Genomic DNA, 72,089 nt, shown 5'->3' with positions numbered 1-72,089 from the left:
AAAATATAATCGGATCATTTTTGGAGCAGCCTTCAGGATCTCCATGCATTAACATGCTGTTTTTGCTCCCGGTCAAAACGTTTCCTCCTGAATTTAAATATTTGTCATCTTAGATGTAATTCAGATCCAGCTGTTTAAATAAGAACAAAACATTTTACATCAGGGGATATGACGGGTGTAACTCAAAATACAGTGACCACTCTCCAAGTAAGAATTCAAGCTTAACTTTAATCTTCGCCAAACCGATTTACTCAGGAACAAATAAAATTGCCATTGCCACTTTTGAGTTTTGGAAGAAATGCAGTCTGGGATATTTAGCTGCACCAAGTCCACACAAGTCACCACCGATGCATGCTTGATAAAGTGGAGCGAGAACACATCTGGGAATTTTGAGCGTACTTGGGCTTGGCTTGATGCATACTTTGAATTGGAACAGTACTTGGTCTGCGACTGATGACGTATCACAAGTACACGAGAAACACTGAGATAATGCATCCATGATATGAGATTAGTTATTAATATACTACTGCATATAGATACATCGTAAGGTTTTAAAAACCAAGCTTTATAATGAGTAGTGATCATAAAAACTGAGAGAGGCCGACAGTGGTCACTGACTGTTTTTAGGGACTTGTTGAGATTAAATAGAACAAGATACAGAGCATTAAAAAATGTTAAAAACACAACAGCCTTATTAAACGCAGAGTAATTTGGACCCGGAAGCAGGGTTCATACATCATCACTTTAAGACAGGATTGAGAAACGGCCTGAATTTACATGGGGGACCACATGACTTTAGTTGGGCCGCACCTCTGAAACTTCCTGTCACTGTGAAGGAGTCACATATTTGTTGTTTTTCTACATGATGAAGAAAAAGCTCTGTGACAACAACAGAAACCTGTCAGCACGACTCTTTAAACTGTAAGAAATAAAATTATGAAAAAAAGTTCTGATAGCTCGTCAGTCGTCACAAAAAACTGAAATTTCTATAGTAGAAAGTGAAAAGCAAACCTTTCTGTCTTCAATGGTTTATTGCTGAATGACTTTGTGTAGTATAAATGTTCATAAGGGAGGTTTGTATCTGCAGGAAAAGCTTTAAAACTATGATAATACAGTAAAAAATCCAAAATGTCTGCTTGTGTTTGTTTGTGGTGACCAGCAGGTCAAACAAGTTAAGAATGACAAATGAGAAGGGATATTTTACTGTTATTTTATCATTGCATCAGAATCAGATAATAAGCATTGCATTAAAGCATTTATTGAAGCTATTGACATTACATTAACATTTGTATTACAGTGATTGTTATAACCTCATGTTAATCTTCTATTTACAGGTGTTGGTATAATCATATAATCTTTCATTGCAGGTGTAACCATGATCATCTTTATACATATTGCCGCTTGGTGCTTATTATGGAGTTGTGCTCATGTCAGTAAGGGTTAAAAGCTACAGTCAGCGGGATGTCTGGCTGCTCTATTGAGGGAAGTGACGTAGAGCGTAGAAGGCCGCACATGCTTACAAGACACTTACATCATGTTATTTTATGATCCTTTATTTAGATATATCTTTGGTTAACCTTTAAGTAGTGTGTATTGGCAATAATTACTCATTAGTTCATTTATGCATCATTATCATCATTAAGTGTTACTTCATTAGAGAATTTCTTTAGGCTGTCGGCCTTATGTTACAACTTGTATTACAGGTATTGTCATGATTCCATATTAACATTTTCTATTACAGGTGCAGTGATAATCCTTTTGTATACACATGCATTGTATTTTTGTGCTTTCCAATGAGGGGGGCTCGGTCAACCAGTGGAGGGTCGGAAACTTTGTTCGGCGCGAGGACTGAACAATCTATTGTGTTAAGGATCTTGAGCTATAGAAAGAACACGCTTACAAAACACAGATATCATGTTATTCATCATGATCCTTTATTCATTTATATTCTTTTATTAAGCTTTGAGTAGTGGCATTTGATTAGAACATTTATTCAACAGACTACATGTATGGTTTCAGTTAGGTTATTGCACACATGCAGAGTTGGCCTATGTCCTTATAGACAGAGTGAACGCTGAGGTCGAGGCACACACGCACACACACAAGCAGCAGTTAAACTCATGTAGAGGGGAGAGTTCAAATATTTAAATAATAGTTTGCAAGGCCTTGTAGCTGTTTGATTATGCTTGCAGGAGAGACGGTTTGTTCCAGGGGATAAGCAGAGTTAGTTGATTACTGGGAAGGATCTGGCCTCGGGAAGAAGAAGATGTTCTTTTAATGTGTTAAAAGTTGTCGACATTGATTGTATTGTACCTACTTTACACATGAGGGGGCGTTCTAATACCCTGATTTTCATAAAAACTATTATTGTGTGGTTTTTGGTGAGAGATCTGGTGCTGTCTGCGTACAGTGTCCCATCTCCCACACGTGTGCATTAAAATCATCGTTTGACTTGACCCGGCCGGACCAGTGTTGTTATTTTGGGTTTCCTCCTGTATCCATCCCCAATATTTTGAACCCGTGACACAAATTATAATTGTAATTTGTAATTCTTAGAAACAGCTTTAAACGCACAGTAAGCCTGTGAGACTTGTTTAGACTCAGACTGAGCTGTTGCTCACACTTGCCAACCTTGAGACCTCAGAATTAGGAAGACGGGGGGGGGGGCTAGGAATACATACACATATACAAAAAATTGAATTTTACAGTGTTTATTTATTTACAATACTTTATTTAAAGTAAGTTAAATGTCACTCTTATTACTGTCCAAATTCAGAGGCTGCATCCACCTAAGGACCCGGCCTTCGTGGTCTAAGTGGGCCGGGTCCTCCAAAAGGCGGGTTGGCCGTAAGTGAGCGACTGTGGTGGTCCAGCGTTCAGAATTACATCACGAGCTCTCTCAGTGGAGTGAAACTCTGCCGTCTGCTCCTTGCTATCTAAATATAACCGGACGATGGCGTAAATTCTCGACCATCTCACACTTCTGTTTAATCAGTTTTCTGTTTGACGTTTTTTTCAGCTGTGTCAAAACCCTGGAGGAATCCTCTCGAGGGATTAATAAAGTTTTATTTAATCTCATCTAATCTAATAACTTTAATCTCAGCTAGGTTATCTAACTTATTTAAATCTCATGTTTAACCTGAGTAGCAAAAGACCACAGGGGTTTGAAAACGATGTGCCGGGAGTCCGCTGTTCTCGCCGGCTCAGATATTTGAAGTTTACACATTCTCGCCTGAAAATATGCTAAAAGTTTATTTTGCAACCCAGAAAGAGTAGCAAGAGTAATCTTAAAACTAAGTAGCTGCCGCCATTGTTGGAAACTGGAATTTGCTGGGGCGCGCTATGAATTCTGGGATATGGTTTTTCATTTTTGTTGTCTGAGTAGAATATCAGGAGACATTCGGGAGAATTGTGGCTCCAGGAGATTTTCGGGAGGGGCACTGAAATTCGGGATTCTCCCGAAAAATCGGGAGGGTTGGCATGTATGCTGTTGCTCTGTGTTACATGCTCACATTTCTGCATCTCTGCCATTCAAACACACTTTGTATTCACTTAATTTGATCTAATATTCAATTATTATTCAAACGCTGCTCATTTGACATTTTCCTGACACTCTTGTATTTAAATCGGCTTCCCTCTGTCTGTGTACCTGGCCTGTACCATTACACTTACTGTTATTATTTGACACAATGGTATGACCCAGTCGCTCTTTGCATGTGATTGGCTGTATCGTCCCACCCCTGTTTGCATGGAGATCAGCAGAGCTGAAGATTCAGCTCCCACATTTGCTCAGGTCATTAATAACTGACATATAAAAGTGTATCAGGGCCTGATGTGGCCCGCTGGCCATATGTTGGACATCCCTGCTTTAGATGCTAAGTCATGGCTGAACAGGCACAAACAGCGTCATGCATGCCCAGACTTGTTTCTCCCTACTTTCTGTGAAAAAAAGAAAAAAAACAAAACAAAAACAAACCCACTCATATCTGACACCTGCTTCCTTTAAGAAGTCAGTGAGTATTTGTTCTACCTGCCAGCAGGTAAAAGTTGTGTCATATGAACATGACAATCACAGCGACACACAATGATGTAGAATACGAGCCAACAGGCCACGTGCTGACTGTGCTCTAAAACAACGTGCCATCATGAAACATGGATACACTTGATTTTTATGATGATGACGGTTTTCATAAACCACTTATAAATATCCTCCGTCCCTCTGTTTGAATTTAGCTTCAAAACTTTCAAAGAAAAGACTGTTTGTTCTCAGTAAGTGATTTAAACGGTATCCACTCAAACCCATTAGTGTCTGTATCAGTGCTGACACACACAAACACACATACACAGACAGACCGTCTCAAATAAACCAGAAATAAATCCATTAAAAAAGCAAAAAAATATTTCAGTATCTTCTGAGTGAAGATGACTCTGTTACCATGGTGAATTCGTGTTTTAATGGATGTACCGATGCTGGTAGAAGTTTTTTTTCTAACTCTGACTTGGTTGGTTTATAAAAGCAGCAGAAAAAATGAAGTATTTTGCTTTATGCTGTTTCATTTTAATGGAGACAGAATATCAACAAAAGCATGAAGGCTGTGTATGAAGTGTTTTCATGTCCCTGAGTGAGGTAAGTATTAGATGCACTACAACCCAGCCAGAGGCAGCATGGTGGTGCAGTGGTTAGCTCTGTTGCTTCACAGCAGGGTTTGAATCCCCCACCTGCCTTCCTGTGTGGAGTCTGCATGTTCTCTCTGGGTTCTCTGTGTTTGGAGGCTTCCTCCCACAGTCCACAGACATGCAGTTAGTGGGGTTAGGTCACGTGGTGATTCTGCAGGTGTGACAGTCAGTGTAACCCTGTGATAGGCTGGTGACATGGCCAGGGCGTACTCTGGCTCCAGATCCTTTAAGTTTGCCAGTGAATATCTAAAGCAGGAGTGTCAAACTTAAATGCTGTGAGCCACTGCTGGCTCTGTCATCTCATTGAAGGCCACTTTAGTGTTCAAGTACTACAAAAAAAAAAAAAAAAACTAACAAGAAAACACCCACAAATAACTCAGAAAATGTAGTGTTTGATTTTTTACATTTCAAATATTGTATAACAAAACTGCACGCATTTTTTTTCTTACTCTTAACTGAGGCCTTTCATTGAACTACATAATAAACATATTGGTACTCTGTTTCTGTCCAGACATGTTGGAGCACTTCTGCTATCATTTTGTTCGTATTTAACAAAATAAACGTGCAGACATAAGTGTACACGCTAGTTTTTGACTCTCTCACTGAACTAACACATCCAATCCCTCCACATGTCTGTGCTCTCTGCTCATGTTGTCTTCTTATTAAAGCATGTTTTGCTTTATAAAGAACTTATTTTAACATTGCAATCAATAACAAACAAAATGCATTATATTTCTTCACATCAATATACCAAGTAGGGGTGACGTGGGCCTCAATTGGCCCCGGGTAAGGAGTTTGAGAACCCTAATCTAAATCATTCAGAGTACAAAGTGTACTGTGGTCACATGAAACCAAAATCAAGATCTCTGACATCAACTCGAGAAATGCTGATGTGACCCACAGAGCAGTGTCCCCACAGTCAGGCAGGGAGGAGGTAACATGATGCTCTTGGCTGTCGTTCTGTTTAGGGTGCAGGTCAGCATCACGCACTGAGAGGTCAGTGGACAGGAACATGCAGTGTGAAACCTGAGACAAGAACCTTGTTCTCTCAGCTAGAACACTGAACATGAGTCGTGGATCAGTCTCCAGACCTCAGTCATAGAAAACCAGTGCAGGGAGTTGAAGCTGGGAGGTGCACAGCAGCAGCTGAGAAACATCTGAAAGGATTTAAAGAGTTTCTGTAAAGAGGAGAGAACCAAAGTCCCTGCAGAGAGGTGAACAACCCTGGTGACCAACAACAACACATGTGCTGGCCAAGAGTTTCTCCACCAAGTACTAAGAGACCAGATCCCTCATCACAACACTCACTTTGATGTTATTTATCTGGATTATAGGTTCTGATTTTGTCATTAAAATGAAACTACCATAAAAATGACAAACTGAGTGAGACTCACAAACTTACAAATTCAGCAGCAGGTCTAATGATGATGTCCCTCTGTGTAAGTCATCGTCTGTTCTTTACTTTAGAACAGCCTAACACTGTGTCCGGCTGCACATTAGCTCGTGTGCAGCCGGACACAGTGTTATCTCTGGGATTTCCCTCAGGTCTGCAGAAAGTGTCCCTAAAAAGTGTTAATGGTGTTAAAGTGTTTCTGCAGCGTACCTGTCTGTGTGTCACTGTCTGTTCCTCCAACGTCTGGGCTGCAGCGTCTTCAGCAGCAGCAGTTTGTCAGTAAGTGTCTCACTGTGATGTGGACTAGAACACACACACCACACTGACAAACTCTCACTCCTGCTTTCCTCCTTTTATATTTGCTCATAGAGCTCCTTTTAAATGAATGCCCACTGTTCATGTGAGGCACTCAGCAGTGTGGTGTTCACAGTCCAGCTGTGGGTCTGATTCAAACAGTGCTTATTATAGATCCAGCCAGTAATCAGCTGCTCCATCACCACATCTGTTGACCTTCCTGAGCAGAAATGAAGCAGTTCTAACTGCAGCAATGCTCCACTGATTTCTCTGTATCATTGTAGAGTCTTGACCATCAGCAGAAAACACCTGGAGGAGACTACTGTTGTGATTTGGAGCTAAATAAATAAAATTAAACAAATAATTACTAAATTATCCATAAATGGATAATTATGTCACACTAAAGTATTGGACATTATGATCATCTCAACCTTTGCAACAAGAGTCTTTGTCTAACTGGACCTCTTTGAACTTTAGTCGAATACCCAGTTATAGTATAGTAATGCAGCCAAGGCCTCAGGCATTTTTGGTACAACCATTTAAAGTATTTACAGAACAGTCAGGTGTCACAATAAGATGCCAAAAAATAGTTCCTGCCCCCCACAAGACAGAGGAGAACATCACAGGCCTGACAGCAGGAGCTGTAACACTCCTCCTGTTTCCCACCTGCAGACAGCATTTACACAGCATTCTGCCTTTGGTGGCTTCCTGGCAGCAGCTGTGACTGTAGGAGAAATACCAAGTGACAGCCGCAGACCAAGCAGAGGTGCAAAGGTTTACTCCATCTTGCAAGAGGAGTAACAGCAAAACTGGACTATGTGGAAACTGTCCATTGCTTTTCATACACTTACTCCCTGGCCCTAGTGACACATAAGGAAATACTTCCCATGTAAGGAAATGTTTACACAGAGAAACTAGTGCACTGAATGTGCACACCACAGGTGTGTGTGTACTGTGATTTGCCGGTTCATCATACAACAACCACCATACAATCTTACTGAAAATCAAGTGACATTCAGTGGTGCCCTCCTTTTTCTGACACAACAAACACACAACAAAATAAATGACTACAAACTGCACAACACTACAAACTACACAAAATACACACTAACTACACAATGCAACACACTCCAAAGATGCTGAATGTGACAAATATCTCTCTCTCTCTGTCATCACTCCTAAAACTCTCCCCTCTTCCTAAACAACCAAATGCCACATGTTGCTATATAATTTTTCGATTGGTTACCATGGTAGATTTTTTCCATCAATAGGAAAGTGTTGAAATGTTTGTTTTTTGTGTCCTCAGAAAATGCAGGTTTTACTGTGTCGTCCTGCACTAAACATGATAACAGTATTCAGCAGTGATGTGCAAATAAAGCTTCCTGACTCGAAGCTCCTCTACAGTGACATCTGGTGGCCAAAAGTATGAAGAGCATACTTTTGAATCTACATATTACCATTATGGTTGCCCACTCTGCACGGCTGAGCTGACAGCTTCAGTTTGATATCACGTGACAGTTCTGATATCAGTGTTCTTTATGACGGGGGATGAGGTGATGCTGCCCAGTCTGACCATTTGGTGTCTTTCTGAGATGAAGTTAAGGATCTAACTGCAGAGGGAGCTGCTCAGTCCTAGATCCTGCAGTTTCCTGTCCAGCTTCAAGGGAATGATGGTGTTGAATGCTGAGCTGTAATCTACAAACAGCATTCTAACATATGTGTCTCTCTTCTCCAGGTATGACAGGGCAGTATGGAGTGTCAGGGCTATGTGTCATCAGTGGACCTGTTGTGACAGTATGCAAATTGTAGAGGGTCCAGTGAGTTGGGTAGTGCAGAGCAGATGAAGTCTCTGACCTCTCAAAGCATTTGCTCACGATGGGGGTCAGGGCTACAGGTCACCAGTCATTCAGTGATGAGATGGTGGAGGATTTGGGTACTGGGATGATGGTGGCCATTTTGAAGCAGGCTGGGACTACAGACAGAGAGAGGGAAAGTTTGGAGATGTGTGTTAACACTCCAGCCAGCTGAGCCGTGTATGACTTGAGGACACAGCCGGGGATCCCGTCCAGACCAGTAGATTTGCATGCCAACAGCTGAAAGCCGACAGCTCACTGTTTCTGATGTGTCGGCGGGTCCGCGCTTTGTGTTTATCTTTTTTTTTTTTTTGTGCTAGATTCTGAATCTGCAGGTTTCATCACTCTCAAACCAAAATTGACTGAACCAGCAGCAAAAAACCATCCAAACTACGCTTCACATTTTGCTTCACATAAACATCATCAATAATTTCCTCGTCTTACTTTTGCTGTTTTGCCTCCAACACAATAAAATCACACTTCATGTACAGCTCTCTCTCTCTCAGTGTGCTTTAAGAACCCATCTAAAAATCTGTTTTCTGCATTATTCGCTTGCTTACTGCGCACCATTCTACCGCTGTGTAGAGTGCTGTCGGCCACTGTTTTTTTTAATGACCTCCAACAAGAAAGTCTAATTTCTGCTGTTTAATACTGAAGAAATTGAAACTTTTTAAAATGATGCCAAATTGCAAAATGCTTAGCTGTGTTTCTAATAACATCTCTGTAACTTTGCTCTGCTTCAATTCAGCAGCATCAGGTAATGTTCATATGTTGATTCATGATTTTTTCAGTTTTTAAACTACTGCAGAATATTTTTAAGGTTATCTGCTATAAAATCCCAGGCCAGGAAAATCTCCTTCATGTTTTTCTGTGTTTTATCCTCAGTTACTTTGGCACAAAGGCATCTGCTGTGATGTGTAAACCTCCGATGAAGTCTCACAAGTGTCAGTGCTGACAAACGATCAGAATTATAATATTTCTGACTGTCTGAGGCAAAATTTCCCCGAATTGAATCGAATCAAATCGGGACCTTGTGAATTGGAATCAAATCGATTCTAGAAATCAGTGACCATACCCAGCCCGTAATTTAAGCTGTTACTCCTTTAGTAAGCAAATCATCATTGGAGGAATTCAGAAAAAAAACCAAACAAAAAACAGACGCATATATGAGCTACCTGCATCAGTGCATCCATTAAAACATGAATTCACCATGGCAACAGAGTCCTCTTGACTCAGAAGATACTGAAATATTTTGTTTTTTACATTTTTTTAAATGGATTTATTTTTGGTCTGTTTGAGACGGTCTTTGTGTGAGCATTGTTACAGACCTTAATGGATTTGAGAGGATACAGTTTAAATCTCTTACTGAGAACAAACAAGAAGGCCATTTAAAAAGGGAAATACCATCTCTGAATGGAGGATCCATGTGTGTGTGTCTGTGTGTGTGTCTGTGTGTGTGTGTGTCTGTGTGTGGGTGGGAGGGTGGGTGTATTGCGTTGCTTATATTGTTGAGATTTACATTGCTGTGCTTGAGAGTCACCGTCATCCTTGTATGTGTCTGCGCATATACATGTCCAATAAACACGATTCTGATTCTGATTCTGGTCTTTGATCAGCGATCATGACAGTTCATGTTAATGATCATGAGCTGAGCTCAAGGGCTAAGTAATCATGTAAACACATGTCTGTGTGTGTGTATGTGTGTGTGTCTGTGTGTGTGTCTGTGTGTGTGTATGTGTGTGTGTCTGTGTGTGTGTGCACTGCACAGTGTGACTGTGGGGATGAAGGAGCTCCCCTGTGGCTGTAACAGTCTCTGCTGAAGGAGCTCTCAGGGCCTCCACAGCCTTCTGCAGGAGGTGGGAGGGGCTGTCCATGAACACCTCACTTGTTTTACACACAATATCTGACACCTGCTTCCTTTATGAAGTCAGTGAGTATTTGTTCTAACTGCCAGCAGGTGGAAGTCGTATCATATGAATGTGACAATCACAGCGACACACAATGATGTGGAATATGAGCCAACGGGCCACGTGCTGACTGTGCTCTAAACCAACGTGCCATCATGATGATGGAAAGGTATGATTGCTATGATGATGACGGTTTTCATAAAGCACTTATAAATATCATCCATCCCACACACAGACCATCTCAAATAAACCAGAAATAAATCCATTAAAAACTAAGAATATTTCAGTATCTTCTGAGTCAAGATGACTCTGTTGCCATGGTGAATTCATGTTTTAATGGAGAGACCAATGCTGGTAGCCCACTTATGCTTCTGTTTTGTTTTTTTCCTCCAAGTCTGATTTGCTTTGTTTATAAAACCAGCAGCAGAAGTAGTAGCAGCTTAAATTACAGAAGGGGGAATAATTATCTGATCAGTTACACACAATGAAGTCTTTTGTTTTATGTATTTTCATTGTAATGGAGACAGAATATCAACAAAAGCATGAAGGCTGTGTATGAAGTGTTTTCATGTCCCTGAGTGAGGTAAGTATTAGATGTGCTACAACCCAGCCAGAGGCAGCACGGTGGTGCAGTGGTTAGCTCTGTTGCCTCACAGCAGGGTTTGAATCCCCCACCTGCCTTCCTGTGTGGAGTCTGCATGTTCTCTCTGGGTTTTCTGTGTTTGGAGGCTTCCTCCCACAGTCCACAGACATGCAGTTAGTGGGGTTAGGTCACGTGGTGATTCTGCAGGTGTCACTGCGAGTGTTACCCTGTGATAGGCTGGTGACCTGGCCAGGGCGTACTCTGGCTCCAGCCCCCCGTAACCCTGAGCTGGATAAGCAGAAGAAGATGCATGGATCTCCCACAGTGTCAAACCAAGTACAGATACTCCTGATCTCAGCTCTTTGGTGGATGAAGCACACCTGTCCACAGAATCACACCAATCACTGCTCTTACAATAACACACTTATTTACTCAGGCTGTCAGGCTGTGGACTCCAAACGGTTCTCATGTTTCTTCATTTTTTGGGGGGATCTCGTCATTTAGGGACATGTTGGGTGCCCGGAAGTGTAATAATTTGACGATTTGTCACCTAGCGTCAAATATTACGCTTTGGGAGTGAGAACGTGTTGCAGCATACACACACCAATTTTGTCTCAAAATGTCCAACATAATAAATCAAAGTGTGATATGTGATAGGGTTTAACATCATGGTCACTACTGTGAACTGAGCGAGCTGAACAATACTGTCAAAAGGAGACAAGCTACCGTAAAACTACGAGTAGAAGAGAAAGAAATTGAAAATAAAAGAAACTGACTGAGACTGTGTGGGATCCAACAATCTCACTGGAGCTGATTTTAATCATCTCATTAAACTGTAACACTGTTATTTTATTATTACATACACTCACGTGTGATATGTGAGGACACCAGACCACATCTGGTTACTGCTCTCTGGTCACCTGCTGACATTTTGACCCTGAGCAGGTTGAGCAGCTGTTTCCTGCTGCGTCTGGGATTTATTCAGGAGGAAGAGAAGATGTGTTTGTCTTTGCTCTTCTTCTCAGGAGCCAACAAAAGCCCAGCTCCATTCCTGATATGCTGGCCTTCAGTGAAAACTCTGCAACTGTGCTGCCACTGCTGGGGTGCAGTAGCTCCACCACCCCACTAGGGGGCGGAAGCGGGTTTGTGTACTCAAGTTTCGCTAGTAGATATAGGAAAAGTTCATGGAGTCTGGCTAAGTTGAAACCAGCACACAAAATATTAGCTCTGAAGTTGGCTGTACTGGAGCATGAGAAATATATGCTTGTAAGTACGATTATAGTCTGTGTTCATGTTAAGCATGTGATGTAAAATGTGTTGTTGACTCTCATATTTGAAGCCGGCATGTTAGCTGCACTGCCGATGCTAATTGTGTTAGCGTGTCAATGGGAAATTCCATTATAAGTTAGCATTAAGCTAGCGGGATTTGGGGTTTACATATGTTCATTTATTTTCTTGGCTACACAAGCAGTAATTCAAGTCTTATGTCTGTACTTTGTAATGTGAGAAATATATTATGTTCCAAATGTATGTTTTAATATGCTTTTCTTATGTTTGTAGTTTTACAGTGCCTTCATTAGGGAGACAAATAAACCCTGCAATGAGAACTGGAAGCCTTTGCCTCTCCTTTTGAAGAACTGTTTATCTATCTGCCAAACTGGGCATCAACGTACAGGAGGGCAGAATAGTAAAAAAGCATCATTCTCATCAGCCAGATAGTTCTCTAAAAGAAAGGATGGATGAGACGCTGGAAACAAGGTCAAAAGTGTCCAGTTCTTTACGCTCCAGCCAGCTTACATCGTCATCTACTGCTGCTGCCAGAGCACGAGCAAAGGCAGAAGCTGCCCGTGCTCAGCTCTCCTTCGCCAAGCAGGAAGCCGACATCCTAAAACAACAGGCCGAGCAGCTTAAAAAGAAAGCAGATCTGGATGCAGAGCTACACATACTCAAATCACAGAAAGCGGCTGCAGCAGCTCTAGCTGAGGCTCAAGCTTGGGAAGCATCTGCGCATGAGAGTGAGCATCCACAACAGCCCCAGCTGGACGACATGCAGCAAATCAGCCCAATAGAACGAGTCCAAGAGTATGTGCAGCAACAATCAGAACTCGGCGACGATCTGCAGACTCCACAAGTTAATCATCCAGAACTCCTATCTTCTCTGGTGCCACAGCCAGCCACGACCATCGATGCAACACCAAAAGCTCACAAAGAACCAAGTATCCATCAGCCCAGTAGGAGCAACAACCAAGAATTCACACCTTTGACAGTCTTCCGTGCTTTGAGCCCAAAGAGAGAATCTTGCAACTGGAGCTATGGAGGCGAGCCAGCAAACAAGGATCGATTTCACCATCCTCAGTCTAAGGTATGGACACCCACACCTGTAAAGAGTGGTCATGCTGACACGTCGGATTTAACGAGATACCTGATACGAAAGGAGATGATCAGCTCGGGCCTGCTGAGGTTTGATGATCGACCAGAAAATTACTGGGCTTGGAAGGCTTCCTTTCTAAGTGCAATTCAGGATCTGGATGTAACACCTCAAGAGGAGCTAGACCTGCTATCGAAATGGCTCGGGCCACAATCAGCAGCACAAGCCAAGCGAGTCAGGGCTGCGTACATAAACAATCCCACTGCAGGTCTTCAGATGGTGTGGCAGAGACTCGAAGAGTGGTTTGGTGCACCAGAAGTCATTGAACATGCACTTTTAAAGAAAATTCAGGATTTTCCGAAGCTGACGAACAGAGACAACCAGCGTTTAAGAGAATTGGGGGATCTTCTGCTAGAACTTCATGCTGCAAGGACAAGCGGTCATCTCCCAGGCCTTTCACACCTCGATACAGCCCACGGGGTGAATCCGATTCTGGAAAAACTCCCATACAACCTTCAGGAGAAATGGGTTACAGCTGCCTCGAGGTTCAAGAGAGAGAATGCAGTGTCTTATCCTCCATTTTCATTTTTTGTGAAACTTGTGAACGAAGAAGCTAAAATTCGCAATGACCCGAGTTTTTCTTGCGTCACCGCTGCTAGCACCATCAATCCTAGAATCGAGAGAATGACGCAACAGAAGTATCGTTCGCATGTCTCTGCTAAAAGGACGGAGGTAGCAAATGATCTGGCAGCCAGCCCAAACGTTCCTACAGGCAAGAACAACTTGGACCCTGATAAACAGTGTCCACTACACTGCAAGCCTCACCCTCTCAGAAAATGCCGTCTGTTCAAAAGTAAGACCCTGGAAGAAAGAAAGGCATACTTAAAGGACAAAAACATTTGTTTCAAATGTTGTTCTTCTGTGCAGCACATGGCCAAAGACTGTCCTAAATCAGTGCAGTGCACAGATTGTGGTAGTGAAAGACATATCACCGCACTACACCCCAATCCTCGTCCTCAAAATGCAGAGAGCCTGGTGGTTAGTGAAGGTTATGGCGGGGAGGAAAGAGAAGGAGAAGCGAGTGTGGCTGACGTGACATCTAAATGCACAGAAGTCTGCAGTAACTCAGTTGGTTCAAGGTCATGCTCTAAGATATGTTTGGTCAGAGTGTATCCTGCTGGACAACCAGAGAAAGCTGTCAAGATGTATGCTGTTCTAGACGAACAAAGCAATCGCTCCTTGGCTAAAACGTACTTTTTTGACATCTTCAACATTGAGGAACAGCTTGAACCGTATACACTGAAAACATGCTCAGGTGTTGTGGAGATAGCAGGGAGACGAGCCCGTGACTTCATTTTGGAATCCCTTGATGGCACCACTCAGCTTCCCCTGCCTACTCTTATTGAGTGTGATATGATACCTGATGATAGGACGGAAATCCCATCCCCAGAAATCACTCATTACTACCCACATCTGAAGGCAATCAAGGGAAAAATCCCAGAAATTGATCCAGAAGCTGACATTCTCCTTCTCCTTGGCAGAGACATTCTGCGTGTGCACAAAGTCAGAGAACAGCATAATGGTCTCCATAATGAACCATACGCTCAGCGACTCGACCTTGGTTGGGTGATCGTAGGAGAAGTGTGTCTGGGAGAAGTGCATAAGACATCCAACATCTGTGTATACAAGACCAACATTCTACCAAATGGACGAGCTTCACTCTTGAGTGCATGTCCAAACAATATGCAAGTCAAAGAAAAGCTTGGTTGTCACACCTCAAACCTAAGTCTTCAAAGCTCTGCACAACACTTGGAAAGTAAGGAAAGTGAGTTTGCCAGTCAGGTGTTTCAAAGGACACAACGTGATGACGTCCCGGCAATGTCAATCGATGACGAGAGTTTCTTGAAGACATTAGATGAAAAAGTCTATAAAGACAGTTACAATACTTGGGTTGCCCCATTACCTTTTTCGGTCACCACGAAACCACCTTCCCAATAACCGACCTCAAGCATTAAAGCGTCTTGCATCTCTTCAGAGAACTCTGGAGAAAAAACCACAAATGAGGAAACACTTCATCGATTTCATGCAAAGAATGTTTGTTGAAAAGCAAGCAGAGCCGGCGCCACCATTAAAAGAAGGTGAGGAAAGGTGGTATCTACCAATATTTGGGGTTTACCACCCACAAAAACCTGACCAGATAAGGGTAGTGTTTGATTCAAGTGCCAAACATGAAGGGATTTCCCTCAATGATGTGCTCCTGAGTGGACCCGACTTGAACAACACTCTCCTTGGGGTTCTGATCCGCTTCCGCAGAGAACCTATAGCAGTTACAGCGGATGTGCAGCAGATGTTCTACTGCTTCAAGGTCTGCGAGGAACATCGCAACTTTCTGAGGTTCTTATGGTATGAAAACAATGATCTCCAAAAGGCAGTGAAAGAGTTTCAATGACAGTACATGTATTTGGCAACAGTCCATCACCAGCAGTTGCCATTTACTGCCTCAGACGAGCTGCTAAGGAAGCAGATGACTCCACTACCAGTGCAAGGGAGTTCATCACACGCAATTTTTATGTGGATGATGGACTTGCATCTTTTCCTAATGAAGCAGAAGCCACTGGTGTCCTGCGCACTGCCCAAGCGATGCTAGCTAGGTCAAACATTAAGCTACACAAGATTGCATCGAACAGCAGCAGTGTTATGCAAGCATTCCCACCAGAAGACTTGGCCAAGGATTTGAAAGATCTAGACTTAGGAGTGGAGTCACTACCTCTTCAGAGGAGTCTAGGCCTAATTTGGAATCTGGAGACAGACAACTTCACCTTCTGTGTGTCGAAGGAGGAGAAGCCCTTGACAAAAAGAGGGATTTTGTCTGCAGTGAACAGTTTATTTGACCCTTTGGGATTTGTAGTGCCAGTCACAGTGGGAGGAAGACATTTAGTGAGAAACCTCTCCGTTGAACAGTATGACTGGGACACACCATTGCCAGCTTCAAAACAAGAACACTGGAAACTCTGGAAAGACTCTATGAAAGACTTAGATCAGCTCCAGATTCCAAGACTATATGTTCCAGTGTCTTTGTCCACACAGACTCAGCACAGAGAGTTGTGCGTGTTTTCAGATGCATCAGTCATGGCTATAGCTGCTGTGGCTTACTTGAAAACAATTTCTGCAACAGGAGAGATCCATGTGGGATTTGTTATGGCAAAGGCAAAGCTGGCCCCACACCCAGCGCACACCGTGCCACGTCTTGAGCTCTGTGCTGCGGTTTTGGCAGCTGAAATGGCGGTCTTCATCCAAGATGAAATGGATATTGACATTCATTCTGTGACGTACTATACTGACAGCAAAATAGTACTGGGTTACATATATATAACACCTCACGCAGGTTTTATGTCTATGTGTCAAACAGGATAGCACAGATCAGAAAGTCGTCTCGTCCAGATCAGTGGCATTACATCACCACTGAAGAAAACCCGCAGACCATGGAACTCGGCCAACAACTGCTGCAGCTCTCAAAAGCACCAATTGGTTCACTGGACCATCATTTCTATTGGGCCCTTCACAAGGACTCCTTCCCCAGAGTGATGACTTTGAGCTGATACATCCGGAGGTGGATCCAGAAGTTCGCCCTGAAGTAACGACTTTCAGCACAATGGTTAAAAAAAGCTCGCTTGGAGCTCAAAGGTTTCTTACATTTTCCACTTGGAGAGCTTTGACTCGTGCAGTCTCCACACTAATCAAAAGGCAAGGAGTGTTGCAGATACACATGGTGGCAACACTGGAAATGAAGATGAACAAGCAGTAACAGTGATCATTAAGACTGCACAACAAGATGCCTTTGGAAGGGAGTTGCAGTGTCTTGTCAAAGGGGACCGAATCCCAAAACAAAGTCCACTGCGAAAGCTGACACCATTTCTGGACAAAGATGGGCTGCTAAGAGTTGGCGGCCGTATGTCCTCAACCGATATGTCCTTTGATGATAAACATCCTCTGGTGATTCCCAAGACGCATATTGCTACGTTATTGGTCAGAAAATATCATGAACAGTCTGCACACCAAGGACGTCATTTCACGGAGGGAGCTATTAGATTGGCAGGACTTTGGCTGATTGGGGAAAAAGACTTGTATCTAGTGTGATACACAAATGTGTAACTTGCAAAAGGCTGAGAGGTAAAATGGAGGACCAGAAGATGTCAGACTTGCCATCTGAAAGACTTTCACCAGATCCACCATTCACTCACGTAGGGTTGGATGTTTTTGGACCTTGGATGGTGACTGCCCGGCGAACAAGAGGAGGGCATGCGGAAAGTAAACGATGGGCAGTAATGTTCACTTGTTTGACTACCAGATCTGTGCACATTGAGGTTATAGAGACTATGACCACTACAAGCTTCATCAATGGGCTCAGACGTTTCATTGCCATAAGAGGGCCGATCAAAACAATCAGATCAGACCGGGGAACAAATTTCACTGGCGCCTGTAAAGAACTCAAACTTGATGCATCAGATTCTGAGGTGAGGAGTTACCTTAAAGACAACAAGTGTACTTGGATATTCAATCCTCCCACTCTTCCCACATGGGTGGGGTGTGGGAGAGGATGATTGGCATTGCTCGCTAATCTTAGATGCTCTTCTTATGAAGCTGAATCCATCGTACCTCACACATGAGACACTTGTCACCCTGATGGCAGAGGTTACCGCCATTATAAATTCAAGACCATTGGTCTCAGTGTCTTCTGACCCAGAAGCACCGGCAGTTCTCACCCGTCAATGTTGTTGACACAGAAAAGAGATACATTGACTGCTCCCTCTGGGGATTTTGATGTTAATGATCTGTCCAAGAAACACTGGAAAAGGGTCCAAGCACTCGCTGATGCATTTTGGAAAAGGTGGAAAACGGAGTATCTGACCACGCTTCAAACACAGAGAAAGTGGACAACAGAGAAGCCAAATCTTCAAGTGGGCGATGTTGTACTGATGAAGGATTCACAAGTAAAAGGACTGAGTGGCCTGTTGGACTTGTGATTAAAGCCTTTCTAGCCAAGATCATAGAGTACGTAAGGTAGAAGTGAAGGTAGTCAAGAATGGCACTCCTAAAGTGTATTTGCGGCCAGTGTCGGAGGTTGTTTTACTACTACATCCAGAGAAAGGGTAGTGGTATAGTTCATTATACCAGGCGGGAGTGTGCTGCCACTGCTGGGGTGCAGTAGCTCCACCACCCCACTAGGGGCGGAAGCGGGTTTGTGTACTCAAGTTTCGCTAGTAGATATAGGAAAAGTTCATGGAGTCTGGCTAAGTTGAAACCAGCACACAAAATATTAGCTCTGAAGTTGGCTGTACTGGAGCATGAGAAATATATGCTTGTAAGTACGATTATAGTCTGTGTTCATGTTAAGCATGTGATGTAAAATGTGTTGTTGACTCTCATATTTGAAGCCGGCATGTTAGCTGCACTGCCGATGCTAATTGTGTTAGCGTGTCAATGGGAAATTCCATTATAAGTTAGCATTAAGCTAGCGGGATTTGGGGTTTACATATGTTCATTTATTTTTCTTGGCTACACAAGCAGTAATTCAAGTCTTATGTCTGTACTTTGTAATGTGAGAAATATATTATGTTCCAAATGTATGTTTTAATATGCTTTTCTTATGTTTGTAGTTTTACAGTGCCTTCATTAGGGAGACAAATAAACCCTGCAATGAGAACTGGAAGCCTTTGCCTCTCCTTTTGAAGAACTGTTTATCTATCTGCCAAACTGGGCATCAACGTACAGGGAGGGCAGAATAGCAACACTAAATGTTTTTACAGTGTCAGCATCCTCTAGAGCAGGGCTGTCAAACATAAGGGTAAGAATCGGCCTGCCAAGGACTGTGATTTGGCTCACTGCACAGCTTTGGATCATAACGGGCTGCATATCGTTAGCTTCATAGCATAATTGCCTAAGTCATGTTTTTGTGTTAGGCACTTAGGCACTTATGCTATGAAGCTAACGATATGTGGAAAGTCAGTTTGACGCCCAACTCTAGAGAAAAAGGACAACAGTCCACACAGAATCCAGAAACTAGAAAAGATAAGGACAGAAAGCTGAGAGGGGCACGAACAGACCAACAACAAAGTCAACAACAAAGACGAAAGCACGATCAGATATCTCCTGCACCGAGACACGGACCCAACAGCTGGATGCAAAGACAGAACACGTGAAAAGATACTGCGTCCCAGAGGCCAACAAGGGAGCTTAAACAAAAACGTCTTAAACTTTTATATTGTGTATATTTAACTTCAGCTGTGCTCTCAGACAGACTGTGGAGCGGCTCCCAGCAGAAGTGGGCCACTTACGTCACCTTCATGTCCGAGGGTCAGTGGGAGCTCTTCAACACCACCTGGTAAAGAACTATATAGGACCAGTGACTGTAATAAAGAACCCATCACTGTGTGAGGACACAAACCAGTATCTTTGGCAGTGAGGACAGGACCGAGTAAACTATCTAAATACTGCAGATTTATTGAGGCTGTGCTAAATGATGAGGTCACTAAACAGGAAGTACAGAAAAATTTAACAGAATAGGTTTTATCACATGATCACAGTCTCTCTGTCTACCCTGTGGGAGGGGCCTAGAGTAGGCATGAGTATTACAGCCATTTCCTCCAGACTGAGAAAACAAAGCTGATCCAGAGAAACGAGAGACAGAGCAGCAGCAGCCACACAGTCAGGAGGTGTCTGCATCATTAAAGGACACTTTGGCATTATATCTGCACCATAGCACACACACACTGGGATAACACATAGGAAGATGATGGAAGAGGTGGGAGGCGGAGCAAGTCTCCAGTTTCACCAATCACAATCCATCAGGACTGTTCATCGACATGACCAAACGCTATCACAGACACATTTCTGCTTACTGTCAGAAGACGAGGACGATCCCATGAAACAGGAAGGATTTAACTCTTCTGTGACATCAACGCCAACAGAGGCTGAAACACGTCCTAGCATTCAAAATCACAGATCCCCACGGGTACACTCCCATCACTGCACCTCCACAGTGCAGCTGGAAGTGTGTACGAGTATTCACTCACCCTGCAGGGATCTGTGATTACTCTCACAGAATATGAATCATGATACAGACATTTTTCTTTCTCTCTGGTGGAGGTGGGTTGAAGTTCTTTACTGTCCAACAGCTGTGTTGGACAGAAACAATCACATGTTTACCTCACTGAAGGTCACCATGCTCACCTGTGATCAGCGTGGGAGGAGTTTCAGGCCTTCAGACTGACGCTGCAGGTCCAGTGCTGCACCGACGTTGTTCGGTCCCGAGTCATGGGGGCAGCAAAAGACTTGTCAAAGGATCTGCAGAAGAAGAAAGCTGAACTTTATTAAGCAGGAAAAAGACGTAGAACCACTAGATGTCAGTAAAGAGCTGCTCCCCTGCCCCATCATCATGTGCTTGCATGCTGTAACTTCTACATCAGGTTCTAGTGCACAACCATGTACCTGCGTTTCTCCTGCCCTGAACTGATATGTAACACCTGAAACTGTCCAGCAGCTCTCAGTCTTTGTGTCTCCACGTCTCTGCTGGATGGATTCACCCACTGAAGTCAGGACTCAGTGTGGAGCTGGGTGTGGAAAATATCCTGTATCATCATCACATGACACAGTGGGGTCCACAGAGGGTGGCACCGGTGACACAGGTAAGCTCATGGTCACTGGGAGGCTGAGAGTGGAGTCAGTGTTGCTGTGGTTTGTCTGTGTGTGGAGATGAAACACACCAGTGCTGTGTGTGCTGTTCCCCCTCACATCTGTTTGACCTCTGTCACCATGAGCTGACCTCTGCTCCTCCTGCCATCTCTCACTGAACTAACTTTGTTAAATGGAAAGAAATCGTGTACACAAAATGTTTCCTTACAAGGTGAAGGAGGTTTTATTTAGACCGATTCTTTGACTTTAGTGTGAAAAACCTCCTTCAAACATGTCAGAGTGGTACAGTCTGTGGACTTTCCCACAAACGTTGCTCTCGTGCTTCCACACAGCTGTCACAAAGACACATTACCAACTTCATGTCCAAAAAAAGCTCCCAGATTTATACTTTTCCACGTCCACGTCCATAAATGTGAGTCTTCAAATGAAAAGCGGCACCTCCTGTTTCCATGGAAGAAATGTAAAACCACATGGAAGCTTTAAACATTAATGTTTGCGATGCTGTTGGCATCTCATCTTCAGTCTGGCATGTTTTATACTCATGCACGTCTTGTTTGTGTTTCTGTTATGATGTCATAACTTCCCTTGTTATCATTCATGAAGATTAATCCTGTTTTCTGTATCTGATTTGATTGTTTATGAGAAGCTGAGTACAGCTCAGGTGATCATCCACCATGTTTCCTCCAGCCTGTGATCAGACTGGTGCTCCACCTGGTGGTGGTGATGCCGCTCAGCTGTTGCCATGGAAACAGAAACGGCTACATGTCATTTTGTGTGATTCAGTCACTGTAATGTGTTTAAAGGGTGAGAGATGCTGAGATCAAAAAAGTGTCACTATGGTTTCAATAAACATTTAAATAAATCCAGCAGGAAATGAGTTTATGGTGACTCTGCTCCAGTGTTTGTAACATGGAGCGAAGACTGTGGTCACACATCACATGCTGATACAGATCAGCAGAACAGACAGATGGAGGATAGAAAGAGTATAGATGGATAAAGGATGGATGAAGGATGGAGGAAGGATGCATGAAGGATGGAGGTATATTGTGTGCAGTACCTTACTGGGAGAGATCAGCTCAAAGTGCTGCCATAGAGGGGAACCCCTTCGTCTGTCGCCAGGCTCCATGGTAACGAGCTCCTCTACGTCACAGGTTAAACTTCAACACGAACACTGACATGCGCATTTTGCGGGGATCCAATCCTCTTTATATATGTTCGTAAATCACAGAGACACTACAGCTACGCATTGCTGCATTTGAGCCTCCACACACGTGACTTACCCGGACATGTGGTCAGGTGACGGCAGCCGCGGGTTAATTTTCCTTGCGCTTCTACACTGAGGTTTACGGTAGCGCATCTCTTTCGCTGATTGATCCTCCGATTAAAGGAAAAAATAATTAAGGTTTGTGGTAATGAATAAACATGTTATAATTAGATTTACTATATTGCACCGTTTAAGATAAACGCTGTGTGTGCGTGTGTGTGTTCTTGTTTGTGAGAGAGAGCAAGAGAGAGAGAGAGGTACCATCGTGCACAAGCGCAGAAGCACATGGTCATACATGCAGCTTCAGTAAGTTTGCAGTATTTTTAAATAGATTAGTTGCTCTAATGTAAAAAGTAAATGACACAAGAGTGAATATACAATGTAACTTTATGGATAGAAGACGAGGCAACAGCTGTGATGATTTGGTGCTCTATAAATCAAATTCAATTGAACGAATGGTAATCAACTATCTACACCTCAGGCTGAGGTTCAGTGTCTGATCCTGGGTCAGGCAGATCTCCCTGGTTACAATGAGAGGAAGTGACAAACGAGCAAAGAGAGAGAGGGTGGGACATGGACACTAGAACAGAGACGTAAATGGGACAAGAAGGTGTTTGGAGATAACTAGAAGAATGGAAGTATCAGGTCTGGTCCTTCTAATATAGACGCATTTCCTTCACCACAGAACGAGTAGTACGTGTAACAGACTCTGTAATCCTCACTGTGATCAGTGCTGTCGGTCCAGATCAGAGGACATGTTGGATCTCTTATTGTTTAATGTCCATATTAAACAGCCGCTGACTCACTCTCATCGCTTGAGGAATCTGTATTTTGCAGATCAAATTTTTGTGACATATGCGTGACATAATAAATAAATAAAACAAATATCATAATAGACCTGTATATGAAGTCAAGCTAATTTTTTCTGTTTGACTAGCACCTCTTAATTAACAAACTAATCCTCATTCCTAGCTTGCACATGAAAAACCTGAGGCTGCTAATAAAGTTTTTTTAATTTTAGAATCATAAAAGCATAGAAAGTTGAAATCCCCTAAAATATTGAAACTTTGGTTGTCAAAGAACAAGTTTGATCAAACGTACCTTGATTTTTAAGCTAAGTCAGTTCTAATGGTCTAATTTATATGTTGTTGGCTTATTCGGCTATACTTGGCTAAAACATATTTCCAAATTATCAACTAGCTAACCAATATTAGCATTCATTGTGAAATAACTAACTTACATTCAGACAGAAAATGCTGAAACTTAGATTTTTGGTGGACTTTTCCTATTCAACAAAAACCTTAAGACATAAGATATAAGAAACTTAAAAAAAATGTAATCACTTTTCATACCTTTAAAGTTGCTCCACATGCTGCTGCTCTCCAGCGCACACGTCCATAGCTGCGTTCAAGGCCTATGGTGCACCTCCCCTCTCCTGTCTTTAGGCTATCCCTGCTCTGTCCCTCTCGACTGTCACACACACACAAACTCCAGACCTGCATTCACCTCTTCCCTCTGAGCCCCCTGCCCCACAGCCATACCAAACCATTTATTTTGATCTTTTTATCTTTAAGTTCTTCATTGTTGTTCATACACTGAGGGCCATGGGAGCATTGCAAATTCAAATTCCAGCGCATGCTCTGTGCATATGGTCTTAGTAGCTTGGGGGGAAAAAAGTGTCTGGACCTGCTCATCTCCGCTGCCGAGCCCGGCCAGCACCTGGTCGTCTCCGCTCACGGCTCAGGAGATTCAGCCGCCACCTGTTCCACCATCCGCTGCGTCGCCTGCTGCTGCTACGCCACCATCTGGTCCTGCCCCGTCTGGTCCTACACCCAACAAGCCTCGACCAGTACACCCGGCGCCCGTCAGTCACCGCCACTGTCTTGCGCGCGTCCGGCTTCTGGACTTGTTGAGTCGGCCCCGCTGCTACTTTTCATGTGGTCAGCCCCCGAAATATTGAACTATGGACTGTTATGCCGCCCCCTAAACTGTTTCTGGACTCATGGTTTACCGAGCTCCTCAGTTTGAGTTTTGGGCTCCTGCTGCTGGAATTTTGATTTCTTTGGACTGCTTTCCTGGACTCCAGCGTTTTTGTTTTGAACTATTTTCCTATGTTTCTGGACTCTGTTTGGACTCATGCTCCCTGTGTGTTGTTTTGTTTTGGTTTTGTGTCCCTGTGACCCCTGTGATAGTGACATTTGAATCTCTGTGTTACTTTACTGCTATAATATATATAACAGCTGATATTTGCTGACCCAGTGAGAGAGGAGGGCAGTAGGAGCACGCCTACGCATTACATGTTAAGTCTGAGCACCGCAAATCATACAAATAAAGGGACATAAATGAGAAGTGCTGACATTTCAACATCTTCTATAAAAACATCAAAGATGGATAGATCTGACTTGGCACATGTTTTACAGGTTAAGCAAAGTAAAGTGTTTTCTTTATGCAATGTAATGTCTATAAAGTGTTAAACAGTCCTGGTAAATCTGAGCAGCTCTGTACTCCTCTGGACTCTCTCTATTCCCATTGCAAGACATAGAGACAAAAAAGGTGACTTTACCTTTAGTAATGTAAAAGATGTGACTAAGACTAAGTTCCAGTCATAGTCAGGTGTGTGTGTCTGTTTTACTGCTAATGAATGTTTGTGTTTTTTTCTTTAGACTTGCCAACATTCCCTGTCACTCCTCCTGTCAGTCAACATTTTTGCCTCATCGAACTCAACGTAAGAGCAGAAAAATGTCATAAAAGTTGTCCATTTTATTTTCCCTCCTTCTTTTAATTTATAATAAGTTGTTAACAGTAACCAAGGATATTCCCTGGATTTACCCACTGTCAATTAAAGTTACAATCCAACAAATGACTTTAACTTTGCATTCAATAAGACTCATAAAGGAATGAGGACATGAAAGTAGATAATAGTGGAACTTTTAAAAATGCATTTGAAATTCCAATCAATCAGTGATTGGAAACATCCAACCTCTTCGAGCAATGGATGTTTCCCCATTCTTAATTATAGGAACCTATTCAGTGCTTGTGGTTTCTCTGGGACTGGAACTTCAAGATTCCAGTGGAATTAGATCTGCATTAACATGAACTCTCCAACAGCAGACCAGAGAGAATAAATGAGCCAAGAGGAACAAAGGCTTTTATATTCACTTCTGTAGAAAATAACCATGGCTAGTAAACAATAAAAACACATAATCCACATAAAATAGGTTGTTGCAGGATTCATTTTTTGTTTCATTGATAGCAGCAAGAAAGTCATAGTACACCACAATCCAATGTACAAAACTGTTATTAGCTTTTAATTTCTCAGAATGAAAAGCTTACAAGACAACATTACTTACACATCATGCAGAAAGACAGTCACATCAGGGGAAGAATGACAGCCAGGGAGAAACTTATTCCACCACTAAGTACTGTTGGTGATAACCGAGACAATAAAGATTTGCTTTTTCCTCTTAGTTGGCTGTAAGAACATCAGTGCACATTAGCACACTTGAGAAACAGGTGTGAGGTGTCAGCTGTCAGGTAGGTGATGAGTGAAGAACAGAACAGAATCCATTTCCTCTTCAAACTGCTCCTCTGTCATCTTCACTGTGATGTTTCCAGTTTTGTTTAGTCCTTCAAGAAAAAAAAAGAAGAAACATTTCATAATAATGCCATTCAGTGTCTGTTCCAGCACTGATTGCCAAAACTGAAAAGTGGAAACAGCGGGAGACTCACATTTCAAACATTCTGCAGTTCAAGTGGAAGCTAGTATGAACCAACATTTTCTTGTTTACGTTTTCTGTAGATCAAAAAAACAACACCAACAACAATAAGGACAACAGCAACTACCACACCAATGATCAGTCCAACAGATCCATCCTCTGTGTGTCCTCCTGTCTGACCTGCAGGTGAGAAACAGGTGTGAGGTGTCAGCTGTCAGGTAGGTGATGAGTGAAGAACAGAACAGAATCCATTTCCTCTTCAAACTGCTGTCAGACATTATCTACTATCATTATCAATTAATAAGAGAAGTAGTGAAAGATAATTAGATACCTTTGCACTTTGTTTCTATTTTGTTTGTAAATTGTAACATTATCACTGAATTTACATTAAAAACACTTCACAAGATACTTTAAAAAAAAAAGGAACAATTTAAAATCATATAAACAGAAGCTTCTGTTTTTCTTACAATGTGGGTTCTCTCAATGGGATTCCAAGATATGACAATTTTGGGGGTTTTGCTTTATTTAAAGCAAACAAAATTAAACAAGGTTCATTTTGTAGATTTTATCTAACATAGGCTTAAGATGCCTTTGAGATACAAAAAGAAGATCAAGAACTCTGCAAACGTACTTATAGATTTAACTTTCAGCTGCACTACATGCTGGGCTTCAGAAACTGCTCTCTTACGGCGTTCAGCGTGACTGCCTATCACATAACACTCATATGTTCCAGTGTCATTAGTGGTGGTGTTGTAGAGAATAAGGGACACGTTTCCATGTTTAATTTGTGGGTCACTCAGCTTCACTCGGCCACGAAAGGATGGATGCTGGATGTTTTCATAGAGGCGATTCTCTCGGTAAAAGAACACATGCATATTTGTTCCCAGATCTCTCCTGATCCATGATAACTTTTCCACTTTGCCAATACTGGAATCACGACACTTCAGTAGTGCATTATCTCCAGCTTCTACTACTTGTTTTCGTTCTACGTCAAACAGAAAAGAAAGAAAAAGTATATGCAAAGTGCATTATTGTCACTTGAGCCTTTGACACAATCCTTTAAAATTACATTATTATCATATCAGTTGCCAAGTCTACTTTGGAGCGGATCAAAATGCTTGCTTAGCGTGCACTAACAAAACACAGGTTTCTTGTTTACAGAAGGGGGAAACCCAAACAGGAAAGACTTGTTATTTCTGTCAATCCAGTAGAAGAAGTCGAAAGTAGCAGAGGTAAAAAATCATGACAATAATGGGCAGACACTACTAGCACTTAATAAAATAGAAAACAATATCAGCTGTAAAAAAAAGCATTTCACGTCATCAAGCAAAGATACATTACAAAAGGAGAGAGGAAAGAAGCACAAATAACTTATTCAAAGACTTTTCCTCAAGCAATTATTTGACCTTTGGTTTTACTGGTCTTAACATCTTTCTATATAATTTTTTTAAACTTATTTACATATTTGTGCTGTTCAGCTTACCATCGAGAGCAGAAGCAAATCCAAAAAGATATGTCGTAAAGGAAAAGCAGAGAAGAGATGTTAAGTCCATGGCACAGAGAACAGACTTTGACACTACATAACAACAACATGCAGGCAGGGGAGGAACCGAAGTGACGTTATTGGTCATGTGTGTGTGTGTTTCTCACTGAAGCAAGGTTTGAATGGTTCAGGGAAAGTTTTACTTTGAGCTTGAAGCTTGTATCTGTGTCATATCGGCCATCATTAGTTTAATTATTTTAGAGTGTCAAAATGATTACTTAGAAAGTGCTTAGGAGAATGACCAGAAATATGGACTTATTTAACCTGCTTGTGACTTGTAAAACTGATGAAGGAATGGTGCAGGTACAGCAGCATTAGCCTGACTCTCAGAACTAAATCAACAACTCTATTTTGGTGGCTAAATAATACAATAAAACGAAAATGGAAATAGAAAATGACATTCTAGCATGTTTTGGGCCATGTGCAGTATTAGTCCTCTAGAGGGCACAGTTACCCCGTGACAGCCATAACAAATATATTTGCCTAAATGCACTACAATTTGATCTTAAACTGTTCCATACATGGTGGCAAAAGGTACATAAAACTGTTTCTGGCAGACTTTTTACTAAAGGTATTTCAAAGATGTAAACAAGAAGTAAAACTGAAGGAAGGAGCCTTAAAACAAATGTTTTTTAGCATGTAAAATACATTTTCTTTTTTAAGTTCCGAGTTTAGGCAGAGTCTGAAAGCAGGAAACTGGAATACAGGACTCAAAGAGTAGTCAAGAATATTGCTTAGTGTGGATCCACTAGGTTTTCAAGAAGTGCTGCCTGACTAACAACCCGACTTAAGGGCCTAAATGACAGCTGAATCTGCTAAATCACTTAGACTTTCACTTACTTGCTTTCATTAATTGCATCTCCCTCTTTTCTCCTTTTCTCTCAGTGGTTCAGATTCTTAGTCTTTCCTATAAATTATCGACATTCTTAAAAACTGTACCAATTTTCTTATCATTTTTCCGCTGTGCACCTCAAGTAGTGGTGAGAGAAAACCACACTACACTGTAACGCTCAAAGAGGAAGGAGGTGGGCTAAACTGTTGTAAGAAGCAGTCTGAACCTCATGTGACTTAATGATACGATGGGACAAACCACTCTGCTTTTCCTGCTTTGTAAGTACAGACTTTTGTCTATATTATAAAAATTACATTACTAATGTCGAAGTTGTACAAAAAGGACAGTAACCTTTTACTTTCAAAGTTGTAGACTTTAATTTTGCAAGACAAATTAAACTATAAAATGTGAGTTTCAACATAAGGAAAACAATTGTGATGACCAAACTTGAATGGAAATACATTTTTACCAGTTTAATTGTTAATTCAATGTTAAAACAAAAGTCCAAATCTGATGAAACAAATCTGAGCAAGAAGCTTATCTCAACAAAAGTTCCAAAAGTTTCTGTCATCACATTAAGATCAAATGTGCAAAGAAAATATTGAGTAGTTTAAAAGCTGGTGTATAAACTTTGTAGCTACAGATGAATAACATGTTCTTTTGTGGGTTTTTTGTTGCTGTTATTATATCTTTTTCACACATTTGAGGTATGAAAGGCATAAACCTCAAGAAAGAAGAAAAGAGCTCTCAGGATGAAATTAAAGTGGAAATGACCAGAAAAGGTCACCTGTAAAACAAAACACTAAACATTAAACTGGTTAAAACTTTTCTTTTGAATGTGATGATCTGTAGAAGAACTATAAGCCAAACCCTGGAAACATTTGGAGGATGTCCAAACTGCACAGAGATGTTTTCATGGATTTAAGCAGGATGCACAGATGCCTTCCTTTGGGTTAAGATACAATACAATACAATTTTATTTACATAGTACATTTAAAACCAAAAGCACACCAAAGTGCTTCACAGTAATGCAATAGTGATTGTTATAAAACATTAACAAAGTACAAAAACAAGCATTAGTACTCGTACTGTCAGATGGGAAGCACTAATTAAACCAGGAGTGTGGGTTAAATAAAATAGATATCAGGCCTCTGTTCAGAGAAGGTGGGGCACACCACAACAAAGAGGGGCCACGGTGGACGAGTAACATCCCATCATCACAGAAAAAGAGAGAGAGGATTTAAACTAGTTAAAGACAGAACCCTTAATGCCTACAGCATGTTACAGCCTCTTTAAAATAATATCATGGTCCACCATATCGAAAGCTGAGGACAAATCCAATAAAATTAAAACAGCGGGGTGACCTGAGTCAGCAATTAAAAGAAGATCGTTAAAGACCCTCTGCAGAGCCGTTTCAGTACTGTGGCGTGGTTTAAAGCCAGACTGAAATTTGTCACTAATACTATTTGTGCTTAAGTAGGCCTGTAGTTGCAATAAGACAATTTTCTCTAATACTTTAGATAAGAACAGGAGTTTGGAGATCAGTCTATAGTTTGCAGGATCATTCTGGCTGCTCTTTTTTGGAACAGGTTGCACTATTGCATGTTTAAAGGCAGTCGGGATATAGCCCACTAGTAATGATAGGTTCATCCAAGATAGAATGTAAGGCCCAATTCCATCAAAACCATCCTTAAAATGCAGGAAGGGAGAATGTCATGTACAGAATTCGAACTTCTCAGCTGTTCAATTACTCTCTTGAGGGTGGACAGTGAAATTGGCTCAAACTGATAAAAAGTCGACATTCATCCTAAAGTAGGAAGAAGGTTCACCACAGAAGGGTGTAAAAGTGATGCCCTTGACAATAAAATTTTTCTTGTAAAATGATTTAAAACTTGCTCATAGAGAGCTGGGGAGGCCAAAACCGACATTCCAGGACAAGGATTGATCACAGAGTTAAAGATTTTGAACAGGATTCAGGGGTTGTGGCTATTGGCCTGATATCTATTTTATTTAACCCACACTCCTGGACTGTAAACTGGACTGGACCAAGAACACCAATGCTATCTTCAAAAAAGGACAGAGTCGGCTTTTCCTACTGAGGCGACTCAGGTCCTTCAATGTTGGTAGGAAAATGCTGACCATGTTCTATCACTCGGTGTTGGAGAGCGTCGTGTTCTTTGCAGCTGTGTGCTGGGGAAGTGGGGTGAAGACAGCTGATGCCAACAGGCTGAACACACTGATTAGAAAGGCTGGTTCTGTTCTGGGTGTCAGACTTGAGAACCTGGAGGTGTCCGAGAGGAGAATGCTAAAAAAGCTTCTTTCTATCATGGACAACCCCTCCCACCCCATGCACGCCCCCATGATGGACCATTGGAGCAAACGCAGCAAAAGACTCATTGCCCCGAAATGCAGAACTGACCGCCACAGTAAATCCTTTGTACCGGTGGCAATAAGACTGTTTAACTCTTCCTCACTCTGTAGGTGATTCTCCTGAGACTATTACCAGTGTTATTCTGTTCCCTCCCAGACCGTGTAATATTACCCAACAGTACTTATTGAATATTTGTTTCATCCCCCATCATACGCTACTACTCCCTTTATTCTATTGCACAATACTTTGTCACTTTCTAGAATCGCCTGCACTGATAGTTAAGTTATTTATTCACCAGGATATAGTTATGTATATTACTTTGTTAGTGCAAGACATAGTATCGGATAACTCTATCCTACTGTATATTACTGTACACTATTCTTATTGTATATATTGTATATCTTATATCTATTTCATCTGTTCCTCTGTCTCTCCTGCTGCTTTGAGCATGTACATGACAAAAGAATTTCCCTCTGGATAAATAAAGTTGTTCTTATTCTTATTCTTATTCTTATTAGTCACAACAATATCCGACAAGAAAGCAGCTTTAATGGAAAATGAATCGCCTGAAATATAACAGAACCCACACATTTCAGAAAGGAGGAAAAAAAAAGATTAAAACGATTAACTGACATCCAAGGGGGAAATAGCTATTGTGAATTATGAATGCATCTTGTTAACTGAGCTACCTAGCAAATCCCAGAAAAACTCATTGGTTCTACCTGCTTGTCCAAATTTGCCAAATATGGTCTAATTTGTTCTGCACAAGCTGTCATAGTAGCTACTTCCTTTTTAAAATATGGTATCTGATCTTAACCAGAGTTAAAACTAACAGACTCATTTCTCTGCAGTGCAGACATCTTTGCTCATCAGCAGATCAACACAAGGTAAGTAAACCTCTTGGAAAACAGTAACATTTTCAGTGCGTGTGTGTTTCTATATTTTTTTGCTATATTACTAATGAAATATTCACACGAAGTACAAGAATGTGAACATTCTACACATGATACAATAACAGTGAGTGTAATAAATTCTCTCACAGCTCATCTGACTGTGAGTCCCAGCAGCTCTCAGTTGTTTGAAAACGGGTTTGTGTCTCTGAGCTGTGAAGACGTTCAAAGCTCTGCTGGATGGACTCTGAGGAGAAACACAAGTCAAGACATCAGTACTGAGTGTGGACCTGGTTGGGGAAAACCAGCTGGTTCTTTCTGTAACATCAGTTACACTGACACAGTTGACAGTGGAGTTTACTGGTGTGAGTCCAGAGAGGGTCCCATCAGTAACATGGTTAACCTGACAGTCACTGGTAAGCTGAGTGTGTGGAGTTAGTGTTGATGAAGCTGTGTGTAAATGGATGAAATGCTGTAGTTTGTCTCTGTGTTGAGGTGGATCAGTGATCCTGCAGAGTCCTGTCCTCCCTGTGATGGAGGGAGATGACGTCACTCTGCTCTGTAAAACAAAGACCACTCCCTCCAACCTCCCAGCTGCTTTCTATAAAGATGGCTCCCTCATCAGGAAGCAGCCTACAGGTCACATGACCATCCAGCATGTTTCCAGGTCTGATGAAGGCCTCTACAAGTGTGACATCAGCGGTCATGGAGAGTCTCCATCCAGCTGGATCACTGTCACAGGTGACACACTCACCTGTCTGTGTTTCTGCAGGTTTCAACATTCACAATGTGACGACAACTTAATGACTGTGTTTGCTTTATTTTAGACAAACCCACCACCACACCTCCACCTACATCCACACCTCCACCTACATCCACACCTCCTCCTCTTTCTACTTCTCTTCTTCCATCATTCTCTCCTCCAGTTCTATTTGCGTTGTCATTTGTTGGATCAGTCTGTATTGTGACTTTACTGGTGGTACTGGTTCTGCTGGTGAGACGACTTGTTAACAGGAAACTTAAAGGTGAGGAGATTTCAGGGTTTCTCTCTTTTCAGCTTAAAATTTTAGTCTTACTTCATTCACAGAGTAAGCATATATAGCAGTTGGATACCATATTCACCTTTGGAACTTCAGGTCAGGGGTTTGACTCCCCCCCAGGATGTCTAGATCCAGTAAGGGTCCCCAGGCTAATCAAGCCCAGCCTACCTTGAACATGAGCAAGCAATAGCAATAACTGGAGTCATATACTGCCCTTTACTTTCAGTGACAAACAACAATGGAGCCGAAATCAAGCCAATATCAGTCACCATCAAATGCGGGATTTCCCAAGGTGCCCTGTCCACACTGCTGTTATAACTTTGTGTGATTATCAACAAGACTGGCCACAGATCCTGACTAAGGAAAGGAGCAAATCTGAACTACCTCTTCTATATGAATGGCATCAAGCCGTATGCCAACAGTGATTGATAAAACCTCCAGTTCAGTGGAAGACTCTAGCCTATACTGTCCAAATAAGACATTTTTTGCCTGGCTTTGTCAGTAGTAGCTTATCCTACAACATTATTTGTCCTTGAGATGCTTTCAAAGAGTTGAGACATACTTCTAGATGATAAACTGATTGTTTTTCAGGTCACTGACAGGAAGGCAGAGATAAGGAGACAGGACCTGCTATTACAAGACAAAGATCAACACAACATTACCAGAGGCGTAACATCACAAAGTGTTCTGGTTATTGTAGGGACCACAGACCTGTTTTGATGATTGTGGGCCATAGATTGCAGAAGCTGCATGCTTGCACTACCCAAATGGCCTACTTTTAATCCTTTGGGGGGCGGGGGGTTCAGCTCTGTCTTCAGTTTCAAAACAAGACATTTCTGTATGAAAAAAACTGTTCGGTTCTTGTATCCTGTCTTATTTGTACCTGGGGTAAGGTGCCTGCATCATCTGCACAGTTAGGTCCTCCCTAAAGCAGCTGTTTCACTGCTAGTTGCTGATATAAGAAATTTAGTTTTTCATTATGTCCAATTTAAATTTGAATACTGGAGACAAAAGAAGGGGATCAAATAATTTTGCATCATAATCAAAATATTAACAGCAGTACTTAAATGACTGCACTGTCTGCAGTGATGTCCTCTGTGTGTGTTTTATTGTGCAGAGACTGAACCTGCTGCAGTCTACTCAGCAGTGAGAACTGAAGACGTCAGTTATGGACAAATTATCATCATAGAGAAGAAAAGAAAATCAAAGAAAAGAGGTACAGCTGCGCTTCTTTGTTTTCATCATAGATAAAAAAATGAGAAAGAGAGTCCAGGAGGTGTTGAGATTGCTGTCTGCATGAGTGTGACACTGTTTAATAATTACTGTTGAGCAAAGCATCTTTATTTAAACAGGGCTGAAGTCAGTGTGAGATCATCACAGTTTTTTCACGGGATGCAGACACGTTTCTTTCATCAGATTCATAAAGCTGTGTGCATTCATGCCTCGGCTTTAATTACATTTCCACTCTCATCTATAGAACTGAAAGCTCCTGCAACACTTGAAGCAGAGACACCAAGTTATTTGTTCGTTCATGCTTGTAAGGCCATCGCCTTCAGACTTTTCATCTTTTCTGTGCATCATGGAAGATGCATCATGTGAAGTTATGGCAGAAGTCTTGACTAATATCGTTCATCATGTTTGGGTGTAGACATTACATTATTCCATTTGCATAGAAAATCACTATTTGCACCAACAGTTATAAGACATGTAAATATCTGCAAAGAAGAAGTGCAGCTCAGGTAAAAATTTTGCAGTTAGGGTAACGTACAAGCATCCCATGATTTTAGCATGTTTTCAAGAAAAGAGTGCTGTGATCAGTTGTTTGTTTTAAACACAGCCTTCAGTTTCTGTTCTGTTTTCTTCTTTCATGACAGTAAAAAACGGTCAAATACTATGTAAATTATAATATACCTATAAATTCCAATGGTTTCAGACAAATATTTAACATTTTGTTTGATGTTTGCTGCAGCAGCATTAAACAGATGTTTCTCTGTCTTATTACTGTTCATGCAACATAAGAAAGAAGTGTAAATAATTGAAATACTTTTTGTGTCACATTAAATGTACTGGTAAGTGCCAGTATGACTGTAGAACTGCACTGATGTCTTCTTTGTGTGTTTTATTGTGCAGAGTGTGATCCAGCTGCAGTCTACTCATTAGAGCAAACTGGAGACGTCAGTTATGAACAAATCACCATCAAAGACAAGGAAAACAGATCAAAGAGCAGAGGTACAGCTGCTCTTCTTTGTCTCCATCGTGGTTCAGAACAAGTGTTTTTGTCCTTCACAAGGACGATATTTGTTGTAATTGAGATGCTATTTGATCATCTGTCTATCTATTTTACAATTCGTCTTTTTATTGGAACGTCACAAAAATTTCTAATTCATTCATTACCTTCATGCTAACCATCATTGCAAAGAATACTTGTCTGTGATACTTGATACTTGTCTGCTCAGATGTGAAGTTACCTATTGATACAAAGTATTTCCTGTTTTCCAAGTATGTTTTGAACCAGTTTAGTACAGTTCCTGAAAGACCTGCCCAGTTCTCCAGTCGTTTGAGTAATATGTTGTGGTCAACTGTATCAAATGCTGCACTGAGATCCAGTAAAACTAAGACTGACATTTTTCCACTGTCTGTATTCAGACATATGTCATTAAACACTTTGGTCAGAGCGGTTTCAGTGCTGTGGTTCTGTCTAAAACCTGACTGGAAGGCATCATAGCAGTTATTCTGTTTTAAGAAGTAATTGAGCTGTTGAGAAACTGCTTTTTCAATGATCTTACTTAAAAATGGGAGATTTGAGATCGGCCTGTAGTTATTCATTTGTGTCTTGTCAAGATTGTCCTTTTTCAGTATAGGTTTAATTACAGCAGTTTTTAGTGGTTCTGGAAACACACCTGATATTAAAGAAAAGTTGACGATCTGTAACAGGTCTGACTCCAAAGTCTTTGTGACCTTTTTGAAAAAACTTGTTGGCAGGACATCTAAACAGTAAGAGGAGGAGTTCAGTTGACCTAAGATGTCCTCCAGGTCCTTGCTGTTTATAGAGTGAAACTGTTTCATGGTGTTTAAACTGTTTTTCGGTGGACACAGTACATATCCTGGATCTGCTGTTGATGAACCACTTTCTTTTTTTCATTTTTTCTGTGAAGAATTTGAAGTCATTGCAGGCCGATTGAAGTTCAGCTGCCACTGACACAGGAGGGTTTGTTAGCCTGTCAACTGTAGAAAATAAGACTCGAGCATTATGACTGTTTTTGGTGATGATGTCAGAGAAGTAGGACCTCCCTGCACTCCTCAAATAGTGTATAATATGTTACAAAGTGTTGGTGTTTGGGTTTGGAGTGATAGGATCAAATTTTCTAGCTCCAGTAAGAAGGCAAGCTGCAGCATTCAGAATTTAATTCAATTGCACATAGCTCAACATCAAACATGACCGAAAAATGGTCAGAAATACCAGCGTTGTCCATATTACAAATATCCAGAGAAAATGAGAGGACCAAAAAAAATTGGTAGTCGAAATTATAATGATGTAAATGTTTCCAGTCTCCTGGTCATGTTGGTGTACAAGGCAGCCCATTGACTTCAAATATATGAACACTTTAGGAAAAGAAAATCATTCCCACTATGAAGATGTCATAGTGAGTGATATAAACCACACAGCAATGTATTAATGATTAACTGTGTTTGAGGTTTTGAGATTTTGAGATATCCCTTTTTCTTGTGTCACACTGTACTAAGCAATTTATGGACTTAAATAGAGAACTGAGGACTACAAGGTGAAACAAAAAAGCTTTTATTGTTGGTTATTCAGCAAGTTTAAAGCAAACCACAGAAAAAGACTTCTAGGGGAAACTCAGAACAAGGAGCAGACAGCTGTGACAGTAAAAGGGATGACTTGACATGAAAGCAGTGGGACACAGACAATAAATACACAGCAGGTGATTGAACAGGTGGAAAACACAGCAGGAACAAATTAGGGCATATAGTGACAGAGGATGTTAAATTAAACATGATGTACATGAGTCGAGAGCCCTAACAAAATAAAACAGGAAACACAACACTGGGACAGAAAATAAAAATAAAACTCCGAGCAGAGCAAGATGAGAAAAGCTTTGAATATTAATATATTATGTATGTTTCTTGTATGTCGATATATATATATGTATATATATATATATATATATATATATATATATATATATATATATATATAAGAAAGAGGAAAAATGGAAAGTCAATAAAACCAAAAACAACTCAAATAACCTCATAAATGATCTGAGATGTGGATGCCAGAACATCAAACTATATTGTAAAACCTGGGCAAACAGCCACACTGATTATTTTAATGATGCTGAAAGACCTTGGACTGATGTTTGGGAACTGATGGCACAATCTTAAAGTAATAGAGTGCTTCTTCGATTTTATCAAGAGTATTTAAAGCAAAATCCAACTAAATCAAACCTGTGTTTATAATAACAACTATGCTCCGAGTCACAGACCCAGCACAGGTGAGACTTTTCTGCTAAAACCTCCAAACTGAACACTTCCTCGTTGGTCTCCTTCACATTAAGAGCTTGTTTGTGACAGTTTGGTTGCAAGACATTTAATGTGAAACTAATGGAGGAAGTTTAAATGTTGTGACACAGATGATATAGATTTTTTTTTTTTTTTTGTAGTGAATTGGTGCATTATTTTAACTGTGACTGGTCCCATGTTGTTTGAACTTTTCAGAGTCGTCGCCTACTCCTCGCTGAAGTAATCTACAAGTCCAACCGCTGGAATCCAGCTGCTGTTCCACGTGACCTGAGGACATTCATTACAAATAAGATCTGTATATATTGTCTTTGATCTTTTCAATACATTCAAGTCAACACCTACTGAGGGACCAAAAACTCAAAGAGAAATTAATTTTTTGGGTAAAATAAAAGCTCAACTTCTTTAACGACTTTAAAGAAAAAAGATACATATATATTTTCATCACCCTGTCCTTCAGTGTCTCAGTATAGCCATTACAGCTACATGTATTTCTATAATACATGTTATATGAACAATAAATAACAATACTATCTAATATATAATATATAATGTCTAATATATACATGTAAAGTAATGTATTTAGCATACTCAGTAACCCTGCTGTTGTCTCCACTGCAGTGATCTGTATTCTCTGCAGGACTCTGGTTGGACTTGTTGTTCTCGTGTGGTTCTGTGGGTTTCATGAAGATGTCTGATGGAAAATGTGAACCGTTGTTGCTAACCCATGCACACGTGTCTCTTCAGTGCAGATAAACAAAAGCTTAAGAACAAAGTGTGGATGTGGTTAATGAGTTTTGATTTAAGGAAATGAATTATGTGAGACTTTAGATGCTGTTTAAACTAAAAACTTCTCCATCAGTAGATAAGAGTTTGCATGTGCATCTTAGTTACAGTGTTGTTGATATCTGCGGTTGTCTTTGCACAGGACAGTAAGGACATATGTGCTGTCTGTACTCATTCAGTCTGATATGATCTCACTTTCCATTCAGTCAAAATCGGGATCAGATTATGCTGCAAAAGCAAATGCTCAGAGAAAGACTGATATACTAAGTGCTATGCTCAAGTTGAGTTACCAGAATCACCAGGATCTTTCCAGTCACTTTAATTATATGCATAATTAGTCAGTTCACAGCTAACTATAAGTAATTGCATTCCAGCAGCATCCACAGACAGTAAAAAGCACTAACCACAGCTTAAAGCACAGGCTGGTGCTGCCATCTAGTGACACCGAAGAGCTCTAACGACTGATTTTAGGATCATTCTGGGTCACTTTAACTGCTGCATGTAACTTTGATTTCTTCTATCTGTTTACAAAACCTATAGCACACAGGGAACACAGAAAGACACATCTATAATACAATCATTATAGTATAAAGTTTGGACATGTTGTGACTCATCATTTTAATCTGACATTTCATTTTTTGCTCAACTGCACTGTGAAAAGCACAGATGTATACAGTATCTGTATAAGTTATATAGATGCTGCCACTCACAGTGCCCTATGTAATGTTTATGCGAAGTATCATCAAGCTCAGCACACTCACCTTAGGGAGCACACAGACACACATGCATGTCTACGCTGCAGTTAACACAGTATGATACATTAATTGATTCATTTTCATCTGTGCATATATATACATATATATGTATGTATATATATGAAATCTGTTTCTTAGTGTATTTTACTGCATACAATGTTTTTAATATCTTAATTATATTAATCCATAATTATGTGATATGCATATTAGATACTTTTAGTGAAATATAATCCCTCCAGAAAGGCAGGAAAAGCCCTGTAACTTACTTAAACTAAATATGTTCCCTAAAACGGTGACAGAGCTACAGACCCATGACAGCCTTACCCAGTTAGCCAGCAGCTATGACCAGCACTATTTGTGCAGTTAATGAAAAGATTAATAATGAATGAATGAATGAAAAGAAAGAAAATGATGTTTGTTGTGGTGTTGCACAGCACACTCATTTGTTTCAGTTCGTCAGTTGTCTAAATGGATTGGTTCTTATATAGCACTTTTCTACTTCTATGTTCACCCACAGCGCTTTACACAACTTGCCTCATTGACCCATTCACACAAGCACTTTTCTTTGCTCTTTCTATCTAACACGCACACACATTGGGGTATGATCTTGGCCAAAGATATTTGACACGCAGGCTGGAATTTAACCACCAACATTGCCACCTGTTCAACTGTTTGTTAATGGAAATATTTAATCAGCTAATCACATGTCAGTAAGTCAATGTATTTGAAAATGTATCTTTTCTGATGCTTCATGCTACATGTTGATTCATAAGTGCTTAGTTTCAATTTATTATATTCGGAAACTTTTCATGGGAATCATTCAGTCTAAGTCATCAGTCATGCAGGTCTTTTCACACAGCAGCTGTTTCTATGCAGTTTGTTTTCTTTAAATGGAAAGAACTGCTAACCTCCATGGGGACGTAATTAGACAGTGTTTACACATTTCAGTTGTTCATTGAGTCATCGAGAGTCATCTGTCAGGGGAGTGTGACACAGTCCAGGAGGAGAAAATCACAATCAAGCTCAGTATGTTTGTGATTTCATGAGTATGACTAAAATACTTATTGATCAATATTGATATTGGTCATTCATTTTTTAGGAAAAATATATTTCTTTTGCTGCTTCTTGGCAAAATAAGACGACTTTGTTCATGGATGAAGATTAGATATGATATGAAGGACAACCTGAGACAGGTCTGTAGTCTTAAAAACATCTTCAGCAAAGAGGATCATTGGCTGTTCTCTTCTCTCCCTGGAGGTGCTGTAGGGGTCCTGCTGCCACAGGAAAGCCTGCAGCATCCTGAAGGACACATCCCACCCATCACCTGTCACAGCTGTTAGCATCAGGAAGGTGGTACAGGACCATTAAAGCCAAAACAAACACACTGAGAAACAGCACATATGCCAGGGCTGTTGCATTAATAAATACAATCGGGGAATTCATCGCTGGGAAAACACAACATTCAACTGTGCAATATTTTCTTTGTAACTGTGCAACATTCTAAGGATTAAATCACAGTGCTCCAACCGTATGTTTGTATTCTCACTCATATACAGTCTTGTATATACTATATTTATTTATTTATTTATATTTATTTTTAATTTATTTTAAATATATGTTTCCTCCTCTTAAAAGTACCCTCTTTCAAATGTACTGAACGGGTTTGCATACAATTTTAGTTGATTCTGATTTAACAAATATCCAGTTAATGACCGCACAGACCCATGAAACTTTAAGAGTCTGTCAGAGTCCTGCGTTCAGATTCAAAAGAGGTGGGTTTTTTTCTGATGCAGAATCAGCGTACCAGTCTGTGCCTGCGGGTCTTATCTCTGAAAACAAACAAATGTTTAATCTCTTTCACAGATCGGAACTGTTTTGTTGTGACAGCTTTGTCACAGTGATGATGATGAAAATAAACTGCCCACAAAGAACACACATTTTATCTAAGAGCAGCATTTAGCTGCGTGTCATACCACAGTTTTCTTTCCTTAAAAAGCAGCTCACAGAAAGTGAAAACTGCACGCAATGAAAAGGTAAATATTTATTTCAGTTTTAAGTGCTTTCATAAAACTTTACATTTGCTGTTCATCTCAGTGTCGTCTTCACACTCTTTAAGATGAATCAACATACAAGAATATATGAAAATATGAAGCCCATCACATTCAATCTCAGTAGTAATAATTCATGTGACATTAGTTCCTACTCAATTAATGATCATTTTTCGAAGAAAAAAAATCAAATGTCACTTCTGTGCAGCTTCTTTGCAACATATACAAACCTGGTTGATGAAAGGAGGCTCTGTGTTTGAGCATTGTGAGGGGGGATATTACTCAGGTAAAGGGACCAGGCGAGCTACAATGAGGCCCTCAGGTATTCTTCAGTTTTCTGGTATGTTTTTATTCCTGATGAGTCAACACACATCCAGACATGATGCAGTCGTGTTGTCTTAGTCTGAGTCCAGAGCTCAGAGTCACAGAGTAACAGATGGCATCAGTCTGACATCAGGTTTGTTTCTTTAAATATGCATGCTCACCTGGTCGTCAGTGGATTTCTGTCTCCCTGCTGGACTTGACACCTGAGGTCTGTTTCAGCGAGATCTCTGCTCATATCCTTTTTCTGATAAGCTTAAAGAAATCTTGTTCATCTTGGATGTGTTATTGAATCTACTGAGTTACTGAGGCAGCATCACCTGAAGCAAATATGTGTGACATCAGAGGTATGAGTTCACATGACCTCTGAAACTGATACTGTCAACCTGCAGTATCACGGAGACTAAATACATGACGAATACCTGTGTCCCATTGTTGGCTTTTAGAGTACAACAGGTTTTCAGTAACTTGTCTGATTCTTTTATTAGAGAAAAATGCATGACGTTGAACCACTGGATGAAGCTGAAATACGTATAATACACAAACAGGTTAAACATGAACAAATTACATCACAGAGCTTCAGATTCTGCCCACATGATGTCAGCAGTAATAAGTTTCCATTCAGTAAAACAAGTCCTTGACATCTTTCAAACCCCTTTAATATTCATGTAGGAGGGTTTTTTGTTTTGTTTTTCTGTTTTGTGTGTGTGTGTGTAGTTTACATCATCAAGGTTATATTTTAATAACATCCTTATAGTGATTGGTGTATGAAGCCCACTGACAGTTCTTCACCAGCAGGTGGCAGCACAGGAAATTCTGTCAACCCAACAACACATGAAGGCTTTCACTGTGACCTCTGACCTTTAAGCCTTAAAATTTTTGAATTCACGAAGCGTGGGGCTGCTCTCTGTTTTCCTCCATGTTCCTCCAGCGGAGTGGATGAAGGCAGCTACACTGTGCTGCCTCCGTCCGCTCCGCTGAGAGGGAAAAAAAGAAAAGAAAACGAGGAAAACTGTAAATATGAGCTGATAGAGAGCAAAAAAAAATCTACACTCAAAAAATTGAAATTGGGTGGTTGTTACACGTACAAGATTCAAACTTGTAATTTGAACGAAATAATTTCATGTTTCTATGGTGAACGTGATTAAATCATGTAGCATCTGCATGAAATTCGGCAACTTAATTTGTTCTTGTTGAGATGACATGATACAATCTAGTAAGAGTGGTTAGCTGCCTGGACTCACGACATTCACAAGATCACATTAGATGTCAAACTTCAGAAAATCACTGAAGTTTTAAGAGGCAGACAACTACACCCACACCATGTCTATGCTATCGCTATTTATTGTGGTTTAACCTGTCAAGGATAAAAACGTACAAAAAATGCTGCATCAAGCCTTGTAATCATAAAGCCTGGATTGACAGCTTGGTGGCGTGATGGTTAGTGCTGTTTCCTCACAGTAAGAAGCAGGGGCGATTCTAGGATCAGAGCTTTGGGGGTGCTGAGCACCCAGAGAGCTGCCCAGCCAGGCAAGATACACTTTACTCGTCACGATGAGACTTCTTCCCTGTCTCTGTCAGTCCCTGCATCCTTAAATGTCTCCAGTTGTCCTGAGTTCTCTCTGACTGTCTCCTTGGTGCATTTAAACCCCTGTTCCTCCCTGTCCTCATCGTCTGTTGTCTTCGTCTCCGTTATCAGTCATCATAATTTTACCATCTCTGTGCAAGTCTGCAAATTTCTTTATTAAATCTTTATTATTAAAGAATAATGAATGATGCTCACAGTGAGTAAAAAGTAAACTGAGTGCATTTTTTGGACAGAGATTCACTTTTAAAGTGTATGTATAATACAATACAGATACATAGAAAATACACTGCAAAAATAGAAGAGCCCTTGAAATGTACAAAATCTTAATTAAAAAAATTATAAAAATGGAGGCAACTGTGCCTATGGTACGATGTATGAAAGGATCTTTACTGCAGATGCTACTATGACTCTGCAGATTTTTTATTTTATTTTAACCTATGTCACCTGGTCAACTCTCTCAAGCGGTTTAACAGTTTCTGTTGTGCCTGTCACTATTCCCTGTCTGTTTTCTTACCTGATTCTTCCTGATCTTGTACTTTCCTCTCTCTCTCTTTGGACTGACAATCATACGCAAATAGATTGTATTAGATGAAAAAATTAAATTAATATGAAAAGAATTACTATTGAAATCACTAATAATAAAGTCCTCTCTCAGTGTACTTTCAACCAAAAGGCAAATAACCAAAGATATAAATATTGAAACACTGATCCAACATTATTCTTGATTGACAGCTCATTTGATTTTACACTTTTACCTGAATGTGGCTCCTTTTTTTGAAAAATCTTCCTTATATCCATTATGAACCTGGCTGTCTCTGTACACACACACACACACACACACACACACACACACACACACACAGCAACAGGACGGTCAAATGTCGCTGATTTTACTACAGAGTAGGACGAATTGTAGCCAGGGTAGCAAACATCGTCGGAAAACACGTTTCCCACACTGCAGGTTACCTGGTGTAATGTTTTTCAGCTAAAAAGAATCATGGTCTGACTCCTACCTAACTATATAAAGAGTAACTGAAGGTTAGATGCAGCTAACATGTCCTGTTTTAAGCCAAGCACTCCACCCCCGCTCCGCTGCGTCTCAGCCACTATCGCTCTGGCACAAAGGGCACCAGAGCCAGAGGAGTGAGGCGAGCTGGAACAAACCATTTTGGGAGGACGGGGGGATATCTATACTTTTGTTGTTGAAATATTACATCTCAACCAAGTACTGTATGCTTTCTATATTTTTTTGTAGTGTATCACATAAACAACAAATATTGTCAAAAAAGTAAGAAAACTTTGGGGGTGCTTTGATTCATTTTGGGAAGCACCCCCCAAAATGGGCTAAAAACACCCCTGAATATTTTTATTTACACATTTGCCTACCAAGTGGAAGCTCACCGGCTGAATCTCAGGAGGAGACAAAAAATCTCTTTGGGGTTGTGTCAGAAATGGCAATCAGGCCTAAAAATCTGTCAAATCACAAATGAACAGTCACCCACTGTGGTGAGCTCTGTGAGTAACAGTGCAGCTGAACGTAGCCAGTAAGCAGTTAAAGCAATTCTTTTGTTAAATCCCTTGAATTAAAGCTCTAATTCCGCACTTCAACCACATCCTGATTGTTTTACTTTGTACAGAGACACAGCTACAACAAAGTTCATTGTCCAAATACTTATGGGACAAACACTTGTAGTATATTACACAACATAGTACGTGAACATGTACTGAAGCACCCCTTCCTGCAACCCTAAGTTGGACATGTGGTTATGAAAATAGATGGGCGGTAAAATAAAAACGATTATTGATGACTCTTGCCGCCTGTAAATCAAAGTCTGCCTGAGGTGGGATTTCAGAAGTAGAAACCACGAGGGAGCACAGTACCACTCCCAGAAGGGTGAGATGTGAAGCCATAAATGCTGATGAGTGACATGATGATGATGGAGAACACAGATGAAGATCTGGAAGTTGCTGCCTCTTTATATAGTAGACACTGAGGTTACCTTTTGCCTCCCTGCCAGCACGGACACCCACACTAAAAAATCACTTACACAAACCCTCGGCTCTGGGATGGATTCAAAAACATGTCAATTCTGGTAAACAAATGGACGGTTTTGCAACCACAAAGTTTCATCCTACAAGGGCAGAATTATGTTCACTGTGTGAGAGGTGAACGTCAGACAGTTAGCAAGAGAAACATTCAAAGAAACAACTTAAATAACACAAACTTAGCAGTTGGGATGTAGATCATACGATATCAGCAACGTGATGATCAAATTTAGTTTAAATTGCTCCAAAAGGACAAACAAAGCAGGGCCAGATTAACCTGTCGGCACCTGCTGGCATGCAGAGTAACATGTAACAAAAACACATGTTGCCCACACGACACACGTGGTAACCTGAACTTGTTTCACTGTAGTTTCTCTTTTATAGGTTTAAAGCGGGGGCCATTGTGGCTCAAGAGTTGGGAGTTCGCCTTGTAATCGGAAGGTTGCCGGTTCGAGCCCCGGCTTGGACAGTCTCGGTTGTTGTGTCCTTGGGCAAGACACTTCACCCGTTGCCTACTGGTGGTGGTCAGAGGGCCCGGTGGCGCCAGTGTCCGGCAGCCTCGCCTCTGTCAGTGCACCCCAGGGTGGCTGTGGCTACAACGTAGCTTATACTACATTCAGTCATCCACACATTCACACTCTGGTGATGGCAAAGCACTTTGGGGTCCTTAGGGACTAGTAAAGCGCTATACAAATACAGGCCATTTACCATTTAAAGTCTGTACAGACTTTTGTTTCTTCATTTGCTTGCAAACTAATGGAAATCCTCACTTAAAGCCAAGAAGCTTATTATCTGTGCAGGCTTTAGTGCCTCAGAGTAAACAAGAGAGCTTTGATCACAATGATTTTTTTTTTTTTTTCAAATTTCATTCACTAGCGATTTTTTTATTGTCACCTGATCTCAATCAGCAGATTGAATATAATAGGAAAGCACTAGTTAGCTAATTAATTAGATATTGGTCACTCATATCAACTGAAAGAGTGTAAGATAAGTAAATGTGCTATAAAGGCAGGAGAAGAGTTAATAAAAAGGTATTGAAATGAAAATATTTCATTATTTGCTGTTTCATAGATCATTATTTTTGGTTTTATTGTACTGCACTTTTGTCAGCCCTGCTGGTGTTTTTAAAAGTACTTTATTAATAAACTGGCATGGTATGGTAAAATTGAACTTGAAAACTTGCCAGTGTGAACAAAAGGTTCTTAACTTTAGCATAAAAGCTTCAGTTCACCTTTCTCATGGCAGTTACTTCGGTATGTGTATTAATGCAAGAAAAACTAGATTCCTCACAGCTAACATACCAAGAGTGTCTGCTGTGTGGTTAACTTTATAACCTTTGGTACGCAGTAGTGTCATTCCACCTGTTAGCTAGTTTAAGAAACTGGTTAAGGAGGGAGTATCTGTGAGGATAAGGAGGATTTAGTTTTAAAGACACATCAGATACTTGCAGGAAGCTTTCTTTCAGGTTCTTTTCTCCACTGCACAGGTTTAAAACCATGACTCCAGAAGTAATGATAAAGAGATTGATTAGTCAGTCACAGTGTAAAGAGTCCTCCTGCCTGCATCGCTCGCCAGTATAAATAGACCTTTGCTCCTGGAAAACAAATATATAAAAGTAATGTTGTCCAAGAAATGCATTTTATCTCACTAGTGAATCAAAGAAAGTCTATATACTTTCTGACCAGCAGTTCATCTGATCCACTTTAGACTTGGTGGGTGTTTTGTTTGGGACTAGTCCTGTGTGCTGTGTTCAGTTTGAGGTTCTCCAAGTTGCAGACCCTGTTGCTTTGTCTGGCCTAAATGAGAGTTGAACACTATATCTGGTGCTGCTCTTTTAAAACCAAGGGCTCAACTCTTTGTTTTCTCCTACATAGATGCACTTTTTCCTGAGAAACATTGTTTTTAGATGCAAATTCAGCAGACAGGTGCCTTATCTTTAAGACTTTTTATTAGCCAGCTGTAATAAACATACAGTACATTCTACGTGGTTATAATAGCAGGCAGATAAAAGCAAAGTGATGAATATTGTTTTCGGACATTTCATTAATTAATTGTTAATGTTTGAAAGACCAGAGATAATGCATTAAAAGGAAAACTGTTGCAGGTTATGGATGTGAGTGAAAGTCGTCCTCTGTGACATGAACACTGGGACAGAAGATTGAGCAGCTGAGCAATGAAGCAGCACAAAGTACCCCCACCTGCTATATAAATATTATAATAAAATCATTTTAATACAAGGAATACAAACTTCTAATTCTAATGAATTCACAAAGCTTCAAAATCTATAATGTACAAAGGAAGAACAAAGGGAATAAAAATGGCTCTGTTTGCTGATGATTACATTGTAGGTGGGTGTTTCCTTACACACTTAGAAAATTAACATTAAAGGCATTCAAATGAAATGAGATGTGTGTTCCCCCTGATGTAACCCAGCTCTGACATCATTTGTAAAAAAAAAAAAAAAAGTGTTAGCTTGTGTCAATCTAAACACATCTGAGCAAAAAGAGTGCAGTGCAGTGTACTTCACTTTATTTGGCAAGAAGTTCGACAACAACACATCATCAATCTGTCGATCCGATCGACATCTATCAATTAAAAAAAATTAAAGTAAGCTTTAAATTTCCAGTTCCACCGAGCAGTCCTAACCTTTAAAACTAATCCCTCTTCTTCCTCTTCTGCCCTGTGTTTCGTGCATCATTCTCCATCTCTGAGTGATGTTGTCTCATATTCTTTTCTCTCCCTGGGAAATACTGCAAATGCACCTTAAGCTTGCAGACACACTGAGTGGCTAATTGCACAGAAACAGTTTGCTGATATTTGTTGAGCTGTTAAGAAGGTTACATGTGTATTACTGTTAAAGTGTACAATCAAGAGAGAGTTCACGATCACTGGGTAGCAGGACGGAGAAAGAGAGAAGCAGCTCTCTGAGCTGAAGCATCATCTGTGAGGCAGGGTGGATGCTGTGTCATGACAGTGTAGATGTATTTAGACTATTTATTTCTTTAGTGCCTTTTAATAATAATGTAGAGATTCCTATCATAAATTTTAAATGTAATTCCACTTGTTTGTTTTTGGAACAGTGCACCACTAAATGTCAATAGACTACAGACTGCAGTCAGCTGAGTTCTGTTGTCTTGCCCCTCCAAAGTGCATAATCCTAGCTATGGTGGCTGCAGGAGGACAAAAACTCTGACTGGTTGATCCATATGGAGTGCAGGCTGTCAGTCTGGTCTATTACCTGAGCTCTACATCTATTTAATCTGGAGGAGGCTTAACAAGGTCATGAAAAGAATTTGAATAGAGCTTTGTGAGTTACTGAAAGCCATTTTGGACAGTTGTAAAACTGAACCAGTAAAATGCACGACTTTGGAAAAGCTTATTTCTAACACTGAATAGAGTTCAGATGAAACAATATTTTAATTTCAGTTCCACATGTCCTACGATCTTGGTTATATTTCAGCTCTTTGGATATGGTGTTCAGTAAAGAGCAAAGAGGCTCTGTAATGAACACCATATTTTAACCACACTTTTGGCAAACACATGTATTTACCTATTAATTTAAATGCATGTCTTCTTTTCTTGTTTCCCCTTTTATCCATCACATAATTTTTCTAATGTAAGTGGAGTCATAAAAACTTGTGGCAGATATGAGAAGACTCCTTGGGCATCATTTACTACTATGTGCAAAGACATGTTTTAATGTGTACAAGAAAAAACAACAAACAAATAAATAATAAATAAATAAACTTGTATTTATATATGATAAGATAAGATGAGATGACCTTTATTAGTCCCACAGGTGGGAAAATAGTTTCATTACAGTAAAAGTGCAAAGTTATGTAGCAGAAATTAGAAAACACTGGAATGCAATAAAATAAAATAAAATACTATATACAATAGAATAAAATGGAATACAAATGCTATATACAACTGAGTAATAAAATACAAAAGTACAACTTTGTCAGAGAAAGAATTACACATATAGCAGTCTTATTGCACATGTGTGTGTTAGATCAGTTAAAGTCTTTATTGTAGAGTCTGACAGCAGTGGGGAGGAAAGACCTGCGAAATCTCTCCGTCCCACACCGTGGGTGCCGCAGGCTCCCACTGAAGGAGCTGCTCAGTGCTGTCACAGTCTCCTGCATGGGGTGGGAGATGTTGTCCAACAGGGATGACAGTTTTGCCACCATTCTCCTGTCACTCACCACCTCCACTGGGTCCAGAGGGCATCCTAGAACAGAGCTGGCCCTTTGGATCAGCCTGTTCAGTCTCTTCCTGTCCCCAGCAGAGATGCTGCCGCCCCAGCAGACCACACCATAAAAGATGGCAGAGGCCACCACAGAGTCATAGAAGGTCTTCAGGAGTGGGCCCTCCACTCCAAACGACCTGAGTCTCCGCAGCAGGTACAGCCTGCTCTGCCCTTTCCTGTAGAGGGCGTCTGAGTTATGAGTCCAGTCCAGTTTGTTGTTCAGATGAACACCAAGGTACCTGTAGCTGTCCACAGCCTCAATGTCCATACCTTGGATGTTCAGTGGTTGCAGTGGAGGATGTTTGTGCCTGCGGAAGTCTACCACCAGCTCCTTGGTTTTACTGGCATTGATCTGGAGGTAGTTCAGCTGGCACCAGTCCACAAAGTCTTGAGTCAGTCCTCTGTACTCCTTGTCGTCCCCATCAGTGATGAGGCCGACTATTGCAGAGTCACCAGAGAACTTCTGCAGGAAGCACTGGGTGGAGTTGTGGGAGAAGTCTGCAGTGTAGATGGTGAAGAGGAACGGAGCCAGAACCGTTCCCTGTGGGGCCCCCATACTGCAGACGACCCTGTCCGACACACAGCCCTGAGTCCTCACATACTGTGGTCGGTCGGTGAGGTAGTCCAAAATCCAGGTAGTGAGGTGATGGTCCACTCCAGAGTTCTCCAGCTTGTCCTTCAGAACCGAGGGAAGAATAGTGTTGAAGGCACTGGAGAAATCAAAGAAGATGATTCTCACAGTGCTCCCAGCGGTCTCCAGGTGAGCGAGGGAACGATGTAGGAGGTGAATGATGGTATCATCCGCTCCAATGCCAGGCTGGTAGGCAAACTGAAGTGGGTCCAGTGATGAGCTCACAAGGCGCCGAAGCTGAGCCAGGACCAGCCGCTCCAGGGTCTTCATCAGGTGGGATGTCAGAGCCACCGGCCTGTAGCTGTTGAGGTCCTTGGGGTGTGAAGTCTTTGGCACTGGTACAACACAGGAGGTTTTCCAGAGCTGTGGGACTCTCCCCAGCCTCAGGCTCAGGTTGAAGAGGTGCTCCATCACCCCACACAGTTGGTCCGCGCAGGACCTGACGACCCTCGAGCTGATGCCATCTGGACCCGCTGCCTTCTTGGCTTTAATCCTCCTCAGTTCCCTCCTAACCTGGGTGGTTGAGAGAGACAGGCTGGAGCCTTGTGTTGGATGCTGTTGTTGGGGGTGGGGAGGATATAGCACCTTTCTAGACAGAATAACAAAGGGATGCACATAAGATAACAAATAATAAAGGGGTAAAACAGACAATATAAAACAGGCAGAAATTTAACCAAAAACAGTTTAAAAAGGTGAGTTTTGAGTTGTTTTTTAAAAACAACTACTGTTTCCACAGTTCTTAATGTATGAGGGAGAGAGTTTCACAGTCTCGGGGCCACAGTGGCAAAAGCTCTGTCACCCTTAGTTCTCATAGTCTGTTTTATAGCAAGTAAGCCCTGATCAGATGACTTCAGGGACCTGCTATGGACATCGGGCTGTAGCAAATAACTGCAACATTAAAATTATTGTCAGATTTCTAAAATGTGTACCAACCTGTTTAGTTCTTTCCTTGATGCATATGTTAATGAATCCAAATGAGTGAAAATCAGTGGGCACGTGTTCACCATCTGTAACCTGCACACTGTCACACACTCTTATTTCTCCAAATAAAGAATCATGCTTACCTCATGGTAAGATGGGTACATGGTGAGGACAATGTAAGAGAGCGTGGTTAAGAGAGGGAAAATAAATAACTAAATAGTAAGCTAGGCTTGGCTTCAAATAACATAGGTCTAAATATTGTTTTCCCTGAGACAGGCTGGCTCATGTAAACTAGCAAATAAATAAAAAAGAAAAAAATAATTTCAATTCAATGTTATTTATATAGCACCAAGTCAAAACAGCAGCTGCCTCAAGGTGCTTTATATTGTAAGGTAAAGACTGTACAACAATACCGAGAAAACAGAGAAAGCTCCAACTATCATATGACCCCCCATGAGCAGCACTTTGGCAAGAGTGGGAACAGGAAGAAACCTCCAGTGTAACCAGGCTTATGGAGGGAAAACCATCTAACAGTCAAATGTTTGATCATTTCTGAGACAGTCCCACACTTGTACGGACAAATTCAGGTATGAAAGTATGAATGTTTTGTGTGTGAAATTCACTGTTCACGAACGAGGCACTTAGACTGTAAACAGCATTTTAATGTCACAGCTATTTGAGCTGAGGGTAACTCTATCAGATGGAAGCAAATACTACTTTTATAATGGGTCTATCTGATGATTATTTATTAATCTTTTCTTCAGTCCAATACTAGAAAATATTAAAACTATTACAAATGCACAAAGAAAATTATGATCACAGTTGTGGAGATGTGTGAAATACTCGTGTGAATGGGGGAAATTTTGGTTGTGCTGTTATGGATGTTCTTCAGTTTATTTCATATAAAGGATGAATAATGAAGAAAAACACTGTAAATTTTTGCATTTTTATTGTTAAAAACTGCTCAAGATGTTGCTCATTCCCATTTCCATAACAGATGGTGGAAGATCTTTATGCAGTGTCGGTGAGACGATCTTGCAACAGAGGAGTCAGGCAAAACACTCAAGCGGACACTCCTCTGGAGAAGGAAACATGGAAAGTGTAAGGTAATCAGTGCACATCAATTTGTATTTCAGGCTATTTTTATTGAGAACTTCGCCACCAATGTAAAAGTACCGGTTTTAGGAAGATAAACAATATTTTCAGGAAGGATGCCGGACTGCAAGCAGAGCTGGTTGAACTTCTCCTTCACCTCATCGCTGAGGTCCAGACTACGTCCTGTGGAACCACGTGATGTTAATCTGCTGCAGTGGCTGTAACTTTACTTAACAGTTTACTGAACACAGCTAAATGCAACTTTACCGTATAAGTTGTTTTCAACAAAGGTTCCATTCCGTCCGGTGTTGATGTAATGATTCAGGGAGTACTCATCAGGCTTCTCATCGACCACACGCATTTCAGTAGCAAACCCCGCGACTGACAAAAAGGGAAACAGCAGAAGAAAAGATGTGAAAAAAAAGTAATACTCGATGATGATGATGGAGGATTAACCGTGGTGGGTAAAATGTTTCCTGTCTTTGTGGGCGTACTCACAGGGAATGCTGTATGTGAATTTTCCAGGCACGTCAGTCTTGGATGCCAAAATCTCTATTTTCCAACACGGATCGCTACAGGTGCAAAGACATAACATTAATCATCAGTGTAAATATTTCAATGCTATCCAAATGGTATTTGCTTTGTCTGTCCTCTCGCACTCACGTAGGAAATGAGAAAGCCACCTTAAGACTCCCATCTTCAGTTGGCTCAACCACGGCCGTGCCGGACTTTATACTGGCTTTGCGACAGACAAACCACTTGGAATTAGAGCAAACTCCAGTCAAGTACCACTTACCTGCAGTCTGTGGACACACAAATGGAAAGCATTGAGAATTATACAGAAGCACAAGAGCTGTTTATTGTAACACTTTGTGTGTGTGTGTGTGTGTGTGTGTGTGTGTGTGTGTGTGTGTGTGTGTGTGTGTGTGTGTGTGTGTGTGCACATTAATAATACACTGATGTATATTAGTTTTATTCATGCTATATCTTGAGAAAACAATTGCAGAATTTCACATCAAAGTTTGCAATGCTTATGTTTTGTTGTTGTTCACACTTTTATGTTTATATAGTTTTTTGTTTGTTTGTTTTTAAAGCAATGGACAAAATAAATATTATCAGGCAAAATCCAGGGTGAAACATAACCAAATAACTTAAATGGTGAAGCCTCCTGTAAAGACTGCTAAACTGTCTGGGGGGTGCCCTGCCTATCTTTGTTGGATAAGCTCCAGTACTCCTTTTCCATAAGACGGAGATATATGTAGGAAAACAGATGGGCGGTAAAATAAAAAATAAAAAATATTATGGATGACTCTTACCCCCTGTAAATCAAAGTCCGCCTGAGGTGGGATTTCAGAAGCAGAAACCATGAGGGAGCACAGTACCACTCCCAGAAGGGCGCGAAGTGAAGCCATAGCTGCTGAAGAGTGAAGAAATGATGATGGAGGAGAACACAGATGAAGATCTGGAAGTTGCTGCCTGGTGACTCTTTATATAGAAGAGTGAGATTAACTCCCCACCAACAGCTGCACTTATACAAACCCCCAGGTTCTGGGATGGCTTTGAACATGGGACATTTTCTGCAAACACATCGACAGTTTCATAACCACAAAGATTATTCCTGCAGCGGCAGAATTGTATCCACTGTGTGAGAGGTGAATGTCAGACAGTTCTTAGAAAATGTAGTTTAAATATCTCTTTTACCCCCATTTGTCTAAAAACTACTTGAAAGCCCTTCATGTAAGAGGTTTATTATCTGTGCAGGATGGAGCATCCTCAGAGTGAAAAGGAGAGCTTTGTTCACACAGTTTTTTCCAAAGCTGACTGATTAGGAACCTCAAAGTTGGCTTTCCTCATAAGTAATACATGGTCTCAGTCAGACTGGACATGATCACTCCTACAGGAAGCAAAATAAATGTACTATGATTTTATTTCACCTGTGAAATGATGAAAAACAGCAGAGAAGCTAACGCTAGCAAAAGGGTGTTGAAATGTTTCATTTTCTGCTGTTTCATAGGTCAAAAAGGGCGTTGAACCAAACTGAACCTGAACTGCTGCTACTGTTGTAGTACAGTATCTGCTGTGTGGTTAATCATATAACCTTTTGTACACAGCAGACAGAGGCTACTGGCATCCATCTGCTAGATAGCTTTAAAATTGGTTAGGGAAGTGGCTTTGATAATACTGATACACGTTCTTTGCTACTGTCACAGGACAGGGATGCACCAGGGAATAGTTGTCAGGATAAAGAGCCTTCAGTTCTCTAAATATAAACTGGGTACTTGTAGGAAACTTTGGGAAGCGGCATTTTTCCTCATATCATCTAAATTTAAGTTAGCTCAGGTACTTCTTCCATACTTGCTCTACATAAAGCCAAAGAGTTTGGAGCTCTGCAAACATTTCCAGTACAGCTGGATTTGTTTGTAACTTTGGTCATCTCTGTATCATCCCTCAGATTCTTTTCTCTACTGCACAGCTTTGAAACCATGACACCACTAGTGATGCTGAGGAGATGTCCAGTTTAAATAGACCTTTATTCCTGGAAAACAAATGCATGAAGTGATGCTGTTAAAGAAGTACATTTTATCGCACTAATGAATCAAGCAATCTGTATGTTTGTCTGTCAGTCTGTCTGGTCAACAGTTCTCTTATCTACTTCAGACTTGGTGGGTTTGTTTTTTGTTTTTTGGAGCGGTCAAAGTCTATCACCCGTGTTGCTTTGTCTGGTGTAAATTTGCCTGTACAAAGGGAAACATGCATGTTTTAGATGCAAATTCAGAAAATGGATGCATTTTTTTGGTCATCTTCTTCGATTATGTGTATTTTATATTTATTTAATTCTATTATTTTTTGTATATGAATCTTTACTAAGTGAGTAGATACAAAGGCTTGATTAAAACAAAGGTCTCAGCTGTGCTGTTAGGGATGTACTCATATTTGTTTCAAAATGTAATAAATCAAAGGATTTTAGGCATTTCATACTTTTTATTTGTTGCAAGTGATGAATATAATTTTGTGACATTATGAGCATTCTTAATAAAGAAAGAGCAGAGATAGTAAAGTAAAAAGGAAACAGGTCATGGACGTGAGATTTTCAGAACAGTAAAAGCCCCTCAGTAGGATGATCACCTGGACACAAGGTTAGGCAGCTGGGCACTCATCCAGAGAGAGGAAAATGGAAAAGTGATCTGTGCATAACATCACTGTTGATTGCAGTTATTTTACATCAAACGTCTTCTCTGAGATAAGAGGACCATTTTTGGGAAAGATGACAATATTTTCAGGCTGGATGCTGGTTTGTAGGGAGAACTGAATGAAATTCTCCTGCACCTCAGCACTGAGGTCCACACCTGTGAAAACAGATGACATCAATCTGCTGCAGCACGTATAGCTTTACTGATCAGCAGAACAGGTTAACAAGGATTCAGCAGAGCGTAGAACCAGAGCTAAATGCCACATTACCATATAGTTTGTTAACAACATAGCTTTCTTTCCCCTTTGTCTTGATGGAATGAATCAGGGCAAACTCGTCATACTTCACGTCAGCCATGCGCAAGTCACTGAGATACCCCAGCCTGACAAAGGGAATGCAGCAGAAAAGGGGTTATGAACATATGAAAGCAGAAACAGCAAACATACCAGATGGTTAAATTGTGTTCTTCTCTCTGTGTGTGCACTCACGCCGACTTGTGTATGTGAACTTTCCACGTACCTCAGTTTTTTTCTCCAACATGAGCCATTAGGGCTGCAAAAACATCACTAAAACGTGAATTCTTTCTCTTTTTTTGTTATCACCTGTGATTATGTGTTTTATGTTTATTTCATTTATGAGTTCTTGTATAGTTAAGTGTAACTAGACTTCTATGGGATGTAAATGATTGTTTTGTATACAGATCTGTACAAAGCGTGTAGATGTAAACACTTGATTAAAAAGGAGATCTCAACTGTGTTGTTATGGCTGTACTTCAACGTATTTGTTAAAAAAGATAATAAAGCAAAGTATTTTAGCTGTTTGGGAGTTTTTGTTTGACAGCAAATGGTTTGATTCAATTCAGTTTTATTTATATGGAGTCAAATAATAACAAAGGCCCTAGAATATCCCTGAGTTTGGCCAGGTGACACTCCTCTGAAGAACAAATAAAAAGAGGAATAAGGGGATTCGTTTTCAAGTTTTGTTTCTTTCAAAATAAAAGCTGAAAGTACCATGTTTTGGAAGCATGATAATATTTTCAGCCAGGATGCCGGTCTCCAAGGAGAACTGCACCTCAGCGCTGAGGTCCACATCACGCCCTGTGAAACCACAGATATAAATCTGCTGCAGTGAGAATAACTTTACCGAACACAAGTGTAGAATTAGAAATTTGACTTTACCATCCAACCTGTTAACAACAAAGCTTTCATTGCCTCTGTTGTTGATGGTGTAAGTCATGTAGTACTAATCATACTTCACATCAGCCATGCACAAGTCAGAGTATCTCCAGGCTTTCACTAATAAAGCCAAGGAGATGATGTGAAAATAGGAATAGTAAAATATGCATTCATAATCAGTTGTATGTGTCAACTATGTGGGCACCTCAGTCTTGCTGGCATGAAGAAAAGTTGTGTAACGTGTGCCATAAGGGCTGCAAAGACATCATTTAAACAGTAGTCGTCTATTAGTCATAACGTATCTCCTGTTAAATAGTTAAATGTCCGTTCGCCATCTCTGTCCTCTCACAGCTCCGCGTATACCAACTCCAGCTGTGGTAACAATGGCTGTGCCCATCAACACACTGAAGCTGAGAAGCCACCGGTTACTATTGGCGACTCCAGTAGGGTTACCTGTCAACTGTGGACACATGAAAGGAAAACAGCAGAAGTTAAACAGAAACACAAGACATGTTTACTTATGGAAAAGTGTTTTGGATGGTACTTTCTTTGTTTGTTTAAAGATAATGACTAAAACTCTACAGACATCTTAAACCACCCTCGTTTCTATATATTTTGTTATATAAATGGAAATACAGACAAAGACAGACAAAAACTGAGCTTATATGATACTAAGGACCCTGGAAGTCAGTCCACCTTTATTATTCAGCACAGCCTTAAGTCTTTTAGTCAAGCTTTTTTGTATTTTCTGTAAGGAAGTATTCAGGAGCAGTTCTTTTCTTGGATGTTGGTTCCCTTTTTTTCCATTCTCTGTTAAGATGTTTCAGTAATGTTGAGGTCTGGGGAGGCTAATCCATGACTGAAGTCCTGTGATGCTGCATACTGCACTAGCAGTTTGTTTGTCATAGTGAAAAATGAAGCCACTGCCAATCAGACATTTGCATAGTGGATCAACTTCTGATGGTACTTTTCTGAATTACATGCTGATGAATATTTGCAACTGATTTTCAGTCCAGTTCCTGTGTAATGTGACATACGCCAGTCTTTCTCCCTGTGTCCCATCCTTAAGAATAGAGCCATCCTTCCATCGAGACTGTTTCTGATGAGGCTTCATTGAGCAGTAGATGGATCCCTCAGCTCATCTAATCGTCCTATTTCTTAATACATGACTGTCAGAAACTGTTAATCTGCTGTAGCTCATTAACTCTTCCACTTCTTTTTTTTGTAATCTCTTAATCTCTCATTTTTTTAAGGTGGCACTGCACACCAAATCCAAAGTCAGCATGCTTTTATATAATGGAGTTGAACCTGTAACTGAGTTTGATTTAAACCAACCTAAGCAATTAAGTGAATGATGATGAGTAAAGAAATGATGGCGGAGGTCGTGGATGAAGACAGCTGTGGTTGGCTCCTCGTATATAGCAGAGTGAGGTTGTGTTTGCGCATTATTATAAAACCATGTTCACTATATATTTTAGCTGCAGACAATAACATTATTTGTTTTGCTGTGGTGATGTTATTCCACTTTTTATTCCAAGACCCTCAACACAAGCCTTGTAGTCCAACCATATAAAGACAAATAAATAGTTGTGTTTGTAGCAGCTCATGAACATGAATCATTCCACATTACTTTAAAAATCATTGTAAACTAAAATGGAATAAATTAGTGTTTATATATAGTTTTGTCTCAGCTGTTTATACACAGTGTTTCAGTTCTTATCAGAGAGTCCCACCGTCTCACATGTAATGAACCTTTAGCTCTGCTGTAAGCGTTTTGTTAGACCAGGTTTCCCTCATTTAAAAAATAATCTCTCATTAGAAATGGATCTGATGTCTAAGACATAGAAATGCTTATTATGGGTTCACTTGATGCCATTGAAAAGAGAGATGCACATAGGTAACGCGCAGGCCATCCAGCTCCGAGGTTTATCTTCTCACCTCGAGTTTGCGACACTCTCTCCATGTCCTCTCAGATAAGGGCGCACACATTTCTGCAGGATCTTCTAAATTAGAAAGAGCAATTCACAAAACAGAAGCTGAGCATCACAAAACACTCATCACAAACCAAAAATGGCTGCACTGAGTGTGAAACTATCACCAGAATTTACTGATAATCTAAAGACTCACATAACTAATTTTGTCTCATTTTGTCTTAGTTTGAGACATAAGTGCATGATTATAAATACTGTGTAGTTAGATGAGACAGAACTGATGGTTCCTCTTAATTATCCTCTTCATTTTTCCTGAGCCTCAGTAGTGGAAGCTACCATGGATAGAAAAACAATGACTCATCTTAAATCTACCCAACCACAGACTCCAAATCTAAAAAACAAACAAACATACGGTGAAAGAAAACAGGGACTTTAACCAGAGAAGTACTCACTCAGACACTGTTGACTTAGTGGTATTCCTTATCTGCAGCTGGACTTTAGTCTGAATTACACTGAAACTGGCAATTTCACTTACTTTTACTGTTTTTTTAAAGCTATTAGGCTGCTTTGTGGCTCACTTAATACTAAACTAAGATACTTTCAGTGTGAATCATTTGCACGAACACAGGCAGGATTTAAAGTGGCTGCAGAACTTTACAGTCTCTGTCTCAAAACATGCTAACAGGTCTTTGTTTTTTTCAAGTTTCACTGGTTTGATGTAATAAAAGAAATTTTAAAGAAGCAGACAATTTTTGTTATTTTAGTTCTATAATTTCATAAATCGTGGTACGGATCTAAGTCAACATTAAAAATAAATGAGATAATACAGCACTTTTGATGTTTGCCTTTTTATTTTCCCAGCAGTACTCAAGTTGGTTCTCGGCTACATTTACATAACAGATTTTAATGTCTTCAGCAGCTGGACACTCATCTGAGGAAGGAACATTGGAAAGGTGGTCAGTGCACAACTGCATTACAAATTTTATGTAAGACCCTGTATTTTATTGTATTTATATATATTTTAACATTTTACTTAAACAGCACCACTGGATGAAAATATTTTCAGGAAGGAAGTCAGTCTGCAAGGAGAACTGCCTGAACTTCTCCTGCACATCAGCGCTGAGGTCCACACTGCACCCTGTGAAAACATTAGATGTTTCAGCTAGACGTTTTAATAATAATAATAATAATAATGGATTGGATTTATATAGCGCTTTTCTAGGCACCCAAAGCGCTTTACAATGACATTATTCATTCACTCTCACATTCACACACTGGTGGAGGCTACAGTTGTAGCCACAGCTGCCCTGGGGCAGACTGACAGAAGCGAGGCTGCCATATCACGCCATCGACCCCTCTGGCCAACAGCCGTAGGCGGTAGGTGAAGTGTCTTGCCCAAGGACACAATGACCAGGACAGAGAGAGCAGGGGGATCAAACCGGCAACCTTCCTCCCCTGAGCCACGGTCGCCCGAACCCTTTAAAAAAAGGATTCGTCAGAGTGTGAAATTATGACTAAATAGAATGTTACCGTCTAGTTTGTTAACAAAATATGTTTCATTCCCCTTGGTGTTGATGGAGTAAGTCAGGGTGTATTCATCATACTTCACATCAACAATGAGCAACTCGCTCAAATGCCCAAAAGAATATAACTGAAATAATGAAAATTCTAAAAGGTTAAACTATTAATATCTTTCTCCCTGTGTGGGTGCACTCACTCTGACTTATGTGTCTGAACTTTCCAGGCACGTCGGTCTTATTGGCCACTTTTTCCATTTTCCGACATGTGCCATTATAGCTGAAAAGACATCATTGAAACATGATTAATCTTTATTTTAAATTATTTATTTATATGTAAATGCCCATTCTCTCTGCCTGTCCACTCACACTTACACACTGGTGTATGATAAATCCAAAATTCCCATTGGGTAGTGGGATAATCCATTTTCATTCTGTCTTTACATCAATAATCCGATCAGCATTTGTCCAAGTCCAATGTGATATCACTTACCAGCAATCTGAGGGCACACACAAGGAAAGCAGCAGGTAATTATGCAGAAACACAAGAGCAGCTTTATTTAAAAAAACAAACAAACCTGTTTTAAAACTCCTGTTAGGCTTTGGAAGACTACCAGTTTAACTTCACATAATTACATGTTAATTGTTACACTGAAAAATGCTGTAGCTGGCATTTGTAACCAGTTCTGTTTAGAAACTCTTGGGTTGTTTTTGCAGTGTGCTATGGGTCACTATTCATTTGAAATGTGAAGTGCTGTTCAGTTTTGTGATGGCTGCTGAAGGTGGCTGCTGTAAAGGCCTAGCAGAGCATCTCAAGCATCTCATCACCCCCCAAAAATGGGCTAAAAACGCCCCTGGTAAGAAGGGCCTGGGTTCAAATCCACAGTCTGGCTGGTTTGCAGTGTGTAATTAGAGTTAGGTTAATTGGTGATTCTAAATTACCCATGAATGTAAGTGCAAATGGTTGTTTGTCTCTATAAAATCATCAACCCCCATATTGGTTCATTAAGGAAGACTAGCAGTAACTGCCTTGATTAACAAAGTAGTTCTTCAAACAACAAGATTTCATTGTGTTTTCCTAAAGTTTTTAACTTGTGTAGAATGAATTAAAACAAATTTTACTCTACATACTTAAATAAATCACTTCAAGTCAATGTATGTATACTACATTGATCCAACGTAATCTGATTACATTAAACCACCAAATGCCAAATGTGTTGGTTTGATATGGTCAAAAATAGGTTATTGTACTTAGTTAAATCATGTGGAAAAAGGTGCCATGATTAAATTGTGTTCATCCAACAACAGATTTTTTTGAGTGTACGTTACAGTAGATCAATCAACATTTAAACAGTTAAACAATCAGTGAATATTAAACAGAAAATAGGCTTCTTCTGCTGTGCCCTCTGCAAAGAGCCATCAGACACTAAATATTCTAAACAGCCGATTATATAAAAATAATAATCCAGATTAACAGTAACATGTGGAGGACAAGAGTTTCTCAATTCTTTGAATTCCAGCTAAACACTCCCACAGTAACAGCTCGGCCAGCTTCAGCTCCTGCTGTAGATGAATCCAGGAACGTGTTTAAAGCTGTTTTTCTATATTTGCTCTGACTAGGGACAAACACACAAATGAAGGTTATACATTTATATACAGAGGAGGAAGGAAGCAGTCAAAGGAGAGATCAGATGTAAACAGGACGCTCAAACTAAATGTCAACCAGTGCCAACATGTTTTGTTTTGAAACATCATGACCTCTCAGATGTTTCTAAGAAATGGCTGAACTGCATTCCAGACATGATGAGACAGGATTACAGGTGTGCCAGTGCTGATGAATGCTTCCTGATAGTTCCTAACAATAAAAACATTCAGACACTCCTGTAAGTCAAAACTCTGGCTTTATAAATATGAAAGAGAATTTCTAACATAAATATTAAAGTCCATGAATAAATATGTGTCGTGTTCATAAGAGCAGGCTCTGTGTTTAAATCTGACCTCCAGAGGGCCCCAAAGCTCCAGCTGGCTCATCTATAATGAGCTCATTTGTTTTAAGTGATTCTTTTTTCTGCATATTAGAAAACCTGCAGCGAAGCTTCTGTTCATCCATGTGAGTCATGCATAATGTTCCTTATATCATTAAAATGTCTAAAACGAGTAAAATCACTGAATAAATGTTGGAAACTTTTCACTAATAAAAAATATGCTGGTGGGTGTGGCCTTCTCTCTCTCTCACTTTCACTTCTTCTAAAACGAAGCTCAGTGTGTAACTATCTGTTTGATTTTTGCTCAGACTTCACAAAGCCATCACACTGAGGACAGAGTACAGCGATAACATCAGAACAGAAACTTTGCAAATTTGACATTCAAATCAGCAACAGCGCAGGGCCTGTTCTAAAAAGACATCTGTGTGCTGAGTCTGCTCTGGTGTCCGGTTTATGTCTCTGAGTAGCTGTTACAGCATTGATATGACTCAATTTCCAACAGCAGATTTCCCCCTTTATTGATTACAGAAGCTTTTACTTCCCTGTTCTGCTGAATGACAGGAACAAATAAGTTTCAAACTTACAGTATGATAAACTTCCCTCCTCTATCTTTGGTTTATGTTTGCTCTAATTTGATGGAAAACATCACGAGGTGAAGGAGTGATGTGAAGTTTTCTTACTGCCTCCCTTCATAAAGGATGCTCCAGTGTTCAGTCTGCTATTAGAAGTCATGAGGGAAGCACTGGTGGATGTTTCACCAGTATTTAAAGAATCAGATCAGCTCTGATTACAACTAATCAGCTGAAATGTGTGTTGCATTTGTACCTCACAGTTGCAGTTTGTAAGAAATTCTCAGAGAAACAGACAAAGCAGACTCTCTGACATGCAAGACTGTTGTTATTTGATCCTGGAGACAGATCCCATTGTTTGCACATCAAACAGAAGCAGGTGACACCTTATACACACAATGCTTGTCCTGTCGTCCTCCTCCTCACCTTTAACTGCTCACAGCAGATTAATGTGGTTCTAAGGTTTCTTTCTGCTAAAAGGGAGTTTTTTCTTCCAACTGTCATCAAGTGCTCGCTGTGTTATTGTACGGTCTTTACCTTGCAGTGTAAAGCACCTGGAGGTGACTGTTATTGGGATTTGGAGCTATAGAAATCAAACTGGACTGACATCAAACTGTAAAATAACTGAAGAATTATGAATAACCTTTAGACACAAGGTTGAAATAGACACACCTCACTTCGGATGTTTCCAGCTGTCTGTGGACTGAAGCCCTCAGAGTCTGTGTTTTGTACACACACACAGTCAGGGTTAAACTACACTTTGTCCTTCTGAGGTATTAACACACACTCACATTCTACCAAGCAACTTCTTCCCCTAATTATACACTATTTAATATTAAACACGTTGTTAGAAATTAAATTATAAATCTAATCTCAAAGTGTTTTGTGTCTTGTGTCACCAGCTTCTCCTGCTATGCTGAGCAGAAAGATGAGTGACGCATGAGCTGAGACTCTTTTAACAGACAGACTTTGATTTAAAGAAAGGATGGAGGCGCCTGTGTGTGTGACTGTTTTAGAGGACTCCACAAAGTGCATCCCACAATCCTACAACACAGTCCAACACAAGTTCCACATAAATAATCATAAGTGATGTGAAACAACTGCAACCTCAACTCTCTATCAAATGTTTTTATTTGTTTTTTCCAATAGAGCACACAGAGTATTTGCAGAAATTACACGGACCTCACAGCAGGAAACAGGAACAGAAAACTGTTATTTATAACATCCCCCTGAACACAGGATCCTGATATTGTCTTGAGTTGAACCCAGTAAAGGTTCATAAGGCAGAGCTGTATTCACGTCCCAGGGCCTGGGCAACTGGTCTATTGTTTACATCACTTCTGCTTTCCCGCGCTGTAAAACTCTTGTTGTCATCAGTCTGGTCCAATCGTTTCATGAACTCCTTGCCTCCATGGCCTCCTTCAGTGAGCCAATCAGCTTCTGCTCTGTGCACTTCAAATATCAATAAAGTCTGTCACTCCTCCCTCATAACAGCGCCTCACCCTGTGGCTCAGAACAAACTTAAACACTATTACACAACCGTATATAAACACTCTTCATGTGAGCCATGGTCACACAGACCTGAGGGCGGGATTCGCCACAGAGTGTGACATGTGTGAAGGAGGAAATGTGACACTCTGGACTTTTTATGTGAGTCGGCCTAAGGCTCTCTGAATGTGTGGGACGAGTTTCTCCATTACGTGGGTTTCACTTTGTTTTACATGAATAAAATATTTCCTTTGTGGAAGCAAAAAAAATTTTTTTAAAAATGACGTGTCATGTGGGCAAGCTGAGTTTCTCTAACCCAGTTTAATGAACTATGAGTTAAAATGTAAAAATATTTGTTTAACTCTTGGAGCTGTTTAAAGCCTAAAGTCTGTGTGAAATGAGTTCTTTGTCTGGTGCATGAAGCAACTTCCTGATTCAGTCAGCAGTGTGCAAGCTCGAAACTACAGCACAACAGCTCCAACCACAAACACTGTGTATGTGTGTGTGTGTGTGTGTGTGTGTGTGCACCCATTCTATCTCTCGGGGACAGACAAACACATTTCAGTTTTGATTCTTACACAGTGAAAATTAACTTTACTATTTGTATTTTCCAAGGAAATTACTGACATTTAGCAAGAACTCATTTTTTGAAACAGAATTTTTCCCCAGTGCAACATTTCTGTTTCATCTTTCTGACTCACAGAGTGACAAACCACACACATGTGGGCCTAACCTGGTCCACATTAAGACCTTTATAGCTGACGAGGAGGTCTAAAATGAGTCCTGTGTGGGCCAGATGTGGTAGAAATGTCAGAACACAACCCATGTCTGACCTATAAGAGATGAAGCTGTGACGGAGACAGTCCGACTCACTCAACTTGTAATGCCTGATGAAAAAGCACACATACTGCAGCTTCATGTCCATATTTGACATTTAAAACGATCTTATCAAATTACTGTGTCCCTCAAATATCACAGTGTCACATGACCTCCCGCTTTAACTTCCTCTGATCCAGATGAATGATCTCTGCTTTCACTACGATGACCTGGATGACTGAGAACCTTCACAGACAGATCTCTGCTTTGGGGTTTTTGGGGCATGTTTTTCTTTGAAGCACATTTCAGTTAAAGTAGGTGTTAAGGTCATCATGCTCTTTGCTGCTAAAGTATTTATTTATACCTGCACTCTATACCTATACTCCATACTGGTACTCAGGTTGTTGCACTCTACTTATCATATTATTTATTGTATTATGTAACATGTGATACGAATAACAATAAAGCTCCTTGAAACCACACGTGGCCATTTTGAGCTCTGTTTACTGTCACAGGCTCATTAGGAGCTGTGCAGGTTACATTTTAATTTCAGTTTCTTTGCTGCATACTGCAGTTAAAACAGGTCAATGATCAGGTTTAGTATCAGCCTCTGCATAAAGAAATGCCTATAAATATGTTTCGTTATTAAGTGTTGCAGCTGCTCTCTGAGTGTTTTTCACCTGGTGATGCCGGAAGCTGATCTCAGGTGGTGTGTTTCCCACATAGCAAGCAGGTCTGGCCCAAATCTGGTATCGAGCCGGCACTGCTTGCTGACTTCTGGCACGATAAGACTTATGTCATCCAGATATGGGCCAGGCCTGGCATAGATGCCACTATTTATGTTCCTATTTTCCTATTTTAGTTAGAAGACCCAAATGTCATGTTGCAATACTATACTGTTATGGTGGCCAATGTTTCAAATGCAGGTTTGACAGGTTTGTGAGTGTACACTTTATCCAAAACCTTGTGATGGTTTACTCATGTTTACCACCTTCAGTTTTCAGGCCCCTCTTCTGTGGAACCAGCTTCCAGTTTGGATTCAGGAGACAGACACTATCTCTACTTTCAAGATTAGGCTTAAATTAAACCGTTAAACAACCTTTAGGTTCATAAAGATTTCAAGCATTTTACATTAAAAAGATACTCTGCAAATAGGTTCATGGCATCAGGAATAGGACACAAATTAATTTTGTGCAAAAGCTTTTAAAAAGCATGTTTAAAACATGCAAAGTATTTTGATGAAGATGGCTAAGCCTTTGAGAGGTAGTCTGCTCTTATCTAGGAGCTGCTGAGCGGATAAATGTGCAGATTAAACCATAACCATAACCTGAAGCAGCTGAATACAAAATCAGCAGTGTTTACATAGCAGGCTTAGTTTGCAATTTAGACTCGCAGAAGAAAAACTGAAAACGTCTTCCTGCCTCAAGCTGAGAAACAGTGGCGGAGCTGAAGCTGAACTTCAGACAACAACAACAACAAACCACACGTGGCCATTTTGAGCTCTGTTTACAGTCACAGGCTCGTTAGGAGCTCTGCAGTTTACATTTTAACTTCAGTTTCTTTGTTGCATACTGCAGTTAAAGCAGGTCAATGATCAGGTTTAGTATCAGCCTCTGCATAAAGAAATACCAAACAAATATGTTTCATTATTCAGTGCTGCAGCTGCTCTCTGAGTGTTTTTCACCTGGTGATGCCTGAAGCTGATCTCAGGTGATGAGTTTGACTCTGGAACTGGATCAGCAGGTTTCCAGTAAAACTAGACCTGCATGAACACGACTGCTCGCAGCACTGAACAAATACACATCAACAGAAAAAAAACAAAAACAAGCATAAATCCTTTTTAAATACAGAAATACATCACAATACAATACAGAATCAGAAAAGCTGTTTTCATAGTTTGTCTTATTTGAGTATGTATTAAAAACATCAAAGTTTTAATATAGCCCGTGCCCTTAATCAGAGTGTACAGAGTGACGAGTTTACTGCAGTCTGACTGAAACACTCATTAACCTGAAGCAGCTGAATCAAAGATCAGCAGTGTGTTTACACATCAGGCTTAGTTTGCACTTTAGACTCAGAGAAGAAGAACTGAAACCTTCTTCCTGCCTCAAGCTGAGAAACGGTGGCAGAGCTGAAGCTGACCTTCAGACAATAACATGAACTGTTTTGCTTCTAGTTACAGTCACAAACTCATGAGGAGCTTTGGCTGAATTTAAGTTTAGTCCAAAGTATTTTTGGTACATACTGTAGTTATTGAAAGCTAACTACAATAACTACAATTATAAACTGTAGTTATAAACTAAAGTTATAAACTGTAGTTTATAACTGTAGTTATTGTATAAACTGCACTTATTGAGTATAAAAGTAATAAACTTTTATACTCAATAAAAGTTTATTACCAGCTTTTATTGAGTATAATCAGTGTGTGTTCTACAGAGAGAACTTTGTTCAATGAATAACTGATAAGCAGCTTTTATATCAGGTATAAAGAGAAGCTTTAGACTCAAATGTGTCTTGAGGGAAAAATGATTGACTTTTAAATCTTTAGTGCTGTAGCTTCTCTCTCTGTAGGAGCTGAGATCAGGTGGTCCCCAGTGAGATTAGACCTGCATGAAGATTATAATAGCCAGTTGTTGTTGTTGTTTTCATATTCACCACTAAAGGAAAGAACCTGAGCACAAAACAACAGAAAAACAAAAACAATATAAACTGATAGTTTTCCCTTTATTTACATTTCACACTAGTCTTTCAAAACACACATTAAAGCTTCAGCAGGTAATCATACAAGTAATATCTCCCAACCAGGATTTTGTTTAAAAAACTGATGCTAAATAAAAATGCAAGAAACAGTAAAATACATACTATGTTTGTAAAATACATGCTATGTTTAACTGTAGCTTATGAGGAGACTTGAAGTTTCAAACAAGACATTAATATTAAACAGAGAATCATTTCATAATTGGCTCACAGTCACTAATCTACTCACATACATCATTACCAGACAGACCCTCAATCAAAACACCACAACAGCAAATCTTTAGTTCATGTTGTGACAGACAGAGACAGAATGCATTCAATCTATATAAAACTGTGGAAGTTTTAGTTTTTGTTATTTTTTATTCTTGCATTTTTTCTTGTTGTTTCATATTTATTTGCCCTTAACAGACATTTTATTGCTAGATTAGCAATAAAAGGTTTAGCATTTAGAATAAGTGATTTCATTTTCTCTTTGCTCTCTGTTTTGAGGTGAGGATGATGAGGCAATTATTCCTCAGATGATGGACGTTTATTACGAAGCAACTGAAGATGAAAGGCCTGTTAGGAGAATTTTGTCTTACCCAGGTAACTTCAGGGTTCAACCTGGGTTTTCTGTACTATGAAGGTGGTTCACTTTTTCCTGGGGTTCCTTGTTAATCTATGACCTAACCTGCTATTGAACAGGTTGGGTCATAGAGATCTGTAGGTATGAAATGAGGTGTGAGATCACTTCCTACTGGCAAACTAAGTCTGTGACAAACAGCATCACCATTCCTGGAAGATCATTCAGACCAGTGCGTGGATAGTAGTAGTTGTCCGAAGTCTTTATATTATATTATATTATATCATTATTATATTATAAGACTTTATATGTGCATTGTGGTTTGCACAACACTGGACATTATATTTCTTATATGTCTTCATTTCCATTTAATATTTGTACAGCTGCTGCTATTGTATATTGCATATATATTTATATTATATTTCCTCATACATTCTTATTATTTCCATACTGTTCATTTTGTTGTACAGTTACTTTATTTTCAACTCTAATTCATATATATTCTATTTTATTCCTTCCTAGTTAAATTCACCCTTTTAATTTTCATATTTATTTCCTATTTTATTCATAGCCTTTTCTTTCTTTTTTTTCTTTAGGTCACGAGCAGTTGTATAAGGCATTTCACTGCATATCGTACTGTGTATGACTGTGTATGTGACAAATAAAATTTGAATTTGAATTTTTGAATTTTATATCAGTTCCAGGTGGACAGCAGGTACATTGGAATCCTGTTATTGCATTTATTATTTACTTATTTACACAATCAGGGCTGCAGCTGACAAGTAAAAAATAAAACTGTTTTTTGCTAATCTGAACATTAACTTTGTAGAATACAAGAATGTATTACATCAGATTCTTCAAAACATTTAAGGCTCACACATTAGAGCGCGTTTAAGAATGAACTACTCTGCTCTACTTTAACTCCCACTGTGCTGATTGATCTGCAGCAGCTGTGTTGCTTTTATTTAATATTATTTCTAACCTTTTTCACATTTTTCCAATTTACTCTTTCATTGCAAAATCAGCCACTTATCTGCCAGTACAATTCTCAACATGAATGGCCAGATGCTGCCAGTGCCACCTCTTTTATTCACTCATACCTAGATTGGAAAACTCTGTGTTAACCAAGCAACTAGATGACAAGCTTCTTATGACCACCAATGTCAGGAAAGATACTCTGGGTATGTTGGACTTGCTTCATAGTACAGGGCCCAGATTCGGACCTATATTATATTTCCACATGCTGAATGTCAGAAGGGAGAACTTGGAACAGCAGCAGGAAATTTAAAGTAAAGCTGAAAAAAGCTCTGAAAATTTTCAGACAGGCGATTGTTCAGCTGGAGGCTGGTATGATTTCTGACTCTGTTGTGGTTTACGTTTTCTGTAGATCACAAAGCCAACAACAGAAGCAAGAAGAAGAAGGAGCAGAGCAGAAACTGAAAGAATAGCTGCAGGTTCAACAGATCCAATCTTCCCTCCTCCATCCTCTGTGGCTTCTCCTGTCTGACCTGCAGGTGAGAAACAGGTGTGAGGTGTCAGCTGTCAGGTAGGTGATGAGTGAAGAACAGAACAGAATCCATTTCCTCTTCAAACTGCTGTCAGACATTATCTACTGCACTCTGATCACATCACTCAGACCAGCTGCTTTCTACAAAGTCTCATCAACAACATCTTTAGAAACAAACATCAACAACCAGGAAGCAGCTTCACCTCTGATCACACTCACACTCAACTCTACTCACTCACCTGCAGGAACAACATGAAGGTTGATGACGCTGATGGTTTCCACAGCTCTCTTTCTCCGTTCTCCCCCATGCGTGAGGATACGGCACTCGTATGTTCCATCATCTGCAGCTGTCACTTTCTCCAGAATCAAAGACACGTTTCCATTTTTCATCTGTTGGTCCTGGAGTTCCACCCGGTCTTTAAAAGATGGTTGCTGGTCTTCTGGAACAATGTGCCCATCTCGGAGCAAAAGAACATATTCTGGCTCCAGGTCACGTCTGCTCCACTCCACACCTGCGAGGTTGTTGCTGTTTGGAGCTTGACATGGCAGAATGACGTTGTCTCCAGGCTTAGCTGTGATGGGTTTTGGGTCTGAAAGAGGAAACAACAAAGATCAGAGAGGTTAAAGGGGTCAGAGTATAGCTCTTTACTTCTATAGCAGCCAATAAGAACAAATAACTTTAAAGAGGAACTGCAAAGCTCTGATGAACTGGGCAAGAGATAAAACAACAGACATACTTGGCGTCATCTGATGTGTGGTGGATAAATCATTACACCACTTACACAGAATCGATTCTCTTTCTCTGTGAGGACCTGCACTGATGTGTGTTCCCAGACCTTGACCTTAAATGACTTTAACCTGAACATTAAAATCATGAAAATCATATCAATGTCTTCTGTACTATAGTTTTAGACAAAACCATAAAAACACACACAAACACTTCTCCTTCTTTTGACTGTTCCCTTTGATATGAATCTCCACAGCCACTGAGTTTGGTCCTTTGTATCCTTTTGATCCACATATTTGATAGGAGTGAGGAAAAAAAATGAAGCAGCCAAAGTACAACAATATTATGATTGGCTATACTGTATTAATACCTTGGTATCTATTATTGTAGGGTCTTTACCTTACAATATAGAGAACCTTCAAACAACTGCTGATGGGATTTGATGCTAAATAAATAAAACTGAACTGAAACACCTTAAATCTTTTCATTTAAAGAGATAAATTATAATTAACAACTAATTATAACTGAGGCTATGGCGGCTTCTAGCTTTGCTTGCCAGTGTCTAGAAAAAAAACCAGATGGCGCAAACTGGTCTAGGAAGCTTACAAGTCAACAAAAAACACATCACAGTTATTGACAGTTTGATAATAATAAGTTTGTTTGGAGTTGTGCAGGGCTTGTCTGCGTCATCTCACAGAAAAGCGTCATCAAAATGGGGCGATTTCCAATACGCCAGCAGGTGTCGCTGTTTGAAATAGCAGGAAAACAAATGCGTCAGCGTTTCCGTGTTTTACGAAGCCCTTTCTTTGCACATCACTATCGATACTGTTTTTAAAATAGACATATTTATACGTTTATGTCATGCGAATCTTACAGGCACTTTGTATTGTCGCAAATAACTTCCCATGTAAAGGGTTTTTTATGAAAAACAAAAAGACTAAATATAGACTACAATAAAAAAGAAGCAAATTAAAGTCACATAAAATGTATTAACTTGTTATTTAACCGTTTTTCACACATTCACATCGATCTACAAATACAATGCTCACCTTGTGCGGCAGAAATCAGTGGGTTTAGAAACAGAAGAATCAGGAAGGGCAGCATTTTTTCTCTCTTTTCATTATGTACACATCCAGCTTTGTGTACTCCCCAGCGCCAGTCCTAGCAAACAACTGAAGTTTAATATTAAATTTGTAATATTACGCCTCTAATATTAAACTTCAGTTGTTTGCCGTAGAATCCTACACCAAGAAGTGCAGTTAACTTTCGTTCTCCACACAAAGGGAACATCCACGCCCTGTACCACGTCACGTGATTGCCATACATTTCATGCATTACTTGTGTTCCTTTCCTAGCTCAGACGCCATGAGCTATGAAGGGAACATTTTATACAGATAAAAAAAAATATAAAATATAAATAAATAATATGTATGTACCCTTACATAACAGGAAACAGTTTTATGCTGTTTAAGTTGGGTTGTGGTGAGATTGCCGTTGTCATTAATGGGTGTGTATAGTCTGAGAATATGTCACAGTTAAAATTGTTTAACCAAGTTTAACCTGTTAAAATGTTAAAAACCAGGAAGCTGTATCACAGCTGCAGGTTTTACGCGCTTTTACGTTACATTACAAAGTTTGACTGAAACCACAGACCGCGCACATATTTGAACTCTCTGATTGGCTCTTCTTAAATTTATTGACCAATAGCTTTTCTCCTACAGCAGCGCACACTGTTGTCAGGTGTGTGTGGTGTAGCCGATTCTGTGCTGAGTGTTTTTAAATCCACTCACGTTCGTTAGCTGTGAATATTCGTGGATAACACTTTTTAACTGTAAACTGCTAGACCAGTTAGTCAGGGTGGTATGCTAACGCAAATACTATCGGTCAGGTTAATCTGTAAGAATATTTATGTACTCTAAGGAGCCTGGAAAGGAAAACGACTGGACTTCTTTAAGTTTCTTGAAGACGTTTCATCCACAAATACTGCTCATGTGCGTGTTCTGTCAAATAACAAAGCAGAGTGTTGTAGGTCCGAAGTTAAAACAGAACTGCACGAAACCAGGATGTATTTGTATTATGTGGAGGGTTGTAGTTTTTTTGTTTTTTTTGTATGGCACTTTGCTGCTCTCTAGTGACAGACACAAAATAAAGTAGTCAACTGAGTAATTACTGCTACGTAATATTTTGGAATATTTTTATGTGTAGACAACAATCAGCCAACACGTAAATAAAGACTTGAAGTCCATTTGAAACAGAGGCCATCTGACAACAGAAAGAGCACATGCAGCTCCTCGTGTGATGGTTTCTTTTCTTCCTTCCATTCTTTCTCTCTCACCTCTCAGATGGAACTGTAATCTGGTTTTACACGTTTTTGGGTGGCTCCTGTTCATTATCAATTCAGAAGCAGGGTTGTGGCTTATTCCAGTAACTTCACATTCACAGTACTATGAAGGTGTGTCTGTG

At 40.2% G+C, this 72,089-nt stretch overlaps 3 protein-coding genes and 2 long non-coding RNA genes across 5 annotated transcripts; 1 reads left to right on the top strand and 4 right to left on the bottom strand.

The window, feature by feature from the left end:
• Nucleotides 1–25,246: 25,246 nt before the first annotated feature.
• Nucleotides 25,247–27,362, bottom strand: LOC116325591. The gene is made up of 4 exons (XR_004199870.2): nucleotides 27,231–27,362; nucleotides 26,379–26,732; nucleotides 25,761–25,927; nucleotides 25,247–25,658 (listed from the first exon to the last, which is right to left on the bottom strand). It is a non-coding gene; the product is annotated as an uncharacterized LOC116325591 (long non-coding RNA).
• Nucleotides 27,363–32,229: 4,867 nt separating this feature from the next.
• Nucleotides 32,230–38,576, top strand: LOC120436230. The gene is made up of 4 exons (XR_005610258.1): nucleotides 32,230–32,408; nucleotides 33,015–33,639; nucleotides 34,554–34,652; nucleotides 37,161–38,576. It is a non-coding gene; the product is annotated as an uncharacterized LOC120436230 (long non-coding RNA).
• A 12,663-nt stretch (nucleotides 38,577–51,239) lies between these two features.
• Nucleotides 51,240–52,911, bottom strand: LOC116325627 (lipocalin-like). Its single transcript, XM_031746583.2, has 6 exons — nucleotides 52,719–52,911; nucleotides 52,066–52,205; nucleotides 51,901–51,974; nucleotides 51,670–51,783; nucleotides 51,484–51,585; nucleotides 51,240–51,385 (listed from the first exon to the last, which is right to left on the bottom strand). Exons 1-6 carry the CDS (start codon nucleotides 52,812–52,814, stop codon nucleotides 51,357–51,359), a joined length of 555 nt encoding a protein of 184 aa, XP_031602443.1. The 5' UTR covers nucleotides 52,815–52,911; the 3' UTR covers nucleotides 51,240–51,356.
• Nucleotides 52,912–54,288: 1,377 nt separating this feature from the next.
• On the bottom strand, nucleotides 54,289–59,622 carry LOC120434046 (lipocalin-like). Its single transcript, XM_039601450.1, has 5 exons — nucleotides 59,591–59,622; nucleotides 59,416–59,495; nucleotides 56,735–56,750; nucleotides 54,862–54,959; nucleotides 54,289–54,749 (listed from the first exon to the last, which is right to left on the bottom strand). The coding sequence occupies exons 1-5, from the start codon at nucleotides 59,620–59,622 to the stop codon at nucleotides 54,616–54,618; spliced, it is 360 nt and encodes a 119-aa protein (XP_039457384.1). The 3' UTR covers nucleotides 54,289–54,615.
• A 7,156-nt stretch (nucleotides 59,623–66,778) lies between these two features.
• Nucleotides 66,779–70,922, bottom strand: LOC116325625 (CD276 antigen homolog). The gene is made up of 3 exons (XM_031746581.2): nucleotides 70,676–70,922; nucleotides 69,139–69,489; nucleotides 66,779–68,900 (listed from the first exon to the last, which is right to left on the bottom strand). The coding sequence occupies exons 1-3, from the start codon at nucleotides 70,728–70,730 to the stop codon at nucleotides 68,710–68,712; spliced, it is 597 nt and encodes a 198-aa protein (XP_031602441.1). The 5' UTR covers nucleotides 70,731–70,922; the 3' UTR covers nucleotides 66,779–68,709.
• Nucleotides 70,923–72,089: the final 1,167 nt, after the last annotated feature.

This window comes from Oreochromis aureus, linkage group 3 (assembly GCF_013358895.1).
Source record: "Oreochromis aureus strain Israel breed Guangdong linkage group 3, ZZ_aureus, whole genome shotgun sequence".
Taxonomy (NCBI): Eukaryota; Metazoa; Chordata; class Actinopteri; order Cichliformes; family Cichlidae; genus Oreochromis; species Oreochromis aureus.
This window is presented reverse-complemented; position numbering and strand designations above follow the sequence as displayed.

Coding starts and splice junctions, on each gene's coding strand:
- LOC116325625 (XM_031746581.2), bottom strand. CDS start 70,730: ATGCTGCCCTTCCTGATTCTTCTGTTTCTAAACCCACTGATTTCTGCC. Junction 69,490..70,675: donor ACTGATTTCTGCCGCACAAG/GTGAGCATTGTA, acceptor TTCCTCTTTCAG/ACCCAAAACCCATCACAGCT. Junction 68,901..69,138: donor CCTTCATGTTGTTCCTGCAG/GTGAGTGAGTAG, acceptor TCTCACCTGCAG/GTCAGACAGGAGAAGCCACA.
- LOC116325627 (XM_031746583.2), bottom strand. CDS start 52,814: ATGGCTTCACTTCGCGCCCTTCTGGGAGTGGTACTGTGCTCCCTCATG. Junction 51,784..51,900: donor ATTCACATACAGCATTCCCT/GTGAGTACGCCC, acceptor CCTTTTTGTCAG/TCGCGGGGTTTGCTACTGAA. Junction 51,386..51,483: donor TGTTTATCTTCCTAAAACCG/GTACTTTTACAT, acceptor TTCCTTCTCCAG/AGGAGTGTCCGCTTGAGTGT.
- LOC120434046 (XM_039601450.1), bottom strand. CDS start 59,622: ATGGGAATTTTGGATTTATCATACACCAGTGT. Junction 59,496..59,590: donor GATTTATCATACACCAGTGT/GTAAGTGTGAGT, acceptor ATGTCTTTTCAG/CTATAATGGCACATGTCGGA. Junction 54,750..54,861: donor TGTTGTTAACAAACTATATG/GTAATGTGGCAT, acceptor CTGTTTTCACAG/GTGTGGACCTCAGTGCTGAG.